This window comes from Microtus pennsylvanicus, chromosome 7 (assembly GCF_037038515.1).
Source record: "Microtus pennsylvanicus isolate mMicPen1 chromosome 7, mMicPen1.hap1, whole genome shotgun sequence".
Lineage (NCBI taxonomy): Eukaryota > Metazoa > Chordata > Mammalia > Rodentia > Cricetidae > Microtus > Microtus pennsylvanicus.
This window is the reverse complement of record NC_134585.1, coordinates 40,078,309-40,150,397: the sequence shown is the minus strand read 5'-3', so window position 1 is coordinate 40,150,397 and position 72,089 is coordinate 40,078,309.

Genomic DNA, 72,089 nt, shown 5'->3' with positions numbered 1-72,089 from the left:
CTCCAAAATAGTAACCTCTATATAAAATCCATTACGTAAACCAAAATGACCAGTGAACCTTTCTTTTCCAATTACTTTTACATATGGAAGACATAGTTCTTTACACAACATCAAAATTATTAGAAAAAAGGCCCCACCTAGAAATGAAGAGTAACAACCTCTTAATGTGAACTGAAAGAGGAAGAAACATGCTTCTCCAGTGATTAGCTTTCTTATATGATCTTCAGTCCAAAGTAGCCACCCTGAAACATATATCTGCATGATCTCATCAGGAGATGTGTGTATGAGGGGGTTGGTATAGTTTAGGGTGTGGCTATGAATTTTATGCATTTTATGTGTGTAACAAATACTGAAGAAGATTTGGGGCTAGAATGTTGTGTTTAAGTTTTTGTATTTTCTCAAAAATAGTAAATATTTAAAAATAAAAAAGTATAACTGAAAGAATTTCCTAACTTCTTTATTAAATTTCAAGAATAATATTACTAGTTTTAAGGGGTAAAACTAGCTCATGGCCTGGTTGGGAAGACGACTCACTTTGTGAATATGCTTATGTGCAGATGAAGGTTCGGGGTTTGATTCCAAAGTCTACTTCTTTCAAGTCCATAGTGTGCATGCCACAGCAAGCACAAGACAAAAAAGAAATTTGAATTCTTCCATTTCATGTTGTGGCGTTATTGTAAAAATACTTCCACATATAAGGTTCAGGGCATATTGTACAGAAGGGACAGGAAAAAGGAGAAAGAAGATAACAGAGTTTTCTGTGAGCTTATCTCCTAATAATGTCAGAAGCTAAACCCATAAAGTTTTGCAATCATGGTGTCTAGGATGATCTGTACAATGACAACAATAATACACACACTTAAGTGAAGGGAGGAAAAACCAAGAGGCAATGACACAAAAGAAAGATCTATTCAGTTAAGTACCCCATTTTTAATTGAATTATTTAGAATTTTAATGTCTGGTTTCTTGAGTTCTTTATATATTTTTGAGATCAGACCTTTGATGTGGGGATGGTGAAAATTTTCTCCCATTTTGTCTTAATGACTGTGTCCTTTGCTTTACAGAAGATTCTCAGTTTCAGGAGGTCCCATTTATTTATTGATGCTCTTATTGTCTGTGCTACTGGGGTTATATGTAGGAAGTGTTCTCCTGTGCTCGTGTATTGCAGGCTACTTCTCACTTTCTCTTCTATCAGGTTTATTGTTGTCGGATTTATATTGAGGTCTTTAATCCATTTAAACTTGAGTTTTGTGCATGGTAATAAATATGGATCTATTTTCATTCTTCTACGGGTTGATATCCAGTTTTTCCAGCACCATACAGAGAATTCTCAACAGAAGAATTTCAAATGGCCAAAAGACACTTAAGGACATGTTCAACTTCCTTAGCTATCAGGGAAATGCAAATCAAAGCAACTTTAAGATACCATCTTACACCTGTCAGAATGGCTAAAATCAAAAATGCCAATGATAGCCTATGCTGGAGAGGATGTGGAGTAAGGGGAACACTAATCCATTGCTGGTGGGAATGCAAACTTGTAGAACCAGTTAAGAAATCAGTGTGGCGGTTTCTCAAAAAATTGGGGGTTAACCTTCGTCAGGATCCAGCAATTGGAAATATACCCAAGAAATGCCCGATCATACCACAAATGCATTTGTTCAATTATGTTCATAGCAGCATTATTTGTAATAACCAGGACCTGGAAACAACCTAGATGCCCCTTAATGAAAGAATGGATAAAAAAGTGTGGCACATCTACACATTAGAGTACTACTCAGTGGTAATAAACAATGACATCTTGAATTTTGCATGCAAATGGATGGAAATAGAAAACACTATCCTGAGTGAGCTAACCCAGACCCAAAAAGATGAATATGGTATGTACTCACTTATTAGTGGATTATAACCATAAACAAAGGACATTGAGCCTATAGTTTGTGATTCTAGAGAAGCTAAGTAATAAGGTATGTTGTAGGGAATGAGTGCCTGCTTTTGGTCCTGGCCATCTTGCTAGAATATGCCAGAAATAACCACACAGAAACTGTATTCATTTAAACACTGCCTGGCCCATTATCTCTAGCCTCTTATTGGCTAATTCTCACATCTTTATTTAACCCATTTCTAATAATCTGTGTTCACCTTGAGGTAATGGCTTACCAGGAAAAATTCAGCATGCCTGAATCCATGGCTGTTCTCTGTCTGACTTTCTTCCCAGCATTCAGTTCTGTCTACTTTGCCTACTTAAGTACTGCCCTATCGAACGGCCAAGGCAGTTTCTTTATTCAATCAATGAAAGCAACACATAGACAGAAGAACCTCCTACACCAAAGGTGAACCCAAAGAAAAACATATAGATCCTCCTGGAAATTGGAAGCAGACAAGATGGCCAGGCAAAAGTTGGGAGCACGGGGGTTGGGATGGAGTGGGGGAAAGGGAAGAGAGGGATAGAGAAGGGAGAAGAGGAGGTTGGGGAGAGCTTGGGGGAGTAGGTTGGTTGAGATGGAGGAAGGATGGATCTGGAAGCAGGGAAGGAGATATGTTAATTAAGGGAGCCATTTTGGGGTTGGCAAGAGGCTTGTTTTAGAGGGTTTCCCAGGAGTCCATGGGGATGTCCCCAGCTAGGACCCTGGGCAGTGGAGGAGAGGGTGCCTGAACTGTCCTTGTCCCATAGTCAGACTGATGACTATCTTGAATACCGCCATAGAAGTTTTGTCCAGTGAAGGATGGAGATAGAGAAAGAGACCCACATCAAAGCACTGTACTGAGATCCCAAGGTCCAGAAGAAGAGCAGAAGGAGGGAGAAGATAGGCAAGGAAGTCAGGACCACTAGGGATTAGTACATCCACTAAGACAGTGTCCTAGAGCTAATGGGAGGTCATCAAATCTAGCTGGACTGGGACTGAACGAGCATGGGGTCAAACTGGACCCTCTGAATGTGGCTGACAATTGGGGAAGACTGAGAAGCCAATGATAATGGAACTGGGATTTGTCTCTACTGCATGTACTGGCTTTGTGAGATCCTATTTTATTTGGATGCATGCCTTCCTAAGCCTGGATGGAGGGTGGAGGGCCTTAGACTTCCCAAAGGGTAGGGTACCCTAACCTCTCTTAGAACTGCAGGGGAGGGGAAAGGGTGGATGTAGGAGCAGGGGGGAAGTGGGAGAAGGGGAGGAAGTGGAAATTTTGATTGGTATTACTTATAAAGTAATAAAAAAAGAAAGAGCTACAGACAAGTAAAGAAGGCTGAAGAAAGGAGACATAGTCTTCCCCATGGAAGAGCACACCAATTGCTATATAATACCAAATTGTCTACTCAGAAAATATGTATATGGGTAACATTATACCGACTGAATAGGTTATATTTAGGAATATGTGTGTGTGTACACATATACACAAGGAATATATATGTTTATATATGCATCTAACACATATGTATACATACATGCATCTAACAATAATTAATAAAAAGAAAGACATGGATTTGAAAAAGGACATAACTTTAAATATGGGGAGGTTCAAATGAAAGTGATAATTATAATCATGTGATTATAATATATTCTCAAAATAAATAGTTAAATCATGTGTATTATGAAAAGTAATTGGTAAAAGATTTAAACTGTTTCTACATTATTATTCATGTTCTTCATGCTGCTTAAATGAACTTGATATTTCATTAAACAATCCTGATGACAGCCTGCGTCGTAACCCTGGAATTCAAAAAATAAAACTGACCTCTCTATGCATTCTGTGGTACTCCCATCAACATGGGGTTACATACACACAACACACAAACACATACATACACACATTAAATCTATAAATAAGTCCCTGTGATATTTATATGCTAAAGGCACATTTATTACTAAATGGAATGAAAATAAATTTCTAAAATCAACTTACTTTTATATGATTTTAATTTGAGACTTTTAAGGCTTACAAAACAATAATTTGATATGTTTTACTGATAATTTTGAAATTACATTATTAAAGATTTTTGCTTTTTTTCTCTTTTTACTTTGTCATAATTATTTTACTGAATTTATTAACCATTATCATTATCTAATAATCAGAAAATTGGGGGGTGTAGCAGAAGTAGAATAATCTCATTTGTAACCTTCAAAGGATAAAAAGAATATTTGATCTATCTGTTGGATACCATCCTAAACAGGGATACCACTTGTCAGGGTAGGGAAGGGGGTAAGAAAAATAAGTAAAAAGAACAAATACGCAAGTGAAAATAATAAACAGAAACATAGGATAGCATTAGAAGGGAGTTCCAGTGAATACTGAAAATTCACCCATATTTAATTTCCATTTGCTTAAATACTTCAAAAGTTAGGAGTAAGATAAAAGCTGCATTAAGATGATAAAAGAATGAACAGACCAGTTGAAGGATTATGGGCTACATTCTACATAAACATTCTGTTGCGAGAACAAGACAAATAATGCTCACACCCTAGACCTAAACATACTGTAGGCAAACCATTCTCTGAATGGAATCCATAGTTAGCTACCTAAAGGAGTAGGAACCTAATTGTATCCTCAGACTTTTGTTTGAGGTAGAAACAGATCTACTTCTTAATACCAGAATTACCAATCTGGCTATTAATCACACCTGTTGTCTAAACTGTTGGTAACAACATTGAAAGAGTAGAACTCTCTGATTTAAATCAGGGTAGAATGGGAGACTTGACCTTTGTTTGGGGTAGAAATAGATCTGTCTTAATATCTAACATATAAGGTTTGGATATTAGCAATACCTGTTATTTGAACTGTTGACTACAACCTTGAAAGAACTGAAGTAAATTCCAACTCTTTGGCCTTTAGTCAAGGTACAATGGACCCATGTCTATGGTCCCCATCATCTATCCAGGTCTATAGATGTGCAGAGCACATTTTAAAAAATGTAAGTCCGTAACTATGTAATGCTGAGACTGAATCTGTCAAACCAGAGTTACCCCATCTTCTTACAGAAGCAACGTTTCCTTGAAGAACAGAGCATCATGATTCAAGCAAGCGTTTTTTACACTAAAATTTAACTGACTATAAATATTATGTTCAAAATATGTAATCAATTATATAGGTTACTAGTAACTTAATAAAAGAAATAAAACACTGCTCTGCATTTGCTTAAAACATTAAGGAAAAGCAGGACCTTGTCCCAGGGCTGACACAGAGCTTTCTATTCTGGGAAGTCTTTTAAAAGGAAGAGAAATGCAAAGTGCAATGCTGTCAGCCTCAACCCTGGAGTGGGACAAACAGCATCTGCCAATTGTGCTTTCTTACATAATCAAGCATTGGAATTTTCCTCAGAGGACTCTCTGCTGCAGTTGCCATGGATACAGCTGAAACGTAAAAGCACATTTACCACATTTCAGGGAATTCATATTTACATATGGAAAAAGGAAGAAAAGCAGTATACAGTTGGACTCAAATTTTGCCTCACAGAAAGTGGGCCCAATCAATGTGAATTATTAAACTCCTACTGAGTCTTCCCATTACGATTATCAATATGACCAAATCAACAGGGCATGCTGCCCTCCCATAGCACACGGGTTTAATCACGGACAGAGCCAGGCAAAGTTTCAGGGGCAATTACAGGAATTAGAAAATCTATAGCACATTTTGAATAAAGTTTTTGAAGGTGGCCTAATGAAACACGTTTTGTTCAATCAATACAAAGCAGCAGGGCAGAGCTGTCCAGTGATTCTCCGTCTGCATTCTGATGTAAATTATGGGGCTGACTGTGCAAAGCCTTCCCTACACCTTTACATTTCAAAGTGTAGAAACTAATAGCATTGCTTTTTGCTGAAAATGACAACTAAAATTGCACACATTCACCTGAGAAAGAGAACAAACAAATTAAAAGAGCTATATATTTGAAACGGGAAACTGACCCTACAATAGGATTAGAATTGTCCTTTTTTTTCTGATCATTGTGTGTGTGTTTTTTTTTTTCAAGCAAATGTAACTATTTTTTGTTGGCATTCTGCTTCATTTAATTTATTGCAATTATCCCGTATGGTACCTTATGATTCATGAATGTTACTGACATCCAACAGCATGTTAAACATAAAAGTATGCTCTTGTTGAGTGTGCCACCTTAAGTAGGAGGGAGATTAGATAAAAAGAAGAGAAAGGTAAGCACAAAATGAAATATAGCAGAGAGCAACGGGAGGTGAATATTACTATAACACGTTACATACTTCTTTACATACTTCTATGAAACTGTCCAAAAGCTTTACGAACTTATTATGTCTATTATTTAAAAAGTTGGTGCCACTGTTTATTGAGTATATATTATGTCATGCATAGAATTTGTTTTGGAGATAGATATTTCAGATAATAGAAATATGCCTTTATTTCTTTAGTATTAAAATTTTGGTGTAAACCACATGTTAGTTAAGTTTCTAATTTTCTTTTTATTCTGAATGAAAGAAAATATGTAGGTGCCTTCATTTAGTAACATATAAAATTGGGTATTTATTGGAGGATATATCTACATGTATAATGTGTATGTTGTATGTGTACATATAATTATGTCTAAGATTGATAAGCTTTTCTAGATTATAGAAGTGCTTGCAAATATCATTGAATAAAGATCCTTATTCTGTTTTCAAAATGTATGTAGCCACACTATATTTTGTAACGAAGCATTCTTATCATTTTTACTTTTAAATAATTATATTTAAAATAGTATTTTTTTTAAAAAAATATTTTGGTTTTTTTCCTCTCCCCCAATTTGTACAAAATCCTCTCATGTTTCCAGCATCTTAACTTCATTTTCTTTCTCACTCTCTCTTGAAAATAAGGACAATCAAATAGCAAAATAAAAACCAAAACAGACAAACTAAAATAATGAGAAAGAGACAATAACAAAACAAAACAGAAAACATAAAGAAAAGAACAAAGAGTCCAGTTGTCTTGCCTACTAATGTGAGCTGCCCTGAATTGTGGCTGATACACCCAATAACATTCATTTGAGAAAACTGATTTTCCTTTCCTTGCAGGTATCAACTGCAAACAACTTTTTGGCTAAGTGTGGGGCTTTCTTTACACATTCCCTTATCAAGGCTGGGATTTTATCAGGTTTTGAAATTGACCATAAAAATGGTACACATTCCATTGCAAATTTACAAATTAGCTTAGAAGATTTAGAAAGTGAGAAAATTGGGGTGTAGGAATGGACAGAAACTGGCATCAATGAACTGGTAGTCAATTTAAAAGGAGTTCTTGTTAATTATAAGACCACAGAAGTAAGGCCACTCAAAATAAGAGGTCACAAATGTGAGGTACTAGGATTTGGGCTATAGAAAATCAAACTTCATTGAAATTTGGACAGTGAGGCAGTTATCACAATTATGAAGTAATTGCGGCAAGATAACTGGAATATTAAATACAGATATTTAGACGGAGCACGAGCAAGGAACTCAGGACCGCGAGGGGCGCACCCACACACTGAGACAATGGGGATGTTCTATCGGGAACTCACCAAGGCCAGCTGGCCTGGGTCTGAAAAAGCATGGGATAAATCCGGACTAGCTGAACATAGAGGACAATGAGGAATACTGAGAACTCAGGAACAATCGCAGTGGGTTTTTGATCCTACTGCACGTACTGGCTTTGGGGGAGCCTAGGCAGTTTGGATGCTCACCTGTGGAGACCTGGATAGAGGTGGGCGGTCCTTGGGCTTCCCATAGGTCAGGGAACCCTGATTGCTCTTCGAGCAGATGAGGGAGGGTGACTTGATCGGGGGAGGGGGAGGGAAATGGGAGGCGGTTGAGGGGAGGAGGCAGAAATCCTTAATAAATAAATAAATAAATAAATAAATAAATAAATAAATAAATAAATAAATAAATTTAAAAAAAAAAGAGAACGGACACAAGAAACTAGTAAGGATTTGAAGCACTTGCTCTTTATGTTCACTTATGTATGATTTTTTAACTACAAACAATGTTTAAAAGAAAGATACTTCTTGTTAGGTGGTCTCTGGCTCTTGAAGGAAGCACTATCAATCCAGATGAGAAAAGTTTATTAAGGTTTATGTGGTACACTAAATTACATATGTTATAGTTTTTATTTAGGTAAATGCTTAACAGTATGATATCCTGTGGCTATTTTTTTAGCAAATTATATTGTTATTTTAGCCCTCTCTCTCATTCTCCTGCAATTATCTCTACCCTTCCTTGATAAGCCCTCAATTTTTCCACTTTTCTCTATTAGATCTATCATATCCTGCTATTCCTCTTTACACTCCTCCCATCTCTTCTGCGTTTGTCTCCCTCTATTTCCCTAAAATGACCCTTTTCCCCAATTCTTGATAAGATTATTTAAAATCAACTCAAAAAGAGTGATATCATTCCTAGGACTGAAAACCTAGCTAATGACTCAGTTTCAGTAAATCTTGGTACTGGATGAGAATCTATAGCTGCAAATTTCCTACACTAGCATACTCCCTAACAACAACACTTTAAAATTTGTCTTTCTACCCAGGTATACATGCAGTCTCAACCCATCATCAAGAAAATTTCTCTTTATAACAGATGAAAACTAATATATAAAATCGCAATCAAAATGCAGACTTCCAGGGCCATATTTCAGTGGATGTATCTATAAAGCACTCCAGCAGTTAAGGCTCAGAGAAACTTGGAGAAGATAGGGCGGGATGACTGTGAAAATCAGAGGGTCAGGAATTGTGCTATGAGCTTGTGTATCCTATTAATATTAGAAGCTATATCTATAAAATCTTGCCAACATGATAGACCAAACAAGAGATTAATAAGGACAACATTAGTAAACATTTCAATCAGGATTGAAAATAGTTCTGAGGCCTCACCCCTACCCAATGATTTAGAGACAAATGAGGAAAGCTCAAAGTAAGAAAGATGATCCTCCCTAAAAATCATATTCATTGGTTGTCTAGTGCCAAGTGGTCCACTCTTAAACATGACATATATACAACATTTTATATACTCAATATGTTTTGGTTTTTAGTGTATATGCATATATAAATATACATATGAATGCAATAAAATTGGTGGAAAAAACAGGTGGAATTAGAGGAGTAATGGGAGGGGTATGTAGATGGTATTGTGAGAGGAAAGAAAAGGGAAAAATTAAAAACTTTACTCACAAATAAACAAGAAGTGTTTTTAAAAGGAGATTTCTTAAGAAGGGTAAGAAAAGCAGCAATTTTCTACTCTAAGACTGAAAATTGATTTTGTTGAAATGACCAGCTTGTCCTTGAGGACTAATCAACAAAGCATAGTATTTTGAAGAAAGAAGTTATATTTCTCACTGAGTCTCATAAGGAATCTTCAGGGGAGATTTTAAGATGTTAAAGCTGCTCATTAATTATCTTCCACATCTTAAAAAGGAGAAAATTGTGAAGATAAATCAAAAGTCAAGTTCATTTCTATTTATATATTTCAGATGAAATGTGTTTGTCTTGAAAAGGATGCTTTTAAACTATTGATGTATTCTTTGCAATTCAAGATTTTAGTTTGATCTCAACAAATATTAAACTTTTCATTTTTATGGCAAAAGTGTAAAAAGTCTCAATATAAATAATAAATAAATAAAATATTATATAAAGAAACCCAAAACTAGGATCTCCTTTTATCAGGTAATTTAGGATAAACTTCAATCAAGGAACTGCTGAATGTTCTGAGCAGTTGAGTAAAATTCATGAAGCATCATCTCTTTGTCCTGAAGTCAATGAGGTCACTTTTGGCAAGGTCCAATCATTGATTTGCTGTCTGTGTCAGCCAAGAAAGGATTACAAACCCATGTTTCAATTTTAAGGTCATCTGAGCAAGAGTAACATTCTATAATTTTCTTTAGGGTTTCCAAATATCTGCAGATTTCTTTATGCAGATAAATTAAAAGGGGGAATTTTTATAGCTGTCCTTCACAGGTATTTTAAATATAACCACCAACCATGGTCAGAGCAGTGTCCCCAATGATGATCTGCAACACCTGGATTTTAAAGGCTTGTTTTTCCTTATATCTTTAACATGTGACACACACAGCAGATTTATTCTTGTGTTTTCTCTCAGTTTTACTTGTACATCCACTATTCATTATAAAATAAGCCTAAAAGGAGCCTTATCTTATCACTGAAAAAAGAAATTTCTGCTAGCTTTTGAGTATTTTATCATATGCTCTGATCTTCTCTATTAAACCAGCAAACATTATGTGGTTAGGAAATTTTGTATTTTTCTTTCCAGTTGTTACAATCCACTGGAAAACACATCACGGTTTATCCAGAGAAACAATTTTATAGTGGTAACAACAGCAAAAGTATATGAGTCACACAACACTGTAAGTTGCTCCTATATTCATGCTCAGTGGAAACAAGTGTGCCCTCGCCAAGCAGGATATTTCCATCTTCCAAGAGTCCATAAAAACCTCATCAGTTGTGAAGAATCAGAATGTCCTTACGAGAGAGTGAAGTTTCTAGCTTTTCTCCTACCTGAGTTTTTCTGTTCTTCAAGAAAAAAAAAAGAAAAGCAAAAAAAGGAAGGAAGGAAGGAAAAGAAAGTAAAAGAAAAGGAAAGGAAAAAAGAAAAGAAAAACAAATTTTCATGCTGATGGCACTAAGAGAATAAATGGTCTTTCTTGATAGATATTTCCATGTCAATCAACTTCATGTTTAGGAGGTAAGGCATGACTACCTCTCATAACCACAATTAAAATATGAAGAAAACAAGATTTTATATAATACCATGTTATGCAGGTAAATCACTTGACAGGTTCACAGCTTCACTTTATTTCCACCGTGATTCAAACCCATGAAGAATTTGAGTGTCTTGCTTCATTAAACACCCCCTAGTGCATGGCTTTCTTTCTTAACAATGTGATGAGCAAATATTTTGTGCTCTGAAAATCTAAATTTTCATAACATTAAAGGTTTATTAGCTCAACCAACAATTTGAAACCAGGAGAACACATTTTTCTGTTTTTTTCTTTTGCTTTGTTGCATGCACAAAATACAACTGTATTTATTTTACTTTGAATTGTTGGATTTTGTTAATCTACTATGATCAATGGAAATAAATCAAAGTACATTTGTCTTTAAGTGTTTATATTTGCTTAAGTATTTTCAGAGAAGAAAGAAATCTAGTTATGGAAGGCCTACATTCATAAACATAAAATAGTGATATACCTATGTACATTCTTTTCATTCAAGAACTTTTGTCATTCAGATACCCAGACATAAAATAATGCTAAGGTGACGTGGGCAATAAATCTATGTATGGATGTGGGAGAAAGAGATTCTTGTGTTCTATTTATGTTTGAACATAATTATAAAGAGATCCACATATTTCCAGACATTATTTTGCTTATACATTTTTAAGGGGATTCATTTTTTTTTCTCATACAATATATCCTGGCTGCAGTAAACCCTCCCTCCATTTCTCACAGCACTCTCACCACCTCTTTCAGATCTGCTCCTCTTCTGGTTCCCACCAAAAAAAGAGCAGGTGTCGCAACGATATCAATCAAACATGGCAGAAAAATTTACAATGAGACTAGGTACAAACCCTCTGCGATTGCCTCTTCAGTATTTGCAAGCACATGTGAGCCCTGATTAGTTGATTCTGTGGGGTTTATTTGCCTGGTGTTCTCAGTCCCTCTGATTCCTTCAGTTCTTCCTTCCTCTCTTCCTGTAGAATTTCAGAGCACAGAGGGAAGGAACCTGGTGGAGATCTCCAATTTGTCCTTTCTCTGCACCTAATGATTGGCTGTGGGTCACTGCATTTGCTCTCATCAATACCCAGAAGAAGCCTCTGTTCTTATGTATTTAGTACGATTCCACATGTCCTAATATGATGAAAGTGTAGGTTATATAAGCTGATTAAAAAAAAGAAACTTGTTCTATAGATGCTATACATACTTGGGACAAAATGCTCTTTGAAAGCAAAGATGCTCTTTGAAAGCAAAGATGCTCTTTGAAAAAAGTATACTAGTGAAAAAGGAAAAGAAATATATTAAATTTTGTCTTAATGATTTTTCTGTTTAGCTACTGGGAAAAATATGTTAACTATAATAGTGTAAATAGTGAACTATTATAAGACATGCATTTTGTCATATCATGGCATCATTTTTCTCTGACTCTATTTACATGCATATATATATTTCTAAATTGAACTGACTCCATCTGGAATAATGTTTTACACACACACACATTTGCAAAGAAGAACATTTGGTATTGATATCAGATGATCGCTTTATTCTTCCCACTGTATCCCCCAACTCTGAACATTCCTTAGGCGCCTGTAGATCTTTGTTCAGGATTCAGGACTTGTGATCCATTTGACAGTGTCACCCATGTGTATAATGTATTCTGATTACTCTCACCTTCTTCTACCTCAAACAACCCTTCCACTGTCATTTCCAGAAAGTCTCTATCCCACATTCACACCATTTTAATTCATTCTGTGACGGAGCTGGCTTAACCAGGCAGTGATTCAGCTTCTGTATGACAGTGATTTGGAAATTATGTTCTGGGATTTGGTGGGTGAACTAATGGTACATAGCTGAAGAGAATGACTGCCCATCTCCCAGAGCCCAACAATACCCAGCATTTTGCTTGGGTGTGTTGTAGCCCATGAAAACATCCTTGATTTATGACTGATTCCTGGTGATCCTAGTCTTGGACATTCTCAGCATGGCTCAACTACATTTACTATAATGTAATGATTCTAATGGCTTTGTTATTTGCATAGAAGTGTATTCATCAGTTTATTTCTTTATTTTTGTCTTTGCATTCATTCCACACTGTCCTCAAAGTTGTTACTTGAACCTTACAGGATAGTACAAATTTTCTGTTTATGGTATGGGATTTATTAATCAACGACTTATTCTCAAGCATCTTGAGCAGATATGTTAACAACAGCAAAGAGAAATTTACCTCAGTAAAGCTAAGAGTAACTTATGTCTGACTAAAAACATAATATCTAGAAATTAGTCAAGACTCACATCAATTTTGTATAAAATAGCGGTGAGATTTTAACTCACACCTTAGACTTCCTCAACCATGAGATTTGACTGGGCTAATGATACCAAGAAAAATTCATAAAATATGTCACAGCATATACTGGAAATATATTCAGCTGTAAAGAAAAAAATAAGTTATGAAATTTGCATCTCAATAGATGTGACTGGGAAACATTAGAGAAGTAACACAGACACAGAAAAGGACATCTCTCTCACATGTGAATTTAATTTCAAAATCTCTAGATTTTTGTGTTTTATTTTGAATACTTGTGGAAGTGATGAAGTTCAAAAGGACTCATCAAGTGGGGGACACTAGCAAGCATTCCCATAGTGTTTACAACATCAACCATGGGCTTTTACAAAGTGCTTATTTTTATATCACATGTATGGACATTTTGACTATGAGTATCTCTGTACACCCATTAGCATACCTGATACATGAAGAGTCAGAGATGAGATTAGATAGCCAGAATTGAAGTTACAGATGAGGATAAGCCACCTTGTGAGTTCTGGGAACCAAACATTGGTCCTCTGCAGGGTTAACAGCTATTCTTAGTCACTTAGTCATCTTACCATTGCAACGAATGCTGGGTTTACTGTACCAATCATGAAATCTCTAAATATATAATTAATTATACTTTAGCTACAATCAGTGCAGCTTGTTACCACCCCCCAATAGTCGTTGTGCTACTATTGAACAGTGGGTAAATCTTACCTGGCAGCATGGTACTGTATTTCATAGAGTTCAAAGTTGTTCAGGTTTTTTATTTTATTTTTTTTGTCCCATTGCTTTGTATAACACATTCTGGCACAATGAAAGCTAATTAATAAACGGGGGGGGGAGTTTCTGAGTTAATTGTAGCTTTATTTCTCTATATTTCTTTCCTGAGGCATATGGTGTCTTAAAGGATTGGGGTCTCTAAATTACACTGGGCAATTGAGAAGAATCACAAGAGTTTGTGCTACTACTGTTTGTGTTATCTCTGAGACCTCCATTATCAAAACTCATAAGAACTTATTCCTGTAGAGAGCTGCGTGGAGCCACGCCTAAAAGATGGCGCTGGCTTCCGCCCTCCATGGTCCCGAAAGTGAGCACTCTCTGATAAACAATTCCTTATTTGGCTAAGACAGGACTCTTGCGATCATCATCCTATGATCCCAAGCGGTTTGTGTATGCGTGGACCAATGGACGGTGCCCATGTGGCTATCCAGGGTTGGTAGCCCAAGAGGCTTGCCTGGGGAGAGAAGAGAGAGAGATACAATTGTAAAAAAGGTCCTGAATAAAACTGCTTTCAAGACTAGCCTGGTCTACAAGAGCTAGTTCCAGGACAGGCTCCAAAACCACAGAGAAACCCTGACTCGAAAAACCAAAAAAAAAAAAAACAAAAAACAAAAAACAAAAAACAAAAACAAAAAAAAAACAAACAAACAAAAAAAAAAACTGCTTGCAAGAAGAGCTCCGGTGACGCATCATCCTTGCTGGTCAAGGCGGTCGCGACATATTCCAAACATGGCAATGTTATATTTGCTTAATAAACCATGTTTCTGAGCAACACTGTTGAATCACATAAGATATTGATCTTCTACCTAATTTTTATATTTTTGTATTTTTTTAACTCACTTGCAGAATTATAGAGTCTACATACGATTTTCATATACCCTTTGTATAACTGACATTCTTACACCCTTATCTGCAAGTCCAAAACTTTTCACTAATGTAATTTCCCATCTCTGCTTTTAATACTCACTATGTTCTTTTACCACAATCTCTTTACTAAGTGACACCTGAAGAGGGATGATAAAAAGAAATCCACACTAGCTCAGAAATGAATATATAAAGGGTTCTTTATTTAGGGGTAGAATCACAGATCATGGTCCTCTGCTTAAATGGGGAATCCAGAAGCTGGAAGAGAGAGGGAATACATTGGCATTTATTGTATAAAAGGCCATGCCTAAGTGGGCAGGTAACTTAAAGGCTACTGACTGAAGAATTTCCTATAGCAATTCCCATAGAAATTCCTGATTAAAAAAAAAAATAAAGACATCTAAAGATTCAAAGATAGGATCCACATATGAAAGAGAACATGTAATTTTTTTTTTAAATTTTTTTATTGATAAAAGGAGGATAAAGAAAAGAAAAAAAAACAAATTTCCACCTCCTCCCACCAGCCTCCCATTTCCCTCCCCCTCCTCCCACTCTTCTCCCCCTCCTCCCACCCCTCTCCCCTTCCCCCCACTCCTCTCCCCCTCCCTTTCCAGTCCAAAGAGCTGTCAGGGTTCCCTGCCCTGTGGTACGTCCTAGGTCCTCCCCCCTTCATCCATATCTAGGAAGGTGAACATCCAGACTGGCTAGGCTCCCACCAAGCCAGCACATTGCGTAGGATCAAAACCGCGTGCCATTGTCCTTGGCATCTCATCAGCCCTCATTGTTCGCCATGTTCCGAGAGTCCAGTTTTATCCCATGCTTTTTCTGGTAACAGTCCAGCTGGCCTTGGTGAGCTCCCAGTAGATCATCTCCACTGTCTCAGTGGGTGGGTGCACTCCTCGTGGTCCCGACATCTTTGCTCATGTTCTCACTCCTTCTGCTCCTCATTGGGACCTTGGGAGCTCAGTCCAGTGCTCCAGTGTGGGTCTCTGTCTCTATCTCCATCCATCGCCAGATGCAAGTTCTAGGATGATATGCAATATATTCGTCAGTATTGCTCTAGGGTAGGGTCATTTCAGGTTCCCTATCCTCAGCTGCCCAGGGAACTAACTGGGGACCTCAGCTTGGGCACCTGGGAGCCCCTCTAGGGTCAAGTCTCCTGCCCACCCTAAAGTGGGTCCCTTAACTAAGAATTGTGGTTCCGTGCTCCCCTATCCAACCTTCCTTTATCCCGATCCTCCTGTTTCCCCAAGTCCACCCTCCTTCCCTTCTACCTTTTCTCTCCCCATCTCCCCTAACCCCCATCCCACCCCACCCCCAAGATCCCACTTTTTCCCCCGGCAATTTTGTCTACTTCCCTTATCCAAGAGGATAACTATATGTTTTTCCTTGGGTTCACCTTCTTACTTAGCTTCTTTAGATTCGCCTATTGTAGACTCCGTGAACCCTATTTATGGCTAGAAACCAATTATGAGTGAGTACATCCCATGTTCGTCTTTTTGGGCCTGGGATACCTCACTCAGGATAGTGTTTTTTATTTCCATCCATTTGCATGCAAAATTCGAGAAGTCATTGTTTTTTACCGCAGCGTAGTACTCTAGTGTGTATATATTCCATACTTTCTTCATCCATTCTTCCATTGAAGGGCATCTAGGTTGTTTTCAGGTTCTGGCTATTACAAATAATACTGCTATGAACATAGTTGAACAAATGCTTTTGACATGTGATAGAGCATCTCTTGGGTAAATTCCCAAGAGTGGTATTGCTGGGTCCAGGGGTAGGTTGATCCCGAATTTCCGGAGAAACCGAAACACTGACTTCCACAGTGGTTGCACAAGATTGCATTCCCACCAGCAATGGATGAGGGTACCCCTTCCTCCACAGCCTCTCCAGCAAAGGCTATCCTTGGTGTTTTTGACTTTAGCCAATCTTACAGGTGTAAGATGATATCTCAAAGTTGTTTTGATTTGCATTTCCCTGATCGCTAAGGAGGTTGAGCATGACCTTAAGTGTCTTTTGGCCATTTGAACTTCTTCTGTTGAGAATTCTCTGTTCAGTTCAGCGCCCCATTTTTTAATTGGGTTAATTAGCATTTTAAAGTCTAGTTTCTTGAGTTCTCTATATATTTTGGAGATCAGACCTTTGTCTGTTGCGGGGTTGGTGAAGATATTCTCCCAGTCAGTAGGTTGCCTTTGTGTCTTAGTGACAGTGTCCTTTGCTTTACAGAAGCTTCTCAGTTTTAGTAGGTCCCATTTATTCAATGTTGCCCTTAATGTCTGTGCTTCTGGGGTTATACCTAAGAAGCGATCGCCTGTGCCCATCTGTTGTAGGGTATTGCCCACTTTCTCTTCTATCAGATTCAGTGTTTTCGGGCTGATATTGAGGTCTTTAATCCATTTGGACTTGAGTTTTGTGCACGGTGATAGATATGGGTCTATTTTCATTCTTCTACAGGTTGACATCCAGTTGTGCCAGCACCATTTGTTGAAGATGCTTTCTTTCTTCCAATGTAAACTTTTAGCTCCTTTATCGAAAATGAGGTGTTCATAGGTTTGTGGGATAAAGTCCGGGTCTTCTATACGATTCCATTGGTCGACTTCTCTGTTTTTATGCCAGTACCACCCTGTTTTCATTACTGTAGCTCGGTAATAGAGTTTGAAGTCAGGGATGGTAATGCCTCCAGAAGATCCTTTATTGTATAGGATTGTTTTGGCTATCCTGGGTTTTTTGTTTTTCCATATAAAGTTGATTATTGTCCTCTCCAGATCTGTGAAGAATTTTGATGGGATCTTGATGGGGATTGCATTGAATCTATAAATTGCCTTTGGTAGAATTGCCATTTTTACTATGTTGATCCTCCCAATCCAAGAGCAAGGGATGTCCATCCATTTTTTGGTATCCTCTTCAATTTCTTTCTTCAATGCCTTAAAGTTCTTGTCAAATATATCTTTCACTTCCTTGGTTAGATTTACCCCAAGATATTTTATGCTGTTTGTGGCTATCGTGAATGGAGAAGCTTCTCTGATTTCCCTCTCTGCTTCCATATCCTTTGAGTATAGGAGGGCGACTGATTTTTTGGAGTTGATCTTGTATCCTGCCACATTACTAAAGCTGTTTATCAGCTGTAAAAGTTCTTTGGTGGAATTTTGGGGGTCGCTTATGTACACTATCATATCATCTGCGAATAACGAAAGTTTAACTTCTTCATTTCCAATTCGAATCCCCTTGATCCCATTATGCTGTCTTATTGCTATTGCTAGAACTTCCAGCACTATATTGAAGAGGTATGGCGAAAGTGGGCAGCCTTGTCGTGTTCCTGAGTTAAGCGGGATGGCTTTGAGTTTCTCTCCATTTAATTTGATGTTAGCTGTCGGCTTGCTGTATATAGCTTTTATTATATTTAGGTATGACCCTTGTATCCCTAATCTCTCCAAGACTTTTAACATAAATGGATGTTGAATTTTGTCAAATGCTTTTTCAGCATCTAATGAAATGATCATATGGTTTTTTTCTTTCAGTTTATTTATATGATGGATTACATTGATAGATTTTCGTATGTTGAACCAGCCCTGCATCTCAGGAATGAAGCCTACTTGATCATAATGGATAATTTTTCGGATGTGTTCTTGGATTCGGGTTGCCAGTATTTTGTTGAGGATTTTTGCGTCGATATTCATGAGTGAGATCGGCCTGTAATTCTCTTTCCTGGTTGAGTCTGTGTGTGGTTTTGGTATCAGAGTAACTGTAGCTTCATAAAAGGAATTTGGTAATGACCCTTCTGTTTCTATATTGTGGAATACATTGAGGAGTATAGGTATTAGGTCTTCTTGGAAGTTCTGGTAGAATTCCGCATTGAAACCATCTGGCCCTGGGCTTTTTTTGGTAGGGAGGTTTTTGATAACAGCTTCTAGTTCTTCGCGACTGACAGGTCTGTTTAGCTTGTTCACCTGGTCCTGATTTATTTTTGGTAAATCGTATTTATCTAAGAAAGTGTCCATTTCTTTTACATTTTCCAGTTTAGTGGCATACAAGCTTTTGTAGTAAGATATAATGACTCTCTGAATTTCCTCTGTGTTTGTGGTTATGTCCCCCTTTTCATTTCTGATCTTATTAATTTGCAAATTTTCTCTCTGCCGTTTGATTAGTTTGGATAGGGGTTTGTCAATCTTGTTGATTTTTTCCAGGAACCAGCTTCTTGATTCATTGATTCTTTGGATTGTTTTTTGTGTTTCTATTTTGTTGATTTCAGCCCTCAGTTTGATTATTTCCAGTCTTCTACTCCTCCTAGGTGAGTCTGCTTCTTTTTTTTCTAGAGCTTTCAGGTGGGCTGTTAAGTCTCCAATATGTGCTTTCTCTGTTTTCTTTAAGTGGGCACTTAGTGCTATGAACTTTCCTCTCAGGACTGCTTTCATAGTGTCCCATAAGTTCGAGTATGTTGTTTCTTTATTTTCATTGAATTCAAGGAAGACTTTAATTTCTTTCTTTATTTCCTCCTTAATTCAGGTATGGTTCAGTAGTTGACTGTTCAGTTTCCATGAGTTTGTAGGCTTTCTGGGGGTAGCATTGTTGTTGAATTCTAACTTTAATCCATGGTGGTCTGATAAGACACAGGTGGTTAGTAATATTTTTTTGTAGCTGTGTAAGTTAGCTTTGTTACCAAGTATGTGGTCAATTTTCGAGAAGGTTCCATGAGATGCAGAGAAAAAGGTATATTCTTTCCTATTTGGGTGGAATATTCTATAGATGTCTGTTAGGTCCATTTGCTTCATTACCTCCATTAATTCTCTAATTTCTCTGTTAGGTTTCTGTCTGATTGACCTGTCCATTGGTGAAAGAGGAGTGTTGAAGTCTCCTACTATTAGTGTGTGCGGTTTGATGGCTGCCTTGAATTTTAGCAATGTTTCTTTTACATACGTGGGTGCTTTTATATTAGGGGCATAGATATTCAGGATTGAGATTTCTTCCTGATGAATTTTTCCTGTTATGAGTATAAAATGTCCCTCTCCATCTCTTTTGATTGATTTAAGTTTGAAGTCAACTTTGTTAGAAATTAGTATGGCCACACCTGCTTGTTTCTTAGGTTCATTTGCTTGATAAGCCTTTTCCCAGCCCTTTACTCTGAGTAGGTGCCTGTCTTTGTGGTTGAGGTGTGTTTCTTGTAGACAGCAGAATGTTGGATCCTGTTTTTGTATCCAGTCTCTTAGCCTGTGCCTTTTTATAGGTGAGTTGAGTCCATTGACATTAAGTGATATTAATGACCAGTGGTTATTAACTCCGGTCACTTTTTAAGTAGTAGGGTTTGTGTGTTTCCCTTCTTTGAGTTGCGCTGGTGAAGGGTCTCTAGATGTCTGAGTTATTGAGGTCTTTGTTGGACTCCTTGGTTAGTGATTTTCCTTCTATTATTTTCTGTAAGGCTGGATTTGTGGCTACGTATTGCTTAAATTTGTTTTTATCCTGGAAAATTTTGTTTTCTCCATTTATGTGAACGAAAGCTTGGCTGGATATAGTAGTCTGGGCTTGCATCCATGGTCTCTTAGTTTTTGCAGTACATCTATCCAGGACCTTCTGGCTTTCATGGTTTCCATAGAGAAGTCAGGTGTAAGTCTGATAGGTTTACCTTTATAAGTAAGTTGGCCTTTTTCCTTTGCGGCTCTTAATATTCTTTCTTTATTCTGTATATTTTGTGTTTTGATTATTATATGGCGAGGGGATGTTTTTTTTTGATCCAGCCTATTTGGGGTTCTGTATGCCTCTTGAACCTTCATAGGTACATCCTTCTTCAGGTTGGGAAAGTTTTCTTCTATAATTTTGTTAAGTATATTTTCTGGACCGTTGAGCTGCACTTCTTCTCCTTCTTCTACTCCAATTATTCTTAGGTTTGGTCTTTTTATTGTGTCCCATATTTCCTGAATGTTTTGTGATGAGAGTTTGTTGGACTTGCTGTTTTCTTTGATCAGTGCGTTTATTTTCTCTATGTTATCCTCAGACTCTGAGATTCTTTCTTCTATCTCTTGTATTCTGCTGGTTATGCTTGTTTCTGTAGTCTCTATTCGTTTACCTAGATTTTCCATGTCCAGCCGGCCCTCTGTTTGTGTTTTCTTCTTTGCCTCCATTTCATTTTTCAAATCATGAACTGTTTCCATTATCTGCTTGATTGTTTTTCCTTGCTTTCCTAGGGTATCATTCACTGATTTACTCAATTCCTCGAACTTTCTGTTATACTTCTCATCCATTTCTATAAGGGCGTTTTTTATATGCTGTTTAAGGGTGTCAATCACTGTCATGAAGTCAGTTTTTTCTCCTTCTTCATGATTAAGGTGTTCATGTCCTCCTGTTGTGAGGTCGCTGGCTTCTGGTGGTTTCGTGTTGTTTTTCAGATTGTTGGGTGAATTCTTGCATTGGCGTCTCCCCATCTCTTCCTTCCAATATTCTCCTATGGATCTTCTTTTACAGGATCAGGTCTTCTTGCCAACTGATGTACCTTCCAAGTGATGTCACTCCCCGGTGATGTTTCTCCTGGAGTCCAGTTCCGATCTCCTTGCTGCTTGGTTAGCTTGCAAACAAAGGCCCACCCTGCTTGCTGCAGGCAGGTTATGGAGACAAAGGAGCTACCACCTTCCCCTTTGCACTCACCTTCGGGTTCAGTCCCAGCGCCCAGGCAGGCTGAACAGGGAGGCACTCTGCCCCAAGAAGGGAGGGATGGAGGGAGACAGGGGGTAGGGGGATCTGGATGTAAGCTGGATGGGATAGGAAGAGAGAGGAGGTACTGGGCAGTGTAGCCCTGTAGGTTGATCAGGAAGTGTAGGCGGGCTGTTCCCGGGTGCCTCAGCACTCACTCACCACAATGATGTCTCACTAGGTGCCCTGATCGCTGCTTGGTTCGCTCGCAGACAAAGGGCCCACCCTGCTTGCTGCAGGCGGGCTATGGGGACAAAGAAGCCCCCGAGCTCCCCTTTACCCTATGCTTGGGGTTAGGACCCAGCGCCCAAGCAGGCAGAGCAGGGAGGCTCTCTGCCACCAGGGAAGGGAGGGGGGAGAGAAACAGAGGGTGGGGGGGTCTGGATGTAAGCTGGATGGGATAGGAAGAGAGAGGAGGTACCGGGCAGTGTAGCCCTGTAGGTTGATCAGGAAGTGTAGGCGGGGCTGTTCCCGGGTGCTGCAGCACTCACTCACCACAATGATGTCTCACTAGGTGCCCTGATCGAAACTCCGTGCTGCTAGGTTCGCTCGCAGACAAAGGGCCCACCCTGCTTGCTGCAGGCGGGCTATGGGGACAAAGAAGCCCCCGAGCTCCCCTTTACCCTACGCTTGGGGTTAGGACCCAGCGCCCAAGCAGGCAGAGCAGGGAGGCTCTCTGCCACCAGGGAAGGGAGGGGGGAGAGAAACAGAGGGTGGGGGGATCTGGATGTAAGCACAATGATGTCTCACTAGGTGCCCTGATCGAAACTCCGTGCTGCTTGGTTCGCTGGCAGACAAAGGGCCCACCCTGCTTGCTGCAGGCGGGCTATGGGGACAAAGAAGCCCCCGAGCTCCCCTTTACCCTATGCTTGGGGTTAGGACCCAGCGCCCAAGCAGGCAGAGCAGGGAGGCTCTCTGCCACCAGGGAAGGGAGGGGGGGAGAGAAACAGAGGGTGGGGGGATCTGGATGTAAGCTGGATGGGATAGGAAGAGAGAGGAGGTACTGGGCAGTGTAGCCCTGTAGGTTGATCAGGAAGTGTAGGCGGGCTGTTCCCGGGTGCCTCAGCACTCACTCACCACAATGATGTCTCACTAGGTGCCCTGATCGCTGCTTGGTTCACTCGCAGACAAAGGGCCCACCCTGCTTGCTGCAGGCGGGCTATGGGGACAAAGAAGCCCCCGAGCTCCCCTTTACCCTATGCTTGGGGTTAGGACCCAGCACCCAAGCAGGCAGAGCAGGGAGGCTCTCTGCCACCAGGGAAGGGAGGGGGGAGAGAAACAGAGGGTGGGGGGATCTGGATGTAAGCTGGATGGGATAGGAAGAGAGAGGAGGTACCGGGCAGTGTAGCCCTGTAGGTTGATCAGGCGAGAACATGTAATTTTTGACTTTCTCGGTCTGGAATACACTCTTCAAAATATTGATTGCTAATTTATAGTTTTTCCTGTGTGACTTTTCTGTTCTGTTCTATATCCAATTTTTAGAATGTATTATATGTACAACTTTGATTTTTAGTTGAGTAATCTAAGATATTAATCATTTGTTGGCAAGAGTTTTCTCCTATTCTCTAGGTTACCCTGTCGCTTGATTGACTATACCCATTGTGGTACAGAAGATTTCTCAGTTCCATAAGGTCATAGTTTGCAGCACTTGATCTCATCTTCTAATCAGATGGAGTCATGTCTCATAAGACTTTAGCAGTGCCTGCATCTTTTAGCATATTTCATGCACATTTTCATATAAGTTTCAAACTTAACACTAAGGACTTTGACCTACTTGGCGTTGAAAAGAATGGGAGACAGAAACCTTGTTCTAGTACACTACATGTGAAATTTAGTTTTGTTACAACCACTTATGGAAAATGTTTTCTTTTTGCTAGTAGGTATTTTTGGCATCTTAGAGAAAATCAGGTGGATCTTATTTGGTGAACTTATACCTGAGTCTTTGATTTTATTTCATTGATCTGCATGCTTCTTTTTTACTAGTACAATGGCATTTTTATTACTGTGGATAAAGCTATATTTTATATTCTATTCATGGTAATACTTTCAGCTTCATTTTTTTTCCCAAGAAAGTTTTGGTTCTCTGGTTTGTGTTTACATATTGTCCTATTGGGATTCTTGTAAATCACACAAGCTAGATTTATCTGAATAGAGGGAACCAGAACTGAAAAAAAAATTGATTCTAAAAGATTGGCCTGGGTGCAAGCCTGTGAGCCATTTTTTATTTTTAAATAGTGGTTGATAAGGAACAGTCCAGTCACGTTTGGGTAGTACTATCCCCTCAGAAAATAGTCCTGTGGTGTATAAGAAAGAAGAGCCAGTCCTAACCAGTATTCTAGTTTGGCCTCTGCTTCTATTCAGGTATTGAATTCCTGCCCTGACTCTCCTCAGTGATAAATAATAAAAAAAAATGTAAGAGAAAGAAATAACAGTGATAAAAAGAGAAGAATAAATAAAAATATTAGCGTTCCTTGAATTGCATAGGTTTTAGCATATTGTGCTTTCATTTTCATTTAGCTCCATTCTTGATTTGCCAATGACACATTCATCATTCAATGGTATGGTGTTTAATCTTCATGTGTATGTATATTTTCTGTACCTTTTGGTGCTAGCGATTTTGTTTCTAAGGTAGGTCCTAAAAATTTTCAGGTATGACACTGTTTCACTCTTATATTTAATATCAAGCATATGTATTTTAATATATTGATCTTATTACCATTAGTGATATTTGCTCTAGGTGTAACAGTTTGCCTTGGCTACTAGGTCTCACACTGATATGTCATTTTGTTTTCCTTAAACTAATTGTACAACATGGCTATGCTGCTTGTTTGTTTCAATGTATTTGGTTTTGTATATTTGGTTTTGAGTCATTTTACTCTTAATTTAGTCTGTTCTCCTTTAGGTTTGTGCTCTTTCATTTGATAGTTTACTCACTTTTTATTTAATATTATGATCACCATTTTAGTTTATTCTCAAGTTTGTCTTTCAAAGCTTTTTGCATGTTGATGTGAATGTGTGTGCATATGTAGGGTGTGTGTGTGTTACTTATTTTAAGATGTATTAATAGATTTTTCTAGTTTTTACATAAATAACATGATTTTTTTTATTTTTCTGCTTTAGTTCCTCTTTTACTCATCAGTAGTAGGTAGTATTCATTCTATCTCATTACATAATTCATACTTGATACTTTGTATTGTAAATTTTTTATTCCCTACAAGTGATCTCTGACCTGAAAACTCACACATCTCACTCTGCACTACTCCCTTCTCCTGTTATGATTCTCATTTTTGTTCTCTGCCTTTTGTTAAATCTTGCTACTTCTAATTTCAAAAAAGTAACAGACATACAGTTTCATTTCAACCCCCCAACTTAAGCTACCACAGGCAGAAATTTTACTCCTGTGGATAGCAGAGAACTAGTTAAATTTTTGTATTTTGTAATTCTTATTATTTCAAAAATTACTTATATTTTTTGCTCATATTATTTGCAAAATGTTTCTAAATAATGGTATAATAGCTGTTTCAATGTTTAAGCTGCTTACTCCATTTTTCTAATCTTTTAAAGTTTGTTTTTATTGAGTTTTATTGTCTTCTTCTGGAAAAATATTTTATTGTTACCTTGAATACATCGCATTGATTACTGTTTTACAAATCTTATAAATGTGGACTTTGTATTTACACTGATTGTATTATATTCATAGAGGTAAAATACCACAGTTCTCTGTTTTTATTTTTAATTTTTTAAGATAGGATTTCAACCACTTTTCCTAACTGGTTTTTGATTTCAGTTCGTTCCTAGGCTACAATTGAGCTTGTGAGTTGCCTGCCTCAAATTCCTAAGTTGGTAAGGTTAATATGCCTTAAAGCATACCTTAGACATTTTAGTGAAACATGGAACAACTTTAATGATGACAATTTTGAAGCCCTGAATTTTATTACCTTGTGATAAAGTGTTTTGAAATAATTTTATGGAAGACAATACAATATTGCTTATTTGTCTTGATGCCAATTATATATGTTTAATGCTGAGTGAAAGGTGGAATGCTCCATGAGTTCATTAAGTAATGTAACAGTGTGTATTTGTGCCTAAAATTGCTCCCTTCCTTACCTCAGCCAAGATTTACATCTTCTGAGACTGTATCGTATTTTAAATATTTTATCATTATTTTCCTTCACTATTCTCAATCAGAGTTTTCTTAGGTTAATAACTAGAACAAGTCTTTTTAGTAATTATTTATCCAGTGCTGTATGACCTATCAGAGTGTTTGTCCTTTGTGTATTTCTGCTTTCAACCCTGAAAGAGTTAAGCCTTTTTAAATCCCATACTTTCTCCCCTTCAACAATGCAAACCCTCCTATAACATAGAGATCAGTGCCAACATCTGTTCATATCTAATTAAAGACTCCAAGATGGATCACTAAGTGAATACCAGTATCACAGAGGCCGGTGATGTGTGTGGGAGAACCTGGAAATAGGATTAGCAGATCAAAGTACTTAGTGGATGGGGTTTTTCTTTGTAGCAGTCCATTTTCAAGAACACTACTCACATTCTTGTGAAAATTACATTTCTTCCAAGATAAGGCACTCACAGTGACCAAATAATCTCCAAGAAGATTTCATCCTTTAGATGTTACACTTTTCTTAACCTTACCATTGTTGGACTCTGCCCTAAGCACTTGTGTTCTGTTTTATGAGAACACGTAATTATTGTTTACCTTTACGCTAAATTTTAATATTCAATTTAAAACAATTTTTAAAGTTATGTGTTTCAAATTATAGGGAAGGCCAATTTTGATTTTATTCTCTTAAAATTCTATCAACCATACTTTCCTCTTAGGATTAGTACTTTATCCTTATCAATAGGCATTTTAGAATGTTAAATACCTTTAACCTCAAAAATTTAGGAATAATAAATAAATAATAATAAAGAATTAAAGACATATTCTGACAAATCTGATAACCTGATATATTTTATCTCAATATTTGCATTTGTTTCTGGTTGTGAGCCTAGCCTTTAAGGCAGAGCCATCTCTCTAGCCTAATATTTATATGTCTATGTAACTATATCCAGCAAGTTCTATGAGAATTTCCTTCAGTATGTTCCAATTGTATTAATTCTCTTACCAACTCCTCCAAGATCTGTATGCTTCTACATACACACCCAAATTTTAGTTATTTCATTTCACTCCCACAAGGAGTGTTTGTTATATCAACATATTCATGGATGTGTGGCTTTATACTGGTGTTTGTAGTCAAGGGCTATATCTGACCAGAATACTGACCTTCTCTCTCTCAGAAACTAACAAATTTCAGTAATTCGCAGGTTAAACTGAGACTTTGTGCCCAAATTCCTTCTTTACGCTAGAATTTGGCATGAATTAGATCTACAAAGTCATATGTACATTGGTGAGAGTACTCTAACCTAGTATGTGAAGCTACTTTCCTGGATCAAGAAGATTCCATTATCTTACCCTTGTAGTCAACCACCACTTCCAACTATTATACTGTCTACCTCAGTGACCCCCGAATCATTTGAAGAGGCAGTGAACCCCATATTACATTAGGGTATTCTACCTTAGACTCTCTCTCTCTCTCTCTTTGTTTTTGTTTGGTTTTATTTTTTGAAACAAGGTTTCTTTGTAGCTTTGGAGTCTGTCCTAAAATGCTCTCATGTAGACTAGGCTGGCCTTGGACTAACAGAGATCCACCTGTCTATCCCTCCCAAATGTTGAGATTAAAAGGGTGTGCAACCAACTGCCTAGCTCTACCATATTTTCTTATTCTTTATACTTTGGCCAGTTGTGGGTCTCAGTGTTAATCACAAGCTACTGAAAATAGAATATCATCTAATAAGGCTTTATAGATGCATTAGTCTATGGGTTGTATGATGCATTATTATTAATTGGTTTAATACTAAATCCATTCATCATAATAAATAATAATAGCAGATCTTGTCCTAGAGTCTTTGGCATGTCTAACCATGGGTACTTTTCTCAATAATGATGTTTTGTACAGGTTCAGTCTTAATGAGCAGGATTTCAAATGGATCTGAGAGTGACTGTCAAATCTTATGACATTCATGCTACTATTGCACCAGAGGTATGTCTTGCCAAGACAGTCATTATCGTACTTCACAGGTTTTATGGCTAAGTAAGAGAGGTTATTATTTTCTCCTCTGGTGGCATACATAACACCTTCCTGAAAAATGAAATCAAAATAAAGGTACCAAGTCAGTAGAAGAAATCAACTTTAAACATCACATTATGAAAATGATAGAGACCCTTTAAAGAAGTGGATGAGAAGACTAACAAAAATTTTTAGAAGAAACGAATAAATCCCTCAAAGATACCCAAGAAAACCAAGAAAAATCAATCAAGCAGGTAATAGAAATAGTTCAAGACTTGAAAACTTAAATGGAGGCAATGAATAAAACACAAACCGAGAAATGGCTGGATATGGAATATCTGGATAAATGAACAGGAACTACAGAGACAAGTATAACCAACAGAATACAAGAGATAGAAGAAAGAATCTGAGATGCTGAAGATACTGTAGAGGAAATAAACTCATAAAACAGAAAATCCAACAAATTCTTAACACAAAACATCCAGGAAATCTGGGACACCATGGAAAGACCAAACCTAAGAATAATAAGGGTAGAAGAAGAATTACAGCTCAAAGGCCCAGAAAATATATTCAACAAAATTATAGAAGAAAACTTTCCCAACCTAAAGAATGCTATTTCTATGAAGGTACAAGAAGCATACAGAATACCGAGTATACTGGATCAAAAAAAAAATATCCCCTTGCTATATAATAATAAAAACACAAAATGTACAGAATAAAAAAGAATATTAAGAATATTAAAGTATTTGGTTTCTAGCCATAAATAAAGGACATTGGGCTTATAATGCATGTTCCTAGAGAAGCTAAGTAAGAAGGTGAACCCAAAGACAAACACATAGGCATCCTCATGAATATTAACCTTCATCAGGCGATGAAAGGAGACAGAGACAGAGGAGCACGGGACAGAAATCTCAAGGTCCAAATCAGGAGCAGAAGGAGACAAAGCACGAGCAAGGAACTCAGGACCGCGAGGGGTGCACCCACACACTGAGACAATGGGGATGTTCTATCGGGAACTCACCAAGGCCAGCTGGCCTGGGTCTGAAAAAGCATGGGATAAATCCGGACTGGCTGAACATAGAGGACAATGAGGAATACTGAGAACTCAAGAACATTCGCAGAGGGTTTTTGATCCTACTGCACGTACTGGCTTTGGGGGAGCCTAGGCAGTTTGGATGCTCACCTTAGGAGACCTGGATAGAGGTGGGCGGTCCTTGGGCTTCCCACAGGTCAGGGAACCCTGATTGCTCTTCGAGCAGATTAGGGAGGGTGACTTGATCGGGGGAGGGGGAGGGAAATGGGAGGCGGTTGTGGGGAGGAGGCAGAAATCCTTAATAAATAAATAAAAAAAAAAAGAATATTAAAGTAAAAGGTCAAGTAACATATAAAGGTAAACCTAACAGAATTACACCTGGCTTCTCAAGAAACTCTTCGATAGATGTGCTGCGGACACTAAGAGACCATGGATGCAAACCCAGACTGCTATACCCAGCCAAGCTTTCATTCACCATAGATGGAGAAAAGAAGATATTCCAGGACAGAAACACACTTAAAAAATACGTAGCCACAAACTCAGCCTTACAGAAAGTACTAGAAGGAAAACCACAACCCAAGGAAGCCAACAACACCCATAATAACACAGACATCTAACAACACTCCACCAGCACAACTCAAAGAAGGGAAACACACAAACTCTACCACCAAAATAAATAAATAAATAAATAAATAAATAAATAAATAAATAAATAAATAACAGGAGTTAACAACTACTGGTCATTAATATCACTTAAATCAATGGACTCAATTCACAGGACAAGACACAGGTTAAGAGAATGGATACAAAAACAGGATCCAGCATTCTTCTGTTTAAAAGAAACACACTTCAACCACAAAGACAGACATTACCTCAGAGTAAAGGGTTGAGAAAAAAATTTTCAATCAAATAAACCTAAGAAACAAGCATGTGTGGCTATACTAATTTCTAACAAAATTGACTTCAAACTAAAATAAATCAGAAGAGAGGAAGAAGGACACTTTATACTCATAACAGGAACAATTCATCAGGATGAAATCTCAATCCTGAATATCTATGCCCCTAATATAAAAGCAGCCACATATGTAGAAGAAACATTACTAGAACTCAAAGCACACATCAAACCCGACACACTAATAGTAGGAGATGTCAATACTCCTCTCTCACCAATGGACAGGCCAACCAGACAGAAATTTAACAGAGAAATAAGAGAACTAACAGAGGTAATGAATCAAATGGACTTAACAGTCATCTATAGAACATTCTAACCAAATAGAAAAGAATATACCTTCTCCTCAGCATCTCATGGGACCTCCTCAAAAATTGATCACATACTCGGTAATAAAGCAAACATCCACAGATACAAAAACAATTTTAGAAACCACCTGTGTCTTATCGGATCACCATGGAATAGTTAGAATTTAACAACAATTCTACCCCCAGAAAGCCTACAAACTCATGGAAATGGAACAGTCAACTACTGAACCACCCCTGTGTCAGGGAATAAATAAAGAAATTAAAGTCTGCTTTGAATTCAACAAAAATAAAGACAAACATACTCAAAGCAGTGCTAAGAGGAAAGTCCATAGCACTAAGTGCCCACATTAAAAAAAAAAAAAAACACTTGAGAAAGCTCACATTAGAGACTTAACAGCACAGCTGAAAGCTCTAGAAAAAAAAAAAAAGAAGCAGACTGACCCAGGAGGAGTAGAAGATTGGAAATAGTCAAACTCAGGGCTGAAATCAACAAAATAGAAACACAGAAAACAATCCAAAAATCAAAGAAACAAAAAGCTGGTTCCTTGGGAAAATCAACAAGAATGACAAACCCCTATCTAAACTAATCAAAGGGCAGAGAACACTCAAATTAACAAGAACAGAAATGAAAAGTAGAACATAATAACAGACACTGAGGAAATTCAGAGAATCATTAGGTCTTACTACAAAAGCCTGTATGCCAGAAAGTTGAAAAATGTAAAAGAAATGGAACATCTACACATTAGAGTACTTACTACTCAGTGGTAAAAAAAAAAAATGACATCTTGAATCTTGCATGCAAATTGATGGAAATAGAAAACACTATCCTGAGTGAGATAACCCAGACCTAAAAAGATGAATACAGTACATACTCACTCATTAGTGGACTCTAGCCATAAAGAAAGGACATTGAGCCTATAGTTCACAAGCCTAGAGAAGCCAAATAATAAGGTGACCCCAAAGAAAAACATATATAGAGCCTCCTGGAAATTGGAAGCAAACAAGATCACTGGGCAAAAGTTGGGAGCATAGGAGTGGAGGTGGGGAGGGGGGAAGAGGAGAGGGGGAGAGAGAAGGGAGAAGGGGAGGATTGGAGAGAGCTTGAGGGAGTGGGAGGGTTGAGATGGAGGAAGGGCAGATATAGAAGCAGGGAAAAAGATATCTTAATTAAGGGAGCCATTTTAGGGTTGGCAAGAGACTTGGCTCTAGAAGAGATCCCAGGTGTCCACGGGGTTGTACCCAGTTAGGTCCTTGGGCAGTAGAGAAGAGGATGCCTGAACTGGCCTTGTCTCATAGTCACACTGATGAATACATCGAATATTGACATAGAACCTTCATCGGCAGTGGGTGGAGATAGAGACAGAGACCCACATCAGAGCACTAGACTGAGCTCCCAAGGTCCAGTTGAAGAACATAAGGAGGGAGAAGATGAGTAAGAAAGTCAAGACTGTGAGGGGTTGGTCCACCCACTGAGACAGTGTGCCTGATCTAATGGGAGCTCACCAAATCCAGCTGGACTGGGACTAAACGAGCATGTGATCAAACCGGACTCTCTGAATATGGCTGACAATGGGTGCTGACTGAGAAGCTATTGATAATAGCACTGGAACTTGTTTCTACTGCATGTACTGGCTCTTTGGAACCCTAGTCTGTTTGGATGCACACCTTCCTAAGCCAGGATGGAGCGGGAGGGCCTTGGACTTCCCACAGGGCAGGGTACCCTGCCCTGTCTCAAGCAGGGAGGGGGAGAGATGAGGGGGAGTGGGGGAGTGGAAGGGGAATGGGAGGAAGGGAGGACGTGGAAAATTTTGAATGGAGAAATAAAAAAAAAATAAAAAAGAAAAGCTTCTGTGGAATGGAAAATAAATACAATTAATTTCATATTCATTTGTATCCTTTCAATGGGTTTGTATCTATAATTTTACTTCCCATCTCTTGGATCTTCTACAAAATAAAAATAACATCATAAACTAACTTGAATGTATATATTGCCAATTTTTCTGTATAAAATAACATCATAAACTAATTTGAATGAAGAAAATGTAATTTTAACTCTCTTGTGTAGGTCTTGTCAATTATCTGTGATAAGTGTAGCAGTAAGCCTCAGTTTATAGTATATGTACCTGTTATATCACTGCTATGTACTTTATATAATGAAACTTGAAATTCATTTTTTTACCAGTTTATAAATCTACATAATTTCTTCATCATTATATTTAGTGTTATCATTAGTCAAGTTATGAGTCACATTTTTTTAATATTTACCAATAGACTATTGGAAAATATCAAGAAAGGATAGTTTAGGACATTTCTAATTTGTCTAGAAGGGAGTTTATGCCAATCTGATATATGGGGCACATAAATATTTATGAAATCAGTCATCGAAGGGGCTAGAGGAATTAGCTTTGTATTGATTATGCCTAGTTATCTATTATGTGTGTGACAATATGAAAATGGGCACAAGGTACTTGTATTGATTTACTGTCCGATAAATAATTACAGTTCATTACTTATTGATTATATATTTCCATTATCATTTTATCTCTTTCTTAATGGAGATATCAGTGTCAACTTAGAGTCTGAACAATTTATGCACAAAAAATTAAAAGCCAGTTTCAAAGGAAATATGCACTGTCAAGTATTCTTTCTCTGGCTTACATTTTTATGCATAATAAAAAGATGCATTGTTCTGATTTTTAGCATCAGACGTCTAACTATACTGAGTGAATCTTACCAAATTGGCAAGAGAGGGTGTCCTGTTGCTATATAAGATTTTAAATTGTCTCAGCTCCAAAATCCATAACAGAACACCTGGAAGAATAGTGCTGTGGGTCATATATTGACAGATAGGAAACTGGCTAAAGGGCACTGTAGGTCATTTTCCATACTGCTCCACTCATGTCCCTGTCTCTGTATTGCTGTTTCTGTCGTAAGTACTGGCATTTGTCCATCTTAGAAGACAATACTATCAGAAACCATTTTAGATAATGATAGGAGATAATGTCAGCCAAATTTCTGTTGCATTTCCCTGCCTGTATAGGATAAGGAGAAAATGTAAAAACAACAGAAAAGATGAAGGTTTTCATGGACATAATTATTAATCATTTTAAGTGAATCTCTGTGCGTATTAAGAGCCACATATTCCCTAATTTCTTCTTAGCTACTTAGATTAAAGTGCATGGAAAGAGAAAAAGTTTAATTGACACCTTAGTTCCCTTAGTATTTTTAATCATGCCTCAAGTGGCATCAAATATTATCATAGAGTAAAAACTGAATGGTCATATATAATCTTATGTAATATAAATGCAAATAGCTTCCCATTAAATATTTCTATTTGATGATTAAATAAAGAAAAGTATATGGGGATCGGTACAATATTTTCAAATGTGTCCACTTTTAAAATACCTAAATTTGTGAACAAATTTAAAAGCTAGCAAGCAAAAATTTTAAATGTTGTTTTGTCTTTCTTATTTTCTTATAATTTTAGCATATTCTCTTCACATTTCTTGATCTAAATAAAATATGTCATACAGCTAAAACAAAAACAAACAAACAACAAAACCAGTTAACTTTAGTGAAAAAAGAACATTCCTGGTAGAATCCTGAATTCATTCAATTGGTCTCAGTAGTAACTAGGTGTCTCAATTCAATTATCCCATAGTGCATTTTCTTTGAATGATCTTTTCTTCAGTTAAAAGAAATTTTCTTCAGAGTTTTCCCTTCTATTAAAGAAACTACAATTATTCATATTGTTTCTATTTTGTTTTCAAGAATTTCATTTTAATTTTTACTTAGAATTCTTCTGACATAATAATTATACAGAATAATGAGTCTCATAGTATTTTCACTCATTCATAAATATATATTTTGAATATCCAACCTTTGGAGAAGCAGGTGTATATCTCAGTAATTTTGGGGCAATGTATCCCTTGAAATTTAAATCTATGCAAAAGGAAAGTATTAGACCCACCAGGTTTACACAGAGTAAAAACCTATCTCAAAATATATTTTTTAAAAAAAATCACGCCATTATCTTGCCCATTGTCTGATTATCTTCTTCATCTCTAATGGTCTCTTTTACTTTCATGATTATCCTGCTCTCAATTATTTAGATGAGAGAAAATGTTTGTATGATTTCTCATTGAAACAACTTTGATTTTTCTATACATAATACTCTTTACCCATTGTCCTGAAATGACTTGATTATTTTCTTCTTGACTAAATGATGCCTATTTTCTTGACCTAATCTGATTCAATAAACTTAAATAAAATCCAATGTCAATTGTGCTGTGATTAATTTTAAGCATGTTTGATCATATTATCCTGTATACATGAATGTTTTCCTTGTTCTCCAGCAAACTGCATAAGATAACAAAAACAATTGCCTGGTTTATAATTTCAAGCACATTATTTCAGATTGTATTGTTTAACACACATATGTGTTCATCTAAAGTTGGGTATGATATGCTAAGAAATAGCAAATGATACCAAGGGACTACATGGGATGTCTGTTGTCTCTCTAGCTCCTAGTCATTCTCTGTTCAGTGTTTGCTGCAACTTTTCATGTCAAAATCTTTGGAATACTTTGGAACTCTTTGTAAATATCTGTTTATTTTTTGCATCCCACAGAATTCCTCTCAGGCATCTATGAACCATAGATTTTTCTTCTGTTTTCTTTCTACAATCCATCTTGTTTAAGTGTACAGGAATAAAAGCATGCTGTAAGGTTAAAATTATATTTCAGTTTCATGAATTGTTCTGCATTCAGTAAAAGTTAAAAATTATTTTATTTTTTTATCTTGATATCACTACAGAAGAACCATTCTTTGATGTCTATTTTTAAACAAATATATATATATATATATATATATATATATATATATATATATATATATATATATATATATATATATATAATGTAGTGATAGGAGCAGTGGGGCTGCGTCCCCAGAACCCCGGCCGCCTGCTTGCTTATGCCCCGAAAAAACAACACACAAACTGTATTCATTTAAACACTGCTTGGCCCATTAACTCTAGCCCTTACAGGCTAATTCTCATATCTCAATCAACCCATCTCTAATAATCTGTGTAACATCAGTCTTATCGGGAAAGATTCAGCACGTCTGACCTGGTGGCTGGCTGCATCTCTATCTGCCTCAGAGAGCAGAGCTATCTCATCTGACCAAGAGAGAGGAACATGGCGTCTCTGAGCTCACTTCCTCTTCCTCCCAGCATTCTGTTCTGTTTACTCCTCCCACCTATGTTTTAACCTATGAGAGCCAAGCAGTTTCTTTATTATAATTAACCAATGACCTTCCTCCATCAATATAATTTGATATATGTAATTTCATGCATATATACATATATAAAATTATCCTTTTCCAACTTATACAAAAATAATTCAAGATGCAGTAAGGATTTATAAGACCCAGAGTTTAACAATCATAGTGTAATGTGTAGGTGAGATTCTCTAATGCTTTCATGTTTGGAAGTGACTTTAGATTTGACACCATTCCTGGGTTGACTCCTGTTGTTGTGATGAAGCACTGACCAAAAGTGGCCTCAGGAAAAAGGGTTTATTTCAGCTGGAAGACCACAGTCCTTTGAAAGAAATCAAAGTGGGAACCTGGAGGCAGGAACTAAAACAAAGGAGTACTCTTTCTTTACTCTACTTTTCCATAATTTGCTCACCTTTCTTTCTGATATGACCCAGCGACATATGCCCAGGGATGACACCTGCCATAGTGGAATGGGATCTTCTCCATCAACCATCAGTCAATAAAATGCCCCACAGACATACCCTCAGGCCAATCTGATGGAATCAATCCCGTGATTGAGGATTAATCTTCAAAAGTGACTGCCCTTTCTGTCAAGATGACAAAAAATACCTGTACAACAGAAAAATTCAACTAAGAAATTCGAGAGCAAAAGAGTACTCATATATACACAGCAAAGGAAATGATAAACAACATGCAAAATTAGGTTGTCAGGAAAAACAACATAAATGTTGGAAATATGACATGTATTTTATATAAAAAATAAAACAGCTCAACATCAATAATTATAAAATAATAACTGTGACTTAACACTCACTTAAAAAAAAAGAATACATGAAATCTTTGCCTTTCTCAATTTGGTTACGTCATTCAAGACAATTAATTCTGTTTCCATTAGCTGACCTATAAATTTCATTTGGCATTTAGGATGTTTCCCATTCTGACTACTATAAATTGAGAAGCAATGAACAAGGATTAACAAACTTCTCCATTCTAAGATGTAAAGTCCATATGTTTTAATGATGGATCTTTGGTAGATCTATTGCCAACTGTTTGAGGACACTATTTCCATATTGGTTCTTTCAGTTTACACTCCTGAGAGCAATAAATAATTCTTCCCCTTCCCTGTATCCTCACCAGAACCTGCTGTCAGTTGCTGCATTAATCTCTGTCATTTTGAATAAGGTAACATAGAATGTTAGAGTCGCTTTAATTTTCATTTTCCTTATAACTAGAGATATTGAGCATTTCTTTAAGTGTCTCTCACCCATTCGTGTATCATCATTTTAAAATTCTGTTTTCTGTGTATTCCAAATTTGACAGAGTTAATGGTGTTCTTTTTTTTCAGTCTTTTGATTTCTTTGTGTATGTGGTATAATAAAATTGATAAATAGTTTTTCCATTTTATAGACTGTCACTTTGCTCAAAGATGGTGTCCTGTGCTTAATATAACATTTTATTAGCTTTATAGTGCATCATTCACTAATTATTGACCTAAAGGCTTATGCTATCAGGGTTCTGATTAAAAATTTCTTCCTTAAGCAATCCATTCTCTATTTTCTCTTCTATCAGATTTATGGTACCTGGTTTTATGTTGTGGGTTGAATATTTTGAAGAGTGATGGGTATAGGTCTATTTTCATTCTCCTATATGCAGCTATCTGATTTGTTCATCACCATTTTCTGAAGATGCCATCTTTTCTGCAGTATGTATTTTTTGGCTTACCAAAAAACCAAGTATCTGTAGGTGTGTGGAGTTAGGCCCATGTTTTCTAGTCTATTCCATTAATCAGCATATCTGGATTTAGAATAATCATAAAGGTCAGGTATCTTCAAATGAATAAGAGGAGAGGAACAGAAAATAGAAAATGCTTTTTTAAAGTGATAAAAGGTAAAATAGAATTGGGAAAATAACTGGAGATGTGTGGCAAAGAAAGGTGTAGGTGGAATGACTGGGTGGAAAAACCAGCACGAAAAGTCTTTGGAAAAGCCATCTGAAAAGCTACTCTACACTGTACTTACAGTTTCAGAGGTTCAGTTCATTGTTATTATGCTAAGGAACATGGCGGTGTGCAGACAGACATGGTTCTCTAGTATTAGTTGAGAGCCCTACATATTGCAGCAACGAAAGTCCGCTGAAACACTGGGCAGTATCCTTAGCATAGGAGACTTCAAAACCTGCTCATAGAGTGACACACCTCCAACAAGGCCATACCCATTCCAATAAAGTCACACCTTGTAAGAGTGCCACTCCCTATAGGGATGATGGTGGTCACTTACATTTAAATAACCACATGCAAGGTATATAACATGAAATAACCACAAAAGTATGAAAGTAGAAAGGGTAATAGTTGAAACGGGAAAGTAGAAATTTCTTAAGATAGAGATAATATACACAGGTCATATAAAAAGTGAATTGGGAAAATTTGCTGGATGTTGACTGGAGAGTGGGTTGTTATTATAATACACACAGAGATAGAGATAGATGATAGATGATAGATAGATAGATAGATAGATAGATAGATAGATAGATAGATAGATAGATGATAGAGACAGAAAGACAGAGAGACAGAGAGAGACAGAGACAGAGATAGACAGAGACTAAGACAGAGAGGAAGCAGAAGTAGAAGGAGAAGGAGGAGAAGGAGAAGGAGAAGAAGAAGAAGAAGAAGAAGAAGAAGAAGAAGAAGAAGAAGAAGAAGAAGAAGAAGAAGACTAAGATTGCTTGAAAAAGCCATATAAAATATATTTTACCAGCTTATGTTTAAACTTGCACTCTGTCTAGAGACAGAGAGAGAGAGACAAAGAGAGAGAGAGAGAGAAACAGAGAGAGAGAGACAGAGAGAGAAGCAGACAGATACACACACACTTATTTAATGGAGTAGTAGCACATTGAGTCTCAAGAACTGTAGATTAACATTAACAATGAAAACAAAACAAAGAAAGAAAAAAAAAACAAAAAAGAGTGCCAGGCATAGAAAATCTCCCCTCAATTAATGATGAGGAAACATGAAGCGACTTCTTTAACAGTGTAAGTTTATTGCCACTGCCTTTGGTTGACTGCCAGAACTTGAAGGGAAGGCACTGTTGATGAAGACACCACACAGTTTAAACGTAAGACATAAAAGAATCAAGATAGAACTGACCTCAATGTCTCTTCTCAGAGTATTGGCTCACATAGCACTGAAAAATGCTACACAATTTGCCAAGAAAGAGAATTAATCAATACTTATTTGAGTTATTTTTTCTACTGCTGTGATGAAATATCATGACCATAAACAACTTTTAGAGGAAAGAATTTATTTAGGTTCCTTATCAAGCTCTATTATCACAAGGAGTCAGGGCAGAAACTGAAGATAGGAACCTGGATGCAGGACATGACACAGAGACTATGGAGGATTTCTGCTTCCTGATTTGCTGCCCAAGGCTCAGCCTACATTTTATAGGTTCTTGAACTACCTGCTCAGATGTGGCACCATTCACAGTGGGCTGTGTCCTCCCATATCAAATACTAATTAGTCAAATGCCTAGGCTCCCACAAAGCCAGTACGTGCAGTAGGATCAAAAACCCATTGCCATTGTTCTTGAGTTCTCAGTAGTCCTCATTGTTCGCTATGTTCAGCGAGTCTGGTATTATCCCATGCTTTTTCAGACCAGGGCCAGTTGGCCTTGGTGAGTTCCCGATAGAATGTCCCCATTGTCTCAGTGTGTGGGTGTACACCTCTCGGTACTGAGTTCCTTGCTTGTGCTCTCTCTCCATCTGCTCCTGATTTGGCCCTTGAGATTTCTGTCTGGTGCTCCAATGTGGGTCTCTGTCTCTGTCTCCTTTCATCGCCTGATGAAGGTTAATATTCAGGAGGATGCCTATATGTTTTTCTTTGGGTTCTCCTTCGTATTTAGCTTCTCTAGGATCACTAATTATAGGCTCAATGTCCTTTATTTATGGCTGGAAACCAAATATGAGTTAGAACATCCCATGTTCCTCTTTTTGGCTCTGGCTTACCTCACTCAGGATAGTGTTTTCTATTTCTGTACATTTGGATGCAAAATTCAAGAAGTCACTGTTTTTTACTGCTGAGTAGTACTCTAATATGTATATATTCCATACTTTCTTCATCCAATCTTCCATTGAAGGGCATCTAGGTTGTTTCCATGTTCTGGCTATTATAAACCATGCTGCTATGAACATAGTTGAGCAAATACTTTTGTTGTATGATAGGGCGTCTCTTGGGTATATTCCGAAGAGTGGTATTGAGAAGCATCACCTTTCACGATAGCCACAAATAGCATAAAATATCTTGGGGTCACTCTGACTAAGGAAGTGAAAGATCTATTTGACAAGAACCTTAAGTCTTTGAAGAAAGAAATTGAAGAGGACACGAGAAAATGGAAGGATCTCCCTTGCTCTTGGATTGGGAGGATCAACATAGTAAAAATGGCAATTCTACCAAAAGCAATCTATAGATTCAATGCAATCCCCATCAAAATCCCATCAAAATTCTTCACAGATCTGGAGAAGACAATAATCAACTTTATAGGGAAAAAGAAAAAAACCAGGATAGCCAAAACAATCTTATACAATAAAGGATCTTCTGGAGGCATTACCATCCCTGACTTCAAACTCTACTACAGAGCTACAGTATTGAAAACAGCTTGGTATTGGCATAAAAAGAGAGAAGTAGACCAATGGAATCGAATAGAAGACCCTGACTTTAACCCACAAACCTATGAACACATGATTTTCGATAAAGAAGCTAAAAAATCTATTTTTTTTCTGTATCTGGTATAACATTGAGGTCTTTGATTCATTTTGAGTTCAGTTTTGTACAGCATAATAGATATGACCTATATCCTTGATGTCAGAGCTTAGTGCATTTCTCTTTTTGAAATAGAATCATTTCTGTTTATTGTTTCATACATGAATATAATGTGTTTGCCTAAACATAAACAATATTCTCTCCCCCACAATTCCTCCAATGTTTCCTATCTCCTCTCTCCCCCAACTTCATGTGCTCCTTTTTAAATCCACTTAGTCTCTGTAATGAAAATTATATGTAAAAAATTAGGCCTATTCCTAAATATGGCTTCAAAAGATTACCATCAGTTGTCCTGCCCATACATACAATTTTCTTTTTCTTCATGAATATTCATCATTCCCTGAATTTGTTGTCCTCTGACTAAAATTCAGTTTGCTCATAGTTTCATATAGTTCTGAATTCTCTGGTATGGTTACCCGAAAGTTCAGTATACTAATGTCCAATTTGAGAAATGAACTACTCATCCTTTTTTTTTTTAACTCTCATGTGATTGAGGGAAAATGTGCATAGTCTTAAATGTGGTAAAATGAAAATAGGCACATATTTTTAGAGCCCTTCTCCCTTAATTCATTTTCCTAGGGAGCAAATGCTCATTTTTATGGTAAAAAGAAGAGAGAGAGATGATTGATAGTCTTGAAAAATGTCACTGAATCAAACTAGTTTTTTTGAGAGAGAGCATCTATTTGAATTTATTTAAAATCATGTATATTAAAATGCTTATGAATAATTTGCTTTTTAGCTTTTATCCTATAAACATTATTTTCTAAAATAATGAATAAACTATTTCTTGACTTAGACTCAAAATATAAAAAATTGGTGACATTTTGCAATTAGAATACATTCTTTTTTTATTTTCACATTGTGAAAAATGACATTTGACAGGCAATGTTATTTTAATTGGCAAAATATAATTGTTTGATGATTTTATGTAGATTATAAAGTTACTCTCACAATTTGCTATCAAAAAGCCAAAAGATAAAATTTCATAAGAATTATAATGTCTTCAAGTGTATAGAAATAATTGAAATCTGCATTAATTTTGTACTTCACTTGATTATATGTAGAAATCTCCTGGAAATACTGGACATAGATTATGTGTGTTCATATTATGTATGACATATTCTGTCATATTTATTCAAAATATAAATATTGTGTGTGTGTTCAAAACACACATTCTTCAGTAACAGAGATGTTGAATAGTCATACACGATTGCTTTCCTATCTAGCACCCCAACAATGTGTGATTCATGTTTTTTTAGCATGTACTTTGGTGACACAGGTATAAATGGTGGTTTGCTCGATACACACAAGAATGTTTAATCACAAGTATTGGTGTTAAATAGGTACAAGCATTGGAAGACAGTTTGCCACATGCAATTATTGGTTTTAACAGAATCGTAACATACTTTTAATTATGATGACCAAACAGTTCAGTTATCTTTAATGTTAAAAATAATCCGTAAAAGAAGTATCTCCACCAGCGCAAAGAACTCAAATCATACCAGATTAAACCAATTAAAAATGCCCACATTTAATAAATGCCACACTCTTGGGTGGATGGAAGAGCATGGCGGGTAGAGGAGCCCATGCAAACCCCAAAGACCACCTGTTCCTTTTTTTTTTCCTGTGCCAGCCTAAATACCCTGTGGGAAGAGTACTGCCCCTCCCTTGGAAGGGGTCAGCACATGGCAGGCTGGGAGTTGGAGTCAAAGCACTTGGAAGGCTGGGAATTGGAGTCCAGACCAAAGAAATTCCCAGGCAGGGACTGGGGTGACACTTCCAACTCAATATTACATTTAATGACATATGTTTTCATTTACAATTGTAGAGATTAATTAGAACTATAATTAAAAGTCCCTAAATTTTAATAATGCAGCTTCTAGCTGGAAACAAGTTAGGTTTTTTTTTTTAAGGTCTAAATGTTGTTATCCTTGAAGAGATTTAAAAACATTACCTTCACAAATATGAATGTTTTTAAAAACTTTAAAATAATTGTCAACGTTTTTTGCTTTAGTAGTGTTGGAAAGCAGACAGATTAGATGGTTTGTGAGAATTTTTTTTTTCTGGAAGCAGTGTTTTTTTCTGTAGCTTTGGAACCTGTCCTTGCTTTCACTCTGTAGATAGCAGACCAGGTTGGCCTCTAAATCAGAGAGATTTGATTGCTCCTACCTCCCGAGTGCTAGGATTAAAGGCATGCACCATCATGACCTGGTGGTTTGTAAGCTCTCTAAAGTATACATGTCCATCAACTACTTCTCTACTCCATTCCATAATCTTTTGACAGCAGATGCTCTGGGAGTCAAGGAGTTACAAGTCTCAAGAAAAAAAGTAAATAAAAAGGTTTAATGTAGAAAACAAGTCCTAAGACACTTATAGAGGCATTTTTTTTCAACCTGTCATCTTACTAATTCAAATAATTTAACTGTCAAGGACAGTCTTTTCCAATCACTGATTTCTTTTAGAATTTATTACATAAACTAAGGGTTCTAGGAGAAAAAAGTTTTAGCCCTTCTTGTTGCTTATGCTTGGTAAAGTGGTAAAAAAAAAATTCTGCGTCTAAAAATTCTGAATTTCTACTGATTACTAGTGGTATAATTTTTCTCAGGAAGTTTAACAAACTCCCAGAAAACCCACAACTAATTATTACAGATCTCCTTATTGACTTCCAGTGTGTTGAAGTCACATGTAGTGCATCAGAAAGGAGGCTTGCAATTGTAACAAAGCGAATATTTTTTTATGTTTTCCAACATCATAATGTCTTGAGATTCTCTTGACAATAGTGAAAAATACTGACAATTTTGAATTGCTTTATGAAGAGAAATTTAGTCATGAGTCTTAACTTGGGCTTACGTAATATTACCTTACTCTAAATTAAATACTTAATTGAATGATTTTTGTTTCTTTATATTTAGAAGCTCAAATATTCTTTTGTGTACCCTCTAGGTTCCAAGATAGGTCACATTTAAAGAGAAAAGGAAAGCTTAGGATTTTGACATGTTATTGAGAATAGTCAAGAAGTTACCAAGAAAAAAAATCTTTTGTAGTATGATTTCTCACACTACTTTCTTTGTTCTTCATTTGACTATGCTGTTTAAAAGAACATTTTTGGTAATATATAATACGTGATTGTTCACTAAAGAAAAGTAATTTTATTATTTTTCTTCCAGCTCTGCATATTCCTGTCCCATTAATGTAAGTCATAGATCCACACTGTCTTCTCAAACCACTGCACTGCCATAAGCCAAAGATAAGTGGCAAATTTATCTGACAAGTACATGATAGAATTTCTACTACCAAATGGTTTTCAAATCGCAGCAGAAAAAGAAGCCTTGGGAAACAAGTCTACAGATTGGGAGCAACTCTTCAAAAATTGCCTGAATAATCTTCTTCATAGCCCAGAGCAAGATGTAAATTAAGAAGCAATATACTATGGGTGTAATGGAGCATGCACTTCTAAATTCATGGTTCCATTCATCTCATGTAAACAGCCCCGACTATGTACCTCCCAGGAACAATTACACAACACTAAAGGCTTCTAAATTATAAATATTAAGGCAGAATATTTTTTGTTCATTTCTTTATAGAGAAGTTTGGAGAGGCAAAGGAATATAATCCTTAATTGTCAGATTGCTTTTTAATTGTGTGCTTTGTAGAGTGAGCATTAAAAAAATAAAACCAGCTAAAGATATGAGTATGTTGAAATGGGTTTTCTAGTTGGTTGGCATGGCAGCAGTTTTCTGAATGATGAGTTACACCTTTAGCATTCAGAACAGAACATGAAGGTGCTCAAGTTCATAATGCTAAAAGCTGAACTCTTTAAATAGAGGAAAACGGATCTCTTTGGTGGAGGAATTTAAAAGAAAAAAAACATAACAATTAGCAAGAAATTGGCTGAACTAAAGATTCTTGTGTAAAGTATACTTTCAGTTTCTCCAAATATAGAATTAATTGTTTTACAAATCTGCTCAAAATAGTTGTCAGTGTTATAGTACAATCTGGAAAAATAATAAAATAACTATACTCTGTAAATATTAAGTAGCTAGTCAGATTTATTTTAATTCTGGAAAAAGTGATGTGGGCTTCATGATTGGCTTTCAAGATTTAAAGGTACCTATATAAATCAATTAAAGAAATTATATATATATATATACATATATATATATATATATACATTACAATATAGAAAGAAAATACCACTTCTTTTGTGCATACCAAAAAAATACTTCATAACAACAGTTACTTCAAAGATCAAAGCAGTCAGTTAGATGAAATCACAAGTATTCTGAAATTTTTGAGATTATGTTAAGCTTGATATATTGTCAGGACATCGAAAAAGGCATGCAACTGTGTTTTTAATTTTATAAATGAAGAGTTTGCAGGTAGGCTGCTATGCTTAATATATTCATCAAACAGGTAAAAAATTCCAAATAGGAAGGTAAATAGTTCTTCTGCATTATTTTAAGAAAAGTATAGCCCTACCATTTCCAGAAAATTTTCAATTCCTATTTTGGTTCTTCATCTCCTATATAAAGTAGAAAAAATGTTAATTAATTCCAAAGGAAGTTCTGAAGCAAATTTATTAAACCTTGTGAGAAAATATTAAGTCGGGCATCAATTGGGGTATGGGTATGATGGAAATAGAAAATCTTGACCTTTAACTTAGGGTAAATGAAAGCCTACATGTTCAGTAATAAAAGTTAACAAGTAACCACATGGAGAGGAGAGATGACTTCAGAGAAAAAGTGAGAAAGCCCTGAGTTTGAAAGAAAACATACACAATATGTTGTTAGTTGTGGAAAGAGAAAAACTCAGAGAGAGCTGGAGTGAGAAAGGGCAAGGGAGTGGAAGGATAAAGAATTTCATCAGGAACATGAGGAATACAAGGAAGCTGATTTTTAACTGATTTGTACTATGTGAACCTTTGTGGATATCAGCATTACTTTCTTTTGATAATACCACTACGAAAAGAACTGCATTAAACATTTTGACAATAAGCCTCTGAATTCTTACTAGTATTTAAAAAACTAATTGAAAATATGTATATGTTCCTGGGAGAGTTCACTTTATATAAAAGGATTTGTGTCTTAATAGCTGAATATATGTATATTTAATATTGATTCAAATTTAAGTTGTATGTGTATTTATCAATTTGTGAATGCACATTTTTTCACAAATGCTTAGGTAGGTACACATATTTTGCTTTTTACATTTGTATATATTAAAACAATTAATTTTCTTTTCATTGTACTTAATAGGACCCATGTCTTTAAAACAACTAAATATAGTATATTTTAGTTTTATTTTTAAATCTCAATAAGAATATAAATGTCATATTATTTTTATATATTTTATTCTCTGAGAGAAATATTTTCAACACAAAATTGTGTTTATATTGATTATCATAAAAGACAATAGTCGAGATAGATAGATAGACAGATAGATAGATAAATAGATGAGTAGATGGGTGGATAGATAGACAGACAGACAGACAGATGATAGATAATAGATGATAGATGATAGATAGAGAGATAGAGAGATAGAAAGATAGATAGATAGATAGATGATAGATAGATAGATAGATAGATAGATAGATAGATAGATAGATAGATAGTCAGTCTCTTTATGTAACTCTGGATATCCTAGAACTCACTATGTATACTAGGCTAGGTCCTGAGATTACAGGCATGAGAACCAAGACATACTAATTACTCACATTTGATGTTAACTTCTTTTGTCATCTTGCATTTGATTACTTAGAAACATTCATTTTTATACAATAAAAAGCTTTATGCCCATTATGATTATGTGATAACTGAATTACAACAACTTTAGTCAAACCTTTTTGTTTTATATGAGGGTCAAGATCTTAAAGAAAAAGACATATAAAATTTTGACTAAAATACTGTTCTTTTGTCTTTTCTTTAAAGTCATTGACTAAATTAGTCATTTAGAAAATAAATACTTGACAGAAAACAAATTATAGATTTAAGAAACAATTGTTTGTTTTCATGAAAACTTTTAACAACTGGGCAGAAACACTCTGTCAATGAAGCCAAAACTAAAGCTGCATTCTTGCAAAAGGCAGTGTTTTAATGGGCTTGCAAGAGCAAGTTCAGCTAATGCATAATGAAATCAATACAGTGAAGCAACTGATATACCAGAGGCTATTACAGGTCATTTTGAAAGGATGTTTAACAGGATAATTTGCCAAATCCCAATAAAGAAAATGGAATGTGTTTTAAAACTGTTCAATGAAAAGTAACTGAGAAACAGGCACAATGCTGGGAAGTGAGTTCAGTTAATCACCTCACAGGGAGAGAAAGTACTAGTAGTGACCTCAGAGAAACACTGTCAATATCTGGGACTCTTATAGCCCCTATTCTTGAATGTTTTAGCATTTCAATGAAAAAAATACCTTTTAAGTGTTTAAAAAAATATGATACTGTTTAATATACTACTAAACCATTGTGGCCTTAAGTTAGAATAAATGAACAGCTTTGGTCTGTAGTGCATATGAGACCTTGCATATCTTCAAATATACTGTTTCAAATCTATAAAAGAACATATAGAAAAATAGCTTTATCTTCTCCCTTGGCACAAGGAAATTCAAAATAACCAAAAACCCTACTTTATAATGATTCAAAGTATCTTTGTAATAGGAAAACACAGCAAATTCTGCAATTTTGCAAAGACAGGACAGATGACCACATAAAGAAGATATGATATAAGCATACTGTAATAGTTTGCTCTCCTTTTCATAACAAAATACCTAAAGAAGTCTACTTATAAATTAAAAACAAGGAGGTTTATTTAATTTAGAATTTAGGATGTTCAAACTACACAGTTGGAAACTCATAGTTTAAGGCTGAATTGATGGTTGAGAACAGTGGCATCTGTTTGTGGACTATATAAAGGAGAGAATATTCACATATGAAACTAGAGAAAAGAGATGTCAATGCATTTACTGATCTATCAGTTCTCTATCTTTCTATCTCCTTCTATCTATTCTTACATGCTTTCCCTCCACTGTTCTTACACTTAATTGACTGTTTCCTTCAGGATTCCCACTGTTTTATTTTTATTATTATTATTTTAGCAATGTAGAATTCTATATCTATCTATTTATTTATTTTTAAATACGTTTCTTTGTGATTTATTATTTGAAAGTTTTTGATTTTTTTTAAATTGACATACCAAGTAACAGGTGCCTCTGTGATGATTTTAATACATACTTTGTTTTGCGTGAACCTCACTACATCCCCACCATCTTCTTCCTCTCCCAACAAGTTATGGAATAATATTCATCTGTAAAGGAACATGAAAAAATAAACTTTGAAAGTAAATGGGTGGAACTAGAAAAGACTATATTGATGTATCCCAATCCCAGACAGACAAATGTTGCATATTCTCTCTTAGCTGGAGCTCCTAGCTCTAAAAATTCATCTGGGAGTACATATCCTAAAGCAATTGCAGAAACCAAAATAGTAAAACTGGGATATTGCCAGGGGAGGATATGCTGGAAAACAACAGAGATAAGAATATAAGGGCACGGACTATTTGAACTGGGAAATGGAAATACAGAATAAGAAAGGAGAAGAGGAAAATAACAGTAAAGGTTTCTGAAAACTCAAAAAGAATCATGCATTAAATATTTATCTCAAAAAGCCTATGACACATGAATTGTATGTGTGTGTGTGATTTTCTCCTCTAGACTGACAATGTTTTCTCCATATAAACCCCACACCCTAACAACAGGAATAAGAAGAATTCTTTAAGTTTAAGGTCAGGGTTGACAAAGAGATTCTCAAAACATACAGAGAATTGTTATTTCCCTTTGTCTTCCAAAAAGAAGTGGACGGTAAGTCCTTATTGCTGCTGATAGTATCCACTTCAGATGTAGTTTCCAGAGGCCACTGAGCTGGAATTGACTTGTCAGCTTCATCTCTGAGGACTAGCTTTTATGATACCAGAATTCTCCATTCAATCCTCCAAAGGAGGGATGCAACTAACATACTTACTCTGCTCTGACACCTATAAACCACAACGATGACCAGACCAATCTGGGACAACTCAAGAGCACTGGGTGGTATGCTACATGTACGTGATTCTCTCTCTTTCTCTCCCCTTTTCTGTGTATTTATTTTATGGATATTTCAAATATTCAGTTTGCTAGCATAGAATACTTATATAGTCCGTATACTTTATACTGACTTTATGTAATTATAGACTATATGTTTATAGTATACATAAAAATTTTATATATTTAAAATATGCTCTTTATCTATATTCAAGCATGTATCAGTATGAAAGCTTAAAATTAAAAAAAATTCTTCACTATATATGTCCAGGAACAGGAGAAATCGGCCCTAAGCTCTCAAAACTGCTAGGTAAATAGCCAAAAGTTTATGTGCACCAGGATAACTAACTCTTCAGTTAGATAATGACAAACTTGAGTTTTCTGTAGACAGTACTATAATGAACACACTCAAAATACTCAAAAATTTGAAAATAAATTTAAAATGTAACTTCTAGATAAATTTTGAGGGTTAGATAAAGAGCATAGCAAATATGTAGAAGCTAAACTGATAATAATAATGCCATAAACAAATAAAAAAATAGCAATTTCAAGAGTATTTAAACACTGATAGTATAATAAAAAATGTTCAAGTTAGGTTGCAAACACTCTTAACATATAATGGGTAAGAGAGAAAAAGAAAGTACACGCCGCAATACCAATCCCCCTAATAAAACAGATCAATTCTTTTTTTTTTTTTGGTGTTGTTTTTGAGTTTTTTTGTTTGTTTGTTTGTTTTTATTTTTATGTTTTTTTCAAGACAGGGTTTCTCTGAAGTTTTGGAGCCTGTCCTAGAATTAGCCCTTATAGACCAGGCTGGTCTCAAACTCATAGAGATCCTCCTGAGTGCTGGGATTAAAGGCGTGCACCACCACCACCCGGCCAACAGATCAGTTCTTAAGAGAACAGATGATTAACATCAAGAGTGGGGTAAAGCATATGTAGGGTTATCAAGCATGTTCTTTAAAGCAGCCTTTATAACCATGTTTGAAAATTACTAAAGCTCTTGAACTTAAAAAAAATGTACCAATTTTCATTAGGTAAAACACATTGTCTTAGAAATATGTACATTTTAAAATAGAAAATTAGCAACAGGAATTAGTAAATGCCTATAATTGATGTGATGGTATTAGAAAATGTCACTGACTTATAAAATGGGTCAAATGAATTTACCTTCTCTGCATAAGAAAAAAATTATTTTAAAGTAGTGACCTTTCAGGAATATAAGGTGATATTGAAAAATCTAAAATCTGAATGCCCAACATGGAAAATAAACATAGAAAGAATAAAATTCTTTCAGCAGTACATGATTTTTATAAGATGCTCAGCCACTTAAAAACCATGTTCAGAACTTTCATACTCAAACCATGAACAGAAATATTGTAAACAAATTGTCTGAAACCAATCATTAAACAATGCTATCTTAGAGCAACCAGACAGCAATTGCATAGTCAGGGGAAAAGAATAAAACTGTCTTGGAGAATTGAGCATTCTAAACCCTGGAGACTTGGGGAAGGCACAGCAATATTTAAAAGATTCAAAATAAAGAATTGCCAAGTCCTAGCTGTGTGCCGAGCCAAAATATGCTTAAATACTGAAGGGGAATTTAAGGCTCAGTTTGATGATTGGCAGTTATCAATAGATGTGCTGTGAAGGAAATGATGAGCGAACATTCTTTGGCTAAAGAGGAATGATTCAGAAAATCAGAGATGACTATAAATTATTGAATTCTACTATGTACAGACTGCAAAATAAACATCACTATTCAAAAGTTCTGCAAAGAGAATGCTAGTTGTAATATCATTAATATTTGCTGATCTGTTTCTGAAAGCTTCTGTACCATGTTTAAATCCAGATGTAATTTCCATTTTCATTGGTGTTACAAAGCAGGCAACTTCCTGGTTTTTTTACATGGACATTTCTAAAGGTGTAAACTTTCTAAAACCTATTAGTCCAGGTCTTATTATCACTGTGCTGATTTTTCATATTTTTTATGATTTTAATATTTTTAAAATTTATTTTCTTTTTAAAGGTTTCATAGATATTTCTGAGGGTTTTTTTTGTACAATTACAGCACCCCAATTGATTGTTCTCTGGAGAGCTGGTTTAAAATTAAAGTGTTACCTAAAGTCAGGGTGAGATAGAAAGGATTATTCCGTTACAGTGACAGCAAAGTGTTTGATGTACTCTATGAAAGATGTGGCAAATTAGTCAGCTCTCCATAGATATGTGAATTACTTAGACGCTCTTACAATGTTGGAAAATATTTTTAAGATACATGTGCTCTCATTACTGCACAGCAGGACACGGAAGGAAGACTTCTGATGATATTCAAGAAGTGTGCCCTAATACTCTCTGATATTTTGCTCTTGTGTTCAAACTTGCCATCTGTGTTTGACTCCACACTCTCTTTCTCTTTGAATCAAGGCATCACCTAGCTTCCCAGAAACTCTGCCTTCCTTTTTTGTGTACTAAATTTTTCTCTACATGATCTGCAATCCTTCCATTCACATCCTTAGTTTTTTTTTCCATTTTCATTTATTCAATAGTCTTTTACTTGATTGAAACCAATATTTTACATATCTACCTCAATTTTTGTTGCTTTTCTAAAGCATTAGTAAATCCGATCCTGGTTGCTCCAGTTTTTCCTCAGTACCTTGATCATCAGTTTATGTATGTGTATCAAGAGCCTGACAGCAAAGACAATGATTAAGAACACTGGAGTATAAATATTTCTGCATAAAAGCACTTCTTTATAAGAAGACACCTACCGATTCACATACAGAAAACATAAAAATAGCAAAATATATTTGGAAACTTACAAGATCACTTTGAGCAGAAGCTTGGCAACATTAATGTTGCCTTCCAATTAAAGTCATTAAGTTTACTTGGAAAAAAGTTGATGACAGGAAACCAGTCAACCGACATCCACTCTCCAATGGTGCTTGAACGGCTGTGAAAGGAGTCTGAAGAAGAACACATTCAGACCCCATTACTTTAGACTCATAGGAAAGCTCACCAGAGGACTCCTGGATGTAATCACTTCTGATGCTTAAACTTTGCTTTCCCTGTTAGTAGACCTACTGGGTCTTCATCTTTGGAATCTTAGCTCAGGAAAGTTGTATGGTTGTCTGCTGAGAGGGGAATCAAGTACGAAATGGCATGGATTAACCATGCAAATATTCAAAATTCGTTAAGAAACACTTAAGAACCTGTTTCCTATGTAGCTGACATGAGTTATAACTGATCAAGAGTCAGCATGAAGCTTGAGGGAATTGTTTCTAAAAGCACAGGAGAACAGATGCCATCTCAAAGATGGTGAAGAATTTTCTGAGAGAAACGCATTAGAATGCAGTGCTCCAGGGAAATAACTGTAGGGAATTGCAGGAGAGATGTCCTCAAGAGTCATTCAGCTTTCTGTGGAGCACAGGACAGCACATATAGCCTAGCACAAGGCTCATACACCTCCAGGCCATGAAGCACATGACTACTTACAATGCTGCCTGGTAGATGGCTGCTTAGTTCTTTGTGGTCAATGTGCTCCAAATTTAGAAGGCTCAGATCAATCTGTCAGGAAGAAAACCACAAAGAAGCACATGGCAGAGAAATACAGGATATATCCATCTTAACTTCTGAAATAAAGTAATAATAACTAAGCTAATGTAAAATTATGAGCCTTACTTTATCAAGTAGGATTTTGCAAACATCACTATATATCCAAGTACAAAAAGATGAGGAAGTTGTGCCTGCTTAATAAAAATGTGTCTATATTTGTATAGCAGTTTTATATTAGAATAAATAAATATTATGCTATATACTTTTCTGTTCAGAAGGCTTCTTCTTATATATTTTCTAATTATTACTGTATTAACAGTGCTTTCTTCAGTGGCAAGAGAAAGAACAGACCAGAGACAATTGGTTACTATAATAACAGTGACGATCTAGGCCATGACAGTGTCTCAGGACTGCACTTAATAAGAAGCCAAATTTGCCAGCAGCCACTATCTTATATATAGCAATTAGTAACAATTTCCAGGGGAGTTAATTATTTAACAATGTCAGGAGAGGCTACTTCGCAACAAGGCTTAATGTGAATGATTAATGATCACTCTCATCCCAAAGCTGTAGGACTAAATGGGTAGAACAGGGGAAGATCACACAAATGTCTCTGATGCTTCATCAATGTCTCATCCTTTTTCTTGGCTTGGCCTGTGACTGTATCTACTAATGAGTTCTAAATGCCACTGGCCCATCAGTAGAGTCCAAAAATATCTCAGAAGAGTTCAGGGAGACACAAATAGATGCCATGAGTACCGTATTTGTTAACATGTCCTGGTGATGATAAACCTGTCTTTCTAACGCTTGGGTCATCTAACTTAAAATTTGTCAGGGGATACTCAAAAGAGAGCCATCCCTGGAACTCTCAGACACTCAGCAGCATGGAGCATAGGGCATTTGTCCAAGAGTGGCTTCTAGGGCTTGGAATCTACCACATGACTCTCAGGTGCTGATTTAGAAGCACCACGAAAACAAGATATGTATTAATAAGGGCGGCGGGGCTGTGTCCCCAACACCCTAGCCACCTGCTAGCTTATGCCCGAAATAACAACACACAAACTGTATTCATTTAATCACTGCTTGGCCCGTTTCTATCTAGCCTCTTCTAGGTTAACTCTCGCACCTGGACTAGCCCATTTCTTATCATCTGTGTAGCACCGGTCTTACCAGGAAAATTCTAGCCTATGTCCATCCTGGGTCGGAGCTTCGTAGCGTGTATCTTCCCGGGAGCTGGGAGCATGGCATCTCTCTGAGGCATCTGCTCCCGAGAGGAGAGCTGTGTAGTCTGAGCTCACTTCCTCTTCCTCCCAGCGTTCTGTTCTGTTTACTCCTCCCACCTATCTTCTAACCAATGAGGGCCAAGCAGTTTCTTTTTATTCAACCAATGACCTTCCTCCATCAAAGATAAACGTCACACTACCAGTAGTAGAGCTTTTAACAATAGGGAAGGCATTTTAGATATGCGGTCATCCTATTGCTGTAATATTCACTTTCTACTTTGAGATGAGTAAGAAGAGAAAAAAAATAGGAATTACAGTTTTCAATACTCCTGAATTTGACCCAAATGGAGTACAGTCTAATTTTAACAGAGAATAGGTAAGATAATTGTATTTTCTACAATTTATTTTTTTCCTAGAATCAAAACAAAATTATTTTATCCTTTTTTCAATTTGAAATTGCTAACATGTATATACTCCCCAGAGAATAAAAGTTATGTTGCTGTAATAAACACAGAAAAATTATCACTTGAAATGTTTTTGCTTCTTAGGATGGAGACATCAAATCCCTTATTCTCTTTAGTTATTTATCTGTGGTACAAATACCCATGAAGTAACTGGCAAAAGTATGTAAGTTGGAATAATACATATAAAATAATATAATTTTAATGTTTCTTTCCAATTTCAATTCATAATTAGAGCATTTTAAGCTATTCCATTAACATATACTAATATAATAAAATGGTGGCTGGTTAGATGACTCAGTATATAAAAGAATTGGCCTGTTAGTTGGATGGTCTGAGCAAGATCCCTTTGAATCTACATAGTGGAAGATGAGAACTGACTTCTTCAAGGAGTCCTTTGTTTACCACTTGTGTACCATGGCAATAGGCCCCCTCCAGATGTACACAAACATACACATTTCTCCCACACACATACACACAAACACATAAGAAATACAAACAAATAAATTTCAAAATAAAAGAAAATTCATATTTTGAAACCCAGTGACCAACGTGATGTACTGGGAAGTAATACATTCCAAAGGGTTATTAAGTAACAGAGTACAGTCTAAACTCATGAATGGGATTATCATTACTACAGAATAACTGACAAGGAATTGAAAAATCTTCCATTTACCTTCTAACAGTTGATTTGACACACTAGGAAGGGTGATATAAAATACAGACAATAGGATCTCAACACACAGACAATACTTAGGGGCATAATTTTAGGCATCTCTGCCTCTGAAATCTTGAGAAATAAATGTTTATTTTATTAGTTATATACTTCCCAGTTTTAGTATGTTCTGTTTTTCTATTATATGTATTATCTGTGTCTGTGTGTGGTTATGTGCACCTGCACATAAGTCCCTGCAGAAGTCAGAAGATGTTATCTATCTCTGGAGCTAGAGCTATAGAAAACTGTGACTGGCCTGAAGTGGATGCTAGGAATTGAACCCAGTTCTTCTGCAAAAACAGTATGTACTGCTAATGACAAAGCTCTTAATCAGCCTTATCTCATATTTTCCAATAGCTGCTGAATGGTAATGAGACATGACATCTCATTATTAATGGTCGTTTTCTTACCAAAATCAAATTTAGGAATGACAATTTGGGATTGACAGGGAGTAATTTCAAGTCATCCATCAGTGACCCTCTAATCACGTACTATGTTAATCCTCCCGAACATTCACCATTTTAACCTAAATTGAACACAGTGCCATTAAACTGATCACTCTACAAAATAATTCATTTAATCAAGCAGTGGGTGTTTTATTTCAAAATCTGTGTCCCTTAAAGGTATTGCAACTGCATAGCAAGATGTTCCACGAACATTTGTTTTGTTTTACTACAATGATTTTAAAAATAAGGTTATCGAAATATATTAACAAAATAATAGGCTATAAAAATTTTTTTCTAAAGTACAATGTTCATTTCTGTTCAGGCACTGCAGTCATAGTATTATGTAGCCATAGCAGCTACCCAAATTGGTATATTTCTACTAACTTCCAAAGAAAATTAAAGTTTTATTCTTCATTTCTACTTCACCAGATTCCATGGAACTGACTAATATTTCTGATATATTTGTCTATTCTGGGTAAGGGGGATGTGCACTTCATGGTAATCGAAAATGTGGAATTTTGGGTTTGGCTTCCTATTGTACATAAGAATTTCAAGTCTGTGTTATGTCATAAATCATTCATATTCATTTCTGAGAAACTTGAGTAATATTCTACAAATAGGCACCATTCTATGTGGTTACTATGAGTATTTCCGGTTTTATATGTCATATGTAGATTTGAATATGTCTTTTACACTTTGAGAAATGACTTTTCTAAAATGGATGCATGATTTTCTGTCTGCCCTGACTTGAGTCTGTAGGCATATGTTCTTCAAGTGTAATTGCCTAGAGATTGTACGCAGAATTTGAGAAGTGGTGGAATGTCAGATCTCAGATTTACCGGTGGATTAATCTGCTATGACTTTATAATTTTATGACAGTGTTGGAAGGTAGTGGAATCTAGGAGTAACAGTAAATTTGAAAGATGTAAGTTGCTGGGAACATGCTCTGGAGGAGCGATGTTTATCCCTGGTTGGCACCCTCACTCTCTGCTTCCTAGCTGCCATGTTCTTTCAGGCCCTTTTTACTATGCTCTGACTCATCGGGTGGGCCATACATTAACAGTTCTAAAACACTGACTTGAACTTTCGCTTCTTTAAGTACTTTTTTGTAACTTACTTGCTCAAAGGAATAAAAATTAAACTAAGATGCAATCACACTGGCAAGGTCTCCACATTTACATCACAATTTGCTTTTGTCTTTTTAAAGTTTTCTTCTATGTATGTGGTGCCCATAAAAGGCTGTAGAAGACACCTGGATTCCTAAAGTTTGAGTTACAAGTGATTGTGGACTATCTGACAGAAATCATCAAGTCAAATTCACAACCTCAAACATTAATTACTAATTTACAGCATATTTAGATGTCTTAATTAAGGAAAAATAGTTGAAAGTGGCAAGTATTACAGAATATCAAATTGCAATATTATCATCTTGTCAGTATCATAACAATCTTGAAAAAACAGAAAAAGTAGCCTTACATTTACAGCATCTGTGTAAATCAAATAAGTAAAGCCCTGGAGGAGGAAGAAAAGGTCTGCAGACATTTAAAACCCTCAGTCTAAAACAGTTATCACTGCTTGACCTGGCTGGTAATTCTACAGGAATCCTATTGTCTGGGCTTTTCTTAATTGGTCTGGTTTAGATTATTTCCACAGTGAACATCTGTTTTCCACAGGCATTTTAAAAATTAATCAATAGCAGTGGCTTAACATCTCACTGATTAGGGGTCATAACATTTAGAGGTCAACAAGGAACCTTAAGCTGAAAAATGAAATGTCTATAAAGCTCTTAGAAAAGTTGAGCTGCATCCCTGAGACTTTGGAAGCCATTTTCGTGTGTAATGTTGTACATATGAATAGCAATTCCCTGAGAAGAATCTAATCATTCCTTTGTGGCTTGCACTCAGCCTTTCTTAAACAGGATATCAACTTTAAAGCACACATAAAAACTGTTTGCCAGAATGGTGAAAATATACTACAAATGAACACACAAACTCTAAGTAATTGGAGACACCACCAGAGAAAATTTGTGGAAACTTCTGTCCATTCTTTTGTAGAAAACTAAGATAAGTGTCCAGAGACTGGGATAGCATTTGGCAGAAAAAAAAATGTGGACAGTCCTTAAATAAGCAGTACCCGCAGCAGAAGCAATAAAACAACATACGACAATCACCTAGCATCAAACTGTGAGAACAGAAGTCTTTGTTAGCTTCAGGTATTAATTCTATGTAGCCTAAAGCTAACTGAGAGAGTCTCAATTGAGGGATTTCTACAATCAAATTAGTCTAATTTTTATTTTTATTTTGATATGAGTGTCCACTCTTCTATGTATGATGGCATCTATGAACAGGTGGATCTAGACTATATAAGAAAGGTAGTTGACTGTGAACCTGGGAGCAAGTAGTAAACAGGGTGCTTCCGTAGATGCTGCTTGGTTCTTGCCTACAGATTACTGGCCTGACTTCTTTCCCTGATTTCCATCGGGATGGACTATTACCTGGAATTGTAAGCTGGAGCAAACCCTTTCCTCCTCAAGTTAATTTTGTTTATGCTGTTTTATCATAGTGTCATAAATGAAAACAGGAAAAGGTGTCCTGAGTAAATTGGGAACACGAGGGGGCAAGGGAGAGAGTCGAAGGGGAGAGGGGAGGAAGGAAAGGAGGTGGGGAGAATGTATAGCTCAATTAAAAACAATAAAGTATAAAAAATGTAGGAGATATAGGAATATAACACAGTGGTTAGAATGAGAACTGTCCTCATGAGCTCCGCTGTTTCAACACTTCAATCACAGCTTGGGACACAGTTTGCGAAGGTACGTGGCACAGCCTTTCTGGATATAAGATCACTGAGTGTGGGCTTTGTGATTAAATGACTCACATCTATCTCCTCCACAGTTTGTTCTCTCTGCATTAAGCTGGCATTTGAAAATATGAGCTGTCAGCTTCCTGCTCCTCCCTTGATGCTTTCTGCCTGTTATTGGGCCTCACTTCCATGAGAACTCTTTCTGGAGCAGCAATCCCAAATAAACTCTTCTCTGAAGAGCTGTTTTAGGTTATGATGTTTTATCACAGCAGCAGAAAAGTGGCTGATATACATGTCAATTATGTGATGTATTTAAAAGGAAGGTAAAGGCCAAACATCCTGCACATAACACATTTTATTTTTCATCTTTTCTAGTACAAATTTTATTAGTTTAAAATTTAGGAAAAACAATTTCAATGATAGTATTGAACAAAATGAACTGATTTTATGTTTTAGCAGGCAGCAGGTATGTAATGAGTTGATGAGAGATGCTGTTATAGCCTCATATATCTGAAGATTTGGTCCCTAGTTTGTAAGACTGCTTGGAGAATTATTGAAAGATGTGGCCTTATTGGAGGGAAAATGCCCCTGAGGTTGAGTTTTGAAATTTCAAAAGCACACAACAGTCCCAGACTCTCAAATTTTGCCTTCAACTTGCAGATAAGGTGTAAACCCTCAACTACTGCTCTGGTGTCATGCCATCTGAGCAGCAGTCAGGCTTCCCACCCTAGGGATCATAAACTTATCCTCTCAAACTGTAGGCAAGCCCACAATTAATTTCTGCTTCTTATAAGTTGCCTTGGTCAAGGTGTCTCTTCCTAGCAATAAACACTCATAGAGTACCAACTGCTGACCTAAGTGGGAGGGGGAAACTCTTCATTGGACAGCAGAGTCAGCATTATTTCCTCTGTCCTATATAGGCTAGGTCTCTCCACATCCAACATGGTCTCTTACGTCCTCTATCTCCTGCAACTCCATATTTTCTACTTCCTAATATCTTTCTATATGTTAGTGTATGACCTTGCCTGATGTGATATAGGTGGCAGAAATACTTACAAATACGTATTGCTTCTTTATGACTTAAGATTGCCTAAGTAGCAAAATCAGGCCTATGATCAAAGATGCCAGTGCACTGAGTCCAGAAGTATTTTATTCCTTTCTTATGTATATTTAATAAATGTAGGACAATGATTATCTGAGATAACATAAGAAATTCATGTTGTGAAAAGAAAAAAACACTCGTTGCAATCAAACTTCTCTAATCTGTGTTCCTTGGTGTAAAATCATTGCCTTATATAGTATTTTTCTTTTGTCATTACTATTACAATATACTTGATAAGATAAAGGAAAGAAAGGCTTATTGGGCTCACAGCCGGAGAGTACCATGGCATCACAATTGGAAGTCATGGTGCAACTCTACTTCTATGTTCACACTCATGACACAGAAGAAAAGGATCACTAGTGCTCAACTTATGTAACTTGTATACTGGTTTGCTTTTGTAAACAAAATACAAACGAGAGTCACTTGATTAAATGGAACATCAACTGAGGAATCTGCTCCATTGACTTTGCCTGGGAGCAAAACTGTGACCTATTTTATTGACTGGTGGTTGATGTTGAAAGTCCAAAATAACGATGGGTAGTGGATCAGCTGGACTGAAAAAGTCAAGAGGAGGAAGCCAGTGAACAGCATTCTTCCATGGCCTCTGTGTCAATACCTGCCCTAGGTTCTTGCCTTTGCTTTTTGCCCTGGCAACCCTTATTGGTGTACGTTTAGATGGAAGAATAAGCCAAATAAACTATTTTCACCCCAAGTTTCTTTACTTAGATTGTTTTATCACAGCAGTGGAAAGAAAACCATGGAATGAACCCACTCATAAGTTGGGTAGTTCTCCCAATTTCAATTATTCTAATCTAGATAATCACTTATAGTCATACGGCATAATAGAGCCCCTCAAGTTGACAACCATAAACCATAATGCCCAGCAAGGTCAAGTTTTCAAGCTAATTTTGCTCATCTGCAAGAGGAGATTAATTCCACTTTTCTCACATGGCAGAATAAAGATTAAATGACATAATGTGATTATTTAGCATAGTAAGAGTCACGTAAGGACTCTGGGTTTGATATAATCATAAATAGTAAATACTGCTCGTAAGAACTCTTCGTTACTCTCATTCTTTAATTGTAATGCTGAAGTTTCAAGAAGCATTCAATTCCTTGTGCCTTGTGTCTCTTTCTCAATTGTGTGCCCAGGGAAAATAAGCACATAATGGTACTTTTTCAATATTTTGCAGAGTTGGGGAGAAACTAGAAATTCTTACGTGACAGCTGAATATATATGGATAACGATAATATCTACTTACTGGTTAGGGTACTTAAATATATGTGCTTTCTTTGACAAAATGTAATAGGAATATTTAAACAGAAATATAAATTGATTTTTTTGGTAACTAAACCTCTATAAATACAGTCAGTTGTGTTTAAAAATTTCTCTTATTTAATATTGATCACTTCTGCTTTTTGAGACATTAACCAACTTAGAAAATATCAAAATATTTATTTGATGTATTCAGTAAGATTTAATATGATCCCTGCATATCATTTAGGTAAACAGATTGAAAATGCAATCAAAACACACTTACTAAAGTAGGTATTATACATGATTAAAATAAAAATGTTTTCATGGTGGTTCTGCCTTATAAGAAAATAGAAGTAGACGAAGTCATACTGAGCAGGCCAATAAGCAGCATATATCAATGACTTTTGTATCAGTTCAAGTCTCCAGGTTCTTATCTGGATTTATTTCCTGGATTATTGTTTTTCATGCTGTTGAATTTTATTTACTTCTTCTTCCAATGGGGGACAGGAAATACTATTAGCCCAATTTTTTTAAAAAAATATACATTTTCTAATAGCCCAACATGAATGTAAAAAGTATTCTGACTTCATTATTAATTTTGATCCTTCACTTCTGTTTAGCATTTTCTTGCATATTCTGCTTTTTTAAACCAAAGTCACAATGTTGTAAAACATATTTATTAAAATTATTTTTATTTTTTAACTATTTGCTTTCTTTTTTCCATGTGGGTGCATGCCTATTTTCATAGGTATCAGCACATGTGTGTGTTGGTGCCTATACAAAGGTGTCTTTGCGTTTGCAGGCTTAAAATTGATGAGAGGGATCATTCTTGATCACTCTAAATTGTTATCCATTGAGGCCAAGTCTCTAATTCAAACACAGAACTCATTAGTATGGCTAGTTTTATTAGCCAGCTTGTTCTGGAGATGTTCTTTATTCTTCTCCCAAGGCTGGAATCACAGGCCACTGACACATCGACCAGGCAAATATGGAGGTTCTAGGATCTGAATTCTAGTTCTAATACTTCCATGGGAAGCATTTTTACCACTGCACTATCTCCTCAACCCCAGTTCTTGTAACACTTTGTTTGTTTTGACTAATATTTCTCCACATTTCCTCAATTTACTCAAGCTCCTGGTAGCTACTATTCTAGTCTCTGCTTCTAAGAGATCAATAATTTTAGTATCCATATGAGTGTGACTATGTAATACTCATTTATCTATGCTTGTATTATTTCACTTAATATCAGAGCATCTAGGTTCATCCATATTCTTAATAAAATAAGAATATCCATCTTTTTATTCACATACATTAACTATGAAAAGAAGTATTTCTTTGTGGAATTTCTATATTTGTATACACTGTGTTCTGACCCTATTTTCTCAGTATTGCTCTCTCTTGATGAATTTCATATGTTTGCATTCCTTTTCCTACCTAGCTTTCTATTTATATTTCTAGCTTTATATTTTATTCTTTTATCACATGGAGTCTGTCCACAGTTGTCTTTCTGACACTAGTTTAATTTGCTTGAATAACATGTTATTCATTTCCAATATTTTCTTGTAAATTTTAAATTTTATTCTTTTTCATGACTGAATAAAAAAAAGGTAAAAAGATGGAACTAGAAAAAAATCATACTGGGTGAGGAAATCCAGACTCAGAAAGATAAACATGGCATATTCTCACTCATAACTGGATATTAACTGTAAAGTAAAGGATAACCACGATACAATACAGGGATACAAAGAGGCTAGATAACAAAAAGGGCCCAAGGAGGGGATGCATGGATGCCCAAGTGTGTTGTAAGCAGGCCGCTAATTAGTGCCAGCTGCTCAGCCCCAAAATAACCACAAAGAAACTGTATTAATTAAATCACTTCTTGGTCTGTTAGCTATAACTTCTTATTGGCTAGTTTTTACATCTTAATTTAACCCATTTCCATTATTTTATATTTTACCATGTGGCTCTGGACTACTGGCAAGATTCCAACGTGTCTATCTCTGGCAGTGGCTCCATGGTTTCTTTCTGCCTTCTTCTTCTCATCATTCAGTTTAGTTTCCCCTGGTAAGCTCTATTCCACTCTGTCATGGGCTCAAGACAGTTTCTTTATTAGCCAATGTTCTTTACAGAGGGGTATCCCACATCACCTCCCCTTTTCTGTTTAAATAAAGAAGGTTTTAACCTTAACATAGAAATTTTAAAAAAATTGGTATCAAGCAAGTATTACAGTTACAATATTTATATCTACTTTATCTTTTATCATAATTAACAAAAACTATATTTACTTTCTATCTATTCTCCAACTTGATCAAAGACTCCAGAAGGATATAATATTATCTAAGAAAACAGGAAGTGCATTGTAAGCTACTTCCAGAACTCTAGAATTGACAGCGACATCTCGCTGCCTAAACAGTCAAAACTCTTAAGTACCATTGGGGCATCAATCCTCAGCCTACAGGCCCGCGGTATCCAGAAAACTTTTCATGAAGCAGGTAATTTCAAAGACATGTCTGCCTATATTGGCAGTTTTTCAGTCACTTTCTTCTGTATCGTGCAGAATGTCTGGCAGACCCTTCCATGAAGCAGGAACTCCAAAAGATGGTCTTACCTTTAGGCAAATTTTTCTGTGGGTCCTGCATGTCCAGTTAAAACAGCACAGCATCAAGCAGTCCATGCTAGAGCAGTTTTGAACCTCTTCAATGCCCATCATCCTCTTGATGTAGATTGGTGCTGCCAGGAGCAGATGTATCTCATTGTCATGAAAAGTCCTAGCTTCTTCTTTTTTTTTTTCCAACCCAAATTTTTCTTATTTTATTTTTTCCCAGCATCTTCTTTTTTTTTAGTTTATTTATTTATTAAGGATTTCTGCCTCCTCCCAGTCACCGCCTCCCATTTCCCTCCCCTTCCCCCGATCAAGTCACCCTCCCTCATCTGCTCGAAGAGCAATCAGGGTTCCCTGACCTATGGGAAGTCCAAGGACCACCCACCTCTATCCAGGTCTCCTAAGGTGAGCATCCAAACTTCCTAGGCTCCCCCAAAGCCAGTACGTGCAGTAGGATCAAAAACCCACTGCGATTGTTCTTGAGTTCCCATTCTTCCTCATTGTCCGCTATGTTCAGCTAGTCCAAATTTATCCCATGCTTTTTCAGACCCAGGCCAGCTGGCTTTGGTGAGTTCCCGATAGAACATCCCCATTGTCTCAGTGTGTGGGTGCACCCCTCGTGGTCCTGAGTTCCTTGCTCGTGCTTCGTCTCCTTCTGCTCCTGATTTGGACCTTGAGATTTCTGTCCGGTGCTCCAATGTGAGTCTCTGTCTCTGTCTCCTTTCATCGCCTGATGAAGGTTAATATTCAGGAGGATGCCTATGTGTTTGTCTTTGGATTCACCTTCTTATTTAGCTTCTCTAGGAACATGAACTATAAGCTCAATGTCCTTTATTTATGGCTAGAAACCAAATATGAGTGAGTACATCCCATGTTCCTCTTTTTGGGTCTGGCTTACCTCATTCAGGATAGTGTTTTCTATTTCCATCCATTTGTATGCAAAATTCAAGAAGTCCTTGTTTTTTACTGCTGAGTAATACTCTAATATGTATATATTCCATACTTTCTTCATCCATTCTTCCGTTGAAGGGCATCTAGGTTGTTTCCAGGTTCTGGCTATTACACACAATGCTGCTATGAACATAGTTGAGCATATACTTTTGTTGTATGATAGGGCCTCTCTTGGGTATATTCCCAAGAGTGGTATTGCTGGATCCAGGGGTAGGTTGATCCCAAATTTCCTGAGAAACTGAAACACTGCTTTCCAGAGTGGTTGCACAAGTTTACATTCCCACCAGCAATGGATGAGTGTACCCCTTTCTCCACAACCTCTCCAGAAAAGGCTATCATTGGTGTTTTTTATTTTAGCCATTCTGACAGGTGTAAGATGGTATCTTAAAGTTGTCTTGATTTGCATTTCCCTGATCGATAAGGAAGTTGAGCATGACCTTAGATATTTTGCTCAATTTTAAGACATGTAAACAATCCCAGATATGGGTATTTGTCAAATATCTTCTAGGGAGGAAAAGCTTCCAGTGGCAGGACTAGGTTGTCTTCTGCTGAGATGGTGGGTGATGGGATCTTGTGGAGATCCCCAAAAGCCCAGGCTGATGCTAGGACAAAAGTTGCTTTCAACAAACTGAGGACAACACCTACATAGTTTATTGAACACAAAGAGATCATGCTGGTGACTGTATGTAGTGTTTACCTCTGGAGTCTAGTCTCTTTGGTGTAGGAAGGTACTCCATAGGTACTGAAACAGAAACCTGGACACTAACCTAGCCACAGCACCTTTAACATATAGTCTGTCCTGCCTGCAAGATACCCTGAGACAGTGGTAACATAGAACTTACGGCAGTGACCAACAAATGTCTAATTTAACTTGAGTTCCACTCAACAGAATGAAGTTTATGCCCAGCCCTACTTGTATGGCCAGTCACTAGAGACTGGATAGCCCAGGAGCTTAAGGTAGAACCAAAAACTTCTGGTCTAAAAAAATTAAATAAAATTGATGAAATGATTATTAATATATTCTGTTATATTCATTGGTTGATGCTTTATCCAGTTGTCATCAGACAGGCTTCCTGTGGGGCATATGGGAAAAGATGCAGAGACCCACAGTTGGACATTATTCAGAGAAAGTGAGAGACAGACAGACAGACAGACAGACACAGAGAGAGGTCTCCATGGATTCCTCCCTTTGGAGCTTGGGTAATTCTGCAGAAGAACACCCAGAAAGATTACAGAAGTTATCAGGAATGAGGAATACCAGGAGACTGTAACACACTGACTTTATTAATCAGGGAGCATATGAGCTCACCGAGACTGAAGTATCAATCACAGGGCCTACAGGTTTCTGCAGCAGGTCCTCTGTGGATACATGATGATTGTTAGTTTGATGTTTTTTTGAGACTCCTAATCGTGGGAGCAGATGTGACTTGGCTCATTTGCCTGCTCTTGAGACTCTTTTTCTCCTGTCAGGTTGTCTTGTCTAGCCTTGCTGTGAGATATTTTGCCTTGTCTTCTTTTGTCATTTTTGTCATATTCTTGTTTATTGGAAGGCTGCTCTTTTCTGGAAGGCGACAGATTGGGAAAGGATTTGTGGGAGAGGGAAAGTGGGGGAGCCATGGGGAGTGGGGGTAGGAGGAACTGGGGTCTGGATTTATTGTATGGGAGGGATTTTTTTTTAATTTTTAAAATAGAAGAATAAAAAAGAAAATTGACTAAAGAATTATTATCTTATGTGGTTGGAGATATGGCTCAGCAGTTCAGAGAATGTGATGCTTTTATAGAGGTCCTATGTTTATTAATTTCTAATTGCTGTCTTTAAAAAATACAAACAGTTTGATTTAAACAACCAAAGTTTAAATCAAGTTAAAGTATTTTAGCTCAGAGTCTAAACCCATAGGGAACTTAAAACTGTATGTCATTCTAGCTCTAGGTGATTGGATTCCCTCTTCTAGCCTCCACTTTCATATATATTACCCCCACCCAGCACACATAATTGAAAAAAGTAAATACATATAATAACAGTGATTAAAGAAATAATGATTTTAAGAAGAAGGGCAGAGATAAGCAAAATTGTGTAATTATATTATAAATTATAAGAGAAATATGTTAGGCATATGTATGTATATGTACATATATATTCATAAAATGATAAATATCTTAAATAACACAAATTTCTTCAAGTAGGAGGCATAATAAAACATATACTTGAAATATTAATATTGCGTATTAAACCTCATAGAAAATCTACTCAAAACCTCAAAGAGCTAAGGGATATTACTTTCTCTCTTGCGGGCCAAAATTATCTCAAAGCCTATAGGACAGAAAAAAGCCTGGCTCAAGTTCAGTGCTTACACCTCAAGGCCTGTAGGACAAAGAAAATCCTAGCTCAGGTCTGAGGAATACAAGTGAGAATGAAACAGCAAAATCTAGGTAGACAACCCTCCAGCCAGAGGAAAGGCTTGGCTGTCTCTCATTGGCTGGAGGTACCCCCACATTAACCATGTCATTTAACCTTTATAAGCTGATGCTCACATTAATAAACTGAGTTCTTGCTTTGACTCAACTTCCTATTGCATCTGATTGTCCTGCATCATGGGGCTGCAGAATGGGCAGATAGCATACTCTCCTTTCCCTGGGGAATAAGGAAGCTCAGGAAGCCTAGCATCTGGTGCCCAATGTGGGGCACTGGTCCCAGCGCCAAGCAGTCATCCAGGTGAGTGGGACTCCACGATGGGTAATACAACTTTGGAAGGAGACAGGCAGGGAGGAGCAGGAAAAGGTCAAAGATGTAGCAGCAATCTGCAAGAAGTGCAAACTCGTATAGCCACTTTGGAAACCAGTATGACAATGTCTTAGAATATTAAGAAATTATCTACCTCAATACCCAATAATACTGCTGTCATATATATATATATATATATATATATATATATATATATATATATATATATATATATACATACATTCAATCATACCACAAGAATGTGCTCAACCTTGTTTATAGTGTCATTATTTGAAATAGCTCAGAACCTGTAATACACAAACTTCTTAGCATTGTATTATCCAAGGTAGACCACATTCTGGGCTATAAGACCAAAATAGTCTGAAGTTTATTTCCAAAGTTCGGTATTCTGAAACCAAAACTTAGTTGCAGAGAGATAGTTAGAAAATTTTCAAGTAGTTTCCAAATTTAAAAAAAAAATTAAACATATCAGGATCTGTTGCATTAGTAAAAGCTAAATATTACTTTTAAAATATTGGGTGGGCACAGGGAAAGCAGAGGCAAGAGAGAAAGTAAAAACATTAAATATTAAATATGCATGTTGAAAGGAGAAAGATGAGGGTTATATTTAGTAATCATATTTTATCATGATAACAAAAATGAAGGTGAAATCAGTAAATTCAGACACAAGGAAACAATAAAGAAAAGAATTTTCAGCTCTGTGAATACTAAAATATGGCTGATAAATTTCTGGGCTATTAAAACAAGGGAAGACAGAAACTACTGATGTGAAGTATAAAGGAATGCCATAGCCACTGATCCTTTAAACAAAGAAAAGATAAATAATAATTCAAAGCATTCTAGAGTCACCAGGTGACAAATCGCTGGATGTGTTTGTGTTGGAAAATCTTCACTAGGTTTACTAAGGTAGAAAGTGCCTACATGCCAGATGAAAAAGAAGAATCAATGGAGCTGAACATTAATATCCATTACTCTGTTTCCTGACCTGCATGCCATGGGGTCATATCATCTCACTTCTTCCAATTATGGGGCAAACAAATGCTTTTGTTGTGGTAAGTATCACAGCAACAGAACAAATAACGAATACTGCACCTAACTCACACAGTGGGAAATGAGTGGTCAAGAACAAACTCTCACAAACTTGAACCCACAGTCTCTCTCTCACATGAGTTCACCTGTGGTCTCTATCAAGGTTGAGAGAAGTAATGCTGTCATCTGTTTTCAATCATCTCACTAAACAGAAGCAAAGAAAACACTTTCAAACTGAACCGATTATTTAAGGCTATCATTATGCTGACAATAAATTGGAAAACTGGCCCAGGCATGAGGGTAAAAGCCTTTAATTCCAGCACTTGGGAGGCAGATGCAGGAAAATCTGTTTTTGAAGCAAACATGGTAACTGTAGAATAAACAGAACTACATAGTCTATGTTTTAAAAAAATAAAACAAACAAAAACAAAAAAAACCTGAAACAAAATAAAAACTGTTTTCATAGGCATAGATTCAAAATCTTCAACAGAAGTTTTACAGATTAAGCTTAACTGATGTACAGAAAAATCACATAATACAAATAAGCATAATTAATTCTAGATATGCATGGTTACTTTAATACTTGAAAGTCAATTACTATAATTTATCTCTATGCTAGATAAATGATGAAACTCATATGATCAGAAGAATTGATAGATGAAGTATTATACAAAATTTGATAGTTACTTATCACGTCCTACTCTCAAAAATGGAATTACATTCATTTTAACTTAAGAAAAATGAGTTAAAAAATTAACTTACAACTAACATTTTATTTACTGCAGGATACTCTGTTAGGTTCTAGACATTATACTGGCCCACCCATTCAGCCAGCAGGATGCACCCAGCGGTATTCTGGAAAATACCTAGCCAGCCCAGAGGACCTAGAACATACATCACTATTTCATACATTGTGTGGCTGAGTCACGCATTGAATGGCTGTGTAAGGTTCTGTACACATGCACAATCTTTCTCTTTTAAGCAAGCACTGACCACTCATTTCACTGTCTTTCTCAGTTGATAGATGGCTACAACCCCTTCTCACCCCTTCTCTTTCCTAATAAACTCCCTCGTGGGTTTGTTGTCCACTGTGACTCATTCTTCAGTGCTGCTGCCGCTGCTAAACAATAACATTCGCTCTACTCTATAAAGGATAATAGTTGAAATTAAAGATGGTAAAATAAGGGGAAAGAAAAGATGATTCACACACAGATTTATAATGAATCTTCCTGTATTCATAGATTACATAGTTATTTATGTACTGTATTATTATTATCCAGAAGAGATGAAACAGATTCTTGAAAGTTAGATGATACAGAAAGATATAAAATTAGCCATTTTAATATTTTAAAAAGGTAAAAGCTATTTTAGATATACATAATTAACACTTTCAATTTGAAGCTTTAAAAATATTGCTAAAACAAAAAATTAAATGTGTAGCTATAAATCTGACTATATATATGCCAAAATTCAAAGGTTTGGTGAAAGAAAAAAGCTAAGTGTTCTATACTGGAGAGATACCTGATGTTCATGGGTTGAAAGTTTAAAAAATATAGGCATATGAGTCAAACAAGGAAATCTTAGAAATAAGTCCACATAAATATGTCTAAATAATTATTAATAAAGGAACTTAGATTCTTTTCCTGGTGTAAGCAACTCAAGAGATATGGGTATATTTGGCTCACAACCCCAGGCTACAGCATGGCAGTGGAGTTATAAAGGTAAGAGCATGAAGGAACTGGTCTGTCCCATCATGCCTCCAATCAGGACACAGAGGAATACTCCATGATGCCACTCACTTCCCTTCCTTCATTTACCAAGTCTAATGTCTCACACCCACAGTGGATGAGTCTTCAAATCTCAATTAGGCTAATCAAAGTACTCCCCACAGGTATTTCCCAGATCATCTTCCAGAAGCATTGATTCTGTAATGTGAACATTAACCAACACAAGCACTGAAGTGATACAATAGAATAACAGTGTTAACTGTGAGCTTAGGTACACCTTGCTATGTGCAGAAAGTGAAAAGGAAGAAAAAAACCATTTACAATTTCCTGAATACCATTTCAATATCACTGTTACAATTAATTATAAACTCCGAAGATATAGAACATGTCAAATAAATTACTGGAGCAAATTCTAAATGAACTTAAATTTGTTGCTTTTTAGATACAATGTCAAAATATAGGCAAAAAATAAATCAATTAAATAGTTTATTAAAAGTAAAAAGTACTCTGAGAAAAATGTTGTTAAGCATATGAAACGCAAGTCAATAACTCATGAAGTTTCATTGGGTTACAAAAAACAAAGATAATTTACATAAATGATCTCAACAATAAGCCTAATTTTGGCATTTACATATAAGTGTAGAACAATTTCATTATTTATTGGAAAAAATTTTTAATGTAAGTAATGTTTCTTGTTAAGAGAATGCACCGTTTCATGTTTCCCGGCTGCCCAGACCCAAAATAATTACACAGAAACTGTATTAATTACAATACTTCTTGGCCAATAACCTCATACATACTTCTAACTACCTCTTACATTTTGAATTAACTGATTTCTATTCATCTCTGTATCACCACAAAAGCATCTGTCTCCTCTGGCAGCTACATGGAGTCTCTGCCACTCTGCCTTCTGTTTTTCTCTATCTCTACTTGGAATTTCTGTCTTCCTCTATTTTGTATGGTCATAGGCCCAAGCAGCTTCTTTATTAACCAACTGAAATAAAACATATTCACAGTATATAGACGGGAATCCCACATCAGTTTCAGAGTGATGGGGAAGTCTCATTCACTTCCCAACACATGGTTGTATTCCTGAAATAAAGTATCTGTAAACATATTTTTACTATAAAGAAAGGCTGAATGCACTTCTACAAAGGATTTGTATTAGCCATCTAGTGGAATTTAAAATGTCTGTAATAAAATATTGATCCATGTCTTGTCATAACATTCATTTAAGTACTTTATTTTCTTCCCCATAGAAGCATATTTTTATTCCAACAAGAGAATAATCGGGGCCTGGAGAGATGGCTCAGCAGTTAAGAGCACTGCCTACTCTTCCAGAATTCGTGAGTTCAATTCCCAGGAAATACATAGTAGCTCGCAACCATCTGTAATGAGGTCTGGTCTCCTCTTCTGGCCTACAAGCATACATACAGACAGAACACTGTATACATAGTAAATATATCTAAAAAATTATGAAAAAGAGAATACTCAATTTCATGAATATCTTTTGACACAATTTTGAGAAATATACTAATACAGTTTAGAACATACTAGGAAATTAAAACACAATATGAAGGAAATTTTAATCATCTTTATATCAAAAACCAATGATAATGTACTGTTTGTGTGCTGAGTAGTTTCTATTTGTAGTGTATAATCTTGATTGTTGACTTGATGAGATTTAGAACCACAATGTAAACAAATATCTCTGTGGGGATTTTCTAGACTTGGGCAACTGATATGGAAAGACCCAACTTTAACAGTAGATAGAATTGTTCTGTTCTGGAACACTAGTCTGAACACAAGGGAGAAAGGCAGGATAGCAACATGTTTATCTCTGTCTAATTCCTCTCTGTGAAAGTACTACAAGATGCTTCATGAGCCTGCTGCCATGCCTTTTGAGACATAATGGACTGGACCTGCAAACTTTAAGGCAAAAGGCTTTTTGTCCTTTAAGTTGCATTTGTTAGATATTTTGCTGTAGCGATATGAAATGTAACAGATTCAAAAAAAGTCAAGAAATAAAAACGTTGTTTTCATCAACTTTACACCATGATCCTTAGACTTTTGAAACTGTTTTCAATGGTTTGGAACTTTGGACTAGAAAGGCTTTTCAGTGTTACAGACAGAACGTAGTAATGGGTTGTTACAGCTGAAGGTTTGAAAGGTTAGAGTTCTCAAAGACATGTGGATAGGTCAGGCCAGGAAACAAAGATTCTATTGGGAACTTGGGAAGAGGCCATTCTTGTGCTCTTCATACAAACAGTCTCAATGACTTCTGCTTATGTTTGAGAACTTTAATGAGGCCAATTACAAGAGTAATGGACTAATTTGTGTGTTAGAAAAAACTCCAAGACAGATCAAGTATAGCTGATATTTCTTCTTTCTCTTTTCCAGGTTCACAGTAAGAGAAAGTAAAAAGTGAAGTAGTGAAGACAAGAAAAATGTTTGGCCGTGAACAAAACATGTGAATCAATTTAGCACAAGTGATGAGGCAATTTGAAAGCAGTCATCCATGTTAAAGAAAGGTATGAACTTTTTTTTTTTCTGGGAAAACAGGAAGTTTCCTAAGATCGCTCACTTATTAATTTGAAAGGGAACTCCTGTTGTGAGAATACTGCAGAACAGGTTCTCGCCTGATCTAAAACAACTGCCAAGGAGAGGATTTTGACAGGACAAGTGCTCAGCTGGTGTTGTCCAACGGATCAAGGCTCCTTCCCAAGCAGGCAACAAAACATGGCAGCAACACCCATGTGCTACTGGTTGTGTAGGCATGAAGGGTGCAGTTTTGAAGGGGTCATGAAGTCTTATACCATGGTGTCAGAGAAGTGCTGCTAAGCAGAGACAAGGTGTGGCTTTGCCAGAATCCCTTCAAGGGGACCCAGAGAGTACACTAAAAGACGTATGGAAGGTGAACATGTGGAAACATCCCAACCTAAGTGTTGAGAACACCATTCTGTGGGATGGAGTCATGGACTGAATAGACAGAGGAGGTGATGTGAACATCAGCGTTCCTCTCCATCTGTTTATTAACTGAAGATCCATGCTGGCCGGGTGCCTCGTGTACCTGTCCCCTTTTCTTCTCCACTACTGTGGACTCGACTTTTCCCTCTGTAAGTGCTTGGCTTAGTTATTTTGCCACAGCAGCAAGAAAGGTATGTGATGATATCTTCATCAGGGGAATTTTTACTCATGTACATGTTTTGAATGTTTTGTTTTAATCTATTTATTCTAAGTGTCTGAGAATGAAAACTATTAATTACAAAATAGTATCTTATTACGTTTTTCTGTGTCTTTTGTATAAAAACTGTTTTAAAAAGTATATATGAATTAATATCAAAAGTTATGAGCTCATCGTATTTTGTTGAGTATTATGCTAATGGTATAAGGTATTTAGTCAAACTGTTATTATGAGATCTTGACGAAAATAAGAATCTTTTCATTATTGGTTGATTTAGGAATAGAAAAGTCAAGAAAAAAATAATGAATGTGGTATTCTGGTACCTAATGAAAAAGTATTTTTTACTATCTGTTCTGTTAGTCAAGAAAGGGAAAGCAACATAACGGTT